Raw genomic sequence first — 71,199 nt, 5'->3', positions numbered from 1 at the left:
AAATTCATCGAGAAGAGTTCAAGTAACATAGTACAGGAATTATGTTTTCTTTAGATTATGTTCGTTTTTTTTAATGTGACGTTATAGTGTTTTATTTATTTATTCTTATTTTAAAATGTGACACTGCTTATAAAAAATCTTGCGTACGCCCACTGCATGAAGGTGCAACCACATAGTGAAGGTAGTTTTTGGCCTAGCGTGATTCTGAAACATGAAACATTTCCATCATCCAATCCACAACAAATCGGTTGAAAAGAGATGTCTTGAGCAATCGGAGAAGTACTTTGATAAACAGATGCTGGGGGAAGGAAGGAAAGTAAGGCTTCCTTCCAGGACTGGAGAAGGTCAAACTCTGGGCGGGCTGCCTGGTTTCGCCTAGCCTTTGTTTGGCAAGCTGCTGTAAGTTTTCGATGAGATCCTTAATAATATCCTTCTAGAGAATCTCCTAATTGTTCCAGAGCAACTAGAATCTAGTAGGAGCTTGCCTTGGAATGCAGTGAGGGAGCCCGGAGCTATTGAATTATTTCATAACCCAAGGAGAAGAATAGGAGTCTTTACCAGTAGATACGGACTCGACCCGCTCCTACCCACTCTGGGGTACCATAGCATGTCGGGAATAAGGGGGGACATACTGGACGTAACCACTCCCTTGGTTGGGGGCTGTGCGGCTATTACTTTCACACCTCTCTCTCTATCTAACTTCAAGTATATCCGCCTAATCACACTATGACTATTGGGAAAATTAGTCTGCAATAGAGCTAGTGTGTTTTTGGCTTCCAAGATTTGTCTCACCATCCAGCAAGCTTGAGATGGGGTATTCATCTCACTAATCACCATCCTTTTGATGTAATACGCATGAATCCATTTGATCCAAAGTATATCTTTTTTGTTAGATAAATCCCAACAGGTTTTAGCTATTGCAACTTTATTCCAAACTGCAAATTGATTAATTTCAGCCTACCAGAAGCTTTGGGCAAACAGACTCTAGGCCAAGCCACAAGAGACTTCTTTGTAATTTCATTGTTACCAAACCATATAAAACTCCTACAATAACCTTCAATCGATTTGAGAACTTTAGCAAGGATAATAAACAATTGTGCCCAATAGGCTTGAACACCAAAAAGGACAGTTTGAACTAATTGTACTCTTCCAGCATAAGAGAGTTTTTCTGCAGTCCAAGAGGACACTCTAGCAGTAATTTTATCAATCAGAGTCTTCAATTACAGTATAGAAACCTTAGTTGATAAAGGAATGCCCAGATACTTGAAAGGCAGTTCTCCAAGCCCAACTTTGAGATGATGTAAAATAGAGTCCTGTGAGGCTTGAGAAACTCTACCAAAATATACTGCACTCTTTCCCAGATTTTCCTGTAATCCTGATGCTCCTGAGAACTCCCGGAAATATCTATAGAGCCTTAACATAAGACAAGTCGCCCACTTGTGAAGAGGGGGCAGAGATCATCGCAAAAGCCGATGTGTGTAATTCCCTAATTTTGTACACTTTGGAAGGAAGTTGAATTTAGGATCAGCCTTCAGCCCAGCTAGACTCCTACTAAGGTATTCCATGGATATAGCCAAGAGAAAAGGGGATACAGGGTCCCCCTGCCTCAACCCTTTAGCAGCATCAAAAGGTTGTGTCGTTTCACTTTTGATCAGAATAGTATAATTGACAAGATTACTAATGCATTCCAAGCATTCGAGAGAATAAATCTTCTTGGAAAACCAATTTTCTCTATTACTTGTTGTAACTATATCCACTCGACGTAATCATACGCCTTCTGAAGGTCAATCTTGATAATACACCTTGCAGATATATGCTTTCTAGAGTAACATTGCTGTTAGAACTAGGATATTGTACAGTGTGTTGATTATGTTGTACACATGGAAGTAGTTAATGAATTAAGTGTAATGATTAGTTTGTTAGGGAAGTTAGTTAGTTGAGAACACTATATCGGTTAGTTAACTTTCGTATAAGTATCTCATTAGATACTCATTATGATTATTCTTTTTCTACAGAAATGAGAAAATTCTCTCTCTGCAATTGATTCTTCATCAATGAATTAGATTTTAACATGGTATCAGAGCAAGGTTTTCAATCAAATTGAACCGAACTCAGTTTATTTTCCTTTTGTTCATCATCGCTATTTTGATTTCATTGATATTTTTTTTCTCTCTCTCGATTTGCAGAAATTGCAATTTTCTCCTTCAAAACACGAGTCTGTATTCATCAATTCTTCAATTTTGAGTTCAATTCCTTGATTTTGATTTCAATATCCCTCCTAATCGAGTTTCGGTAATAATTCTATTTCAGTCAAAATCTGTGTTTTGACTCTATTTTGATTCTAGCCAAGGTGATTTGAAACCCTAAAATGGCGATATCAAGAAACTAACAATTTAGCTTCTACAACAATTGATAGCAAATATATACTCGATGTTCATCCGTCTGATACACCAGGGATTTCTTTGGTTCCTCAATTACTAGTTGGAACAGAGAATTACTCAGAATGGAGTAGGTCTGTGAAAATGTCACTCCTCGTCAAGAACAAAATTGGGTTCATTGATGGCACATGTACTAGAGGAAAGTATGAAGGAAATGAATACAAACTGCATCAGTGGGATCGTTGCAACGCGATTGTATAGTCGTGGATTATGGCATTAGTTGCGAAGGAATTACGAAGAGGTATTGTATATTCCAATAGTGCACAAAGTGTTTGGAAAGCCTTCACAGAGCGTTTTGACAAGGTAAATGCCACAAGAATCTATCACATGAATAAAGAAATCGCATGTTTGACTCAAGGCACCTAAGTGTATCCATATACTTTTCTATGTTGAATGACTTGTGGGATGAATTTGAGGTGCTTATACCACGTCGGTCATGTGAGTGTCCAAAATCTAAGACATTTATGGATTATTTGAACTTACAAAAGACTATGAAGTTTCTGATGAGACTTAATGATACATATTCCCATCAAAAGAGTCAAATCCTTATGATGGATCCTACACCTAGCCTATATCAAGTATATTCCATGATAGCTCATGAGGAGAGCCAACGTATGAAAGGAGGATTTGTAGTTCAATCTGGAACACTTGGAACGCATTTGCAGTGTAAGGAGAAAGCAAGTAAAACGCATCAAACTATAAGGAGATCCTAATGTGTAATTATACCGTACACACCGCAAAAAAAGACAGATACGTGCGTAATTTTTGTTATAAACTCATTGGATACCCTAATGACTGTAAGGGTGTAAATAAAAAAAATTGAATATAGCAGTGGATACAATAATGCTGGTGGATATGAGAGTGGTTTCAGCAGTGGAAATAACTTTCCTGGTGGTCGAGGAGGTGGATACAGGGTTAATGGAAATCGTGGTGGTCCTAGGAATTATGGCAATCATGGTGGTAATAGAAATAATGGTGGTGGTAGAGGTTATGTCAACAGAAACAATGGAGGCTATAGGAACAACAATGCCAGGCCCTCAGCTCACAATGCTAATAATGTGGAACAAGAACAAGGTCCACCAAAGTTTCCCTCAAATAATTCATGGAAATGTTTTTCACTCCTGATCAATACCAGCACATTTTGCCCTTGATTGAGAAGGACAAAGAACTAGCAGATATGGCCAACATGACAGGTAAACCATCTAAAACTCTACATGACTGGATTGTTGACTCAGGTGATACTAATCACATGGCATCATGCTTGAACTTACTATCTGATCGTGTGTCCTAAACCTGTTTACTTACCAAATGGTGCTAAAACCAATATTACTCATATAGGTTCTTATCCTTTGTCCCAATCACAATCCCTTAGCAATGTTCTCTATATACCTGATTTCAAATTTCTCAAGCCAAAGTTGTCCAAATTATTCTAGAACTTGTTTATCCTTATTTTTGCTTGTTCCTAATCCCTTCAAAGGGTATGGTGAAGGGATTGGTAGACCGAAGTGGTGTGATATCTCAATCCTTCTACACCAATATTACTCATTGCTTACATTCAAGGTTCTATTTATCCTTTGCATCCTAATATTACTACTACTACTACTACTACTTAGCCACCAACATCAAGTTCTTCTCATATGACATGCTCCTTACTCAAAGGTCGCCGAATATCCCCGCATTAAAACAATTCATCAATAAGAATAAAACTCAGATTTCATTGGTCATATCCGTCCTCTAGCAAAACAAAATAGGTTACCATTTCCTACTAGTACTACTTTGTCTCGTCAAATGGATCTTATCCACATGGAGATGGGGTCCATATAGAGTCCGTACATAATGGATTTAGATATTTCCTTACCTTAGTGGATGATTGTACCAGACTCACCTAGACATTTCTATTAAGATTGAAAAGTGATGTTTTTGTTGTACTTAGCAACTTTATTCAAATGATTCACACTCGCCTTGGCCGAAAGATTCATCAAACAATTCGTGGGATAATGGTGATTTTTTCAACCAACATTGTCGCCTTTTTCCAATCTAAAGGCATCATTCATAGGCACACACCTCAACTTGAACGTAAATCCGGTTGTCCGTCTAAGATTTCAAGCCCACACCTTTGAAATATTGGGAGCCGGTTCCCTACTTGATTAATAGACTACCTTCTCAAGTTTTACAGAAAAAGTTCAAGTCATTCCCCTAATCTTAGTCACATCAAAATTTTATTCTTTATATACAACCAAACCAAATTACCGTATAAACTATCCGCAAAATATTCATGGGCTAGTCTTCCACTCAGAAGGGCTATAGGTGTTATATCCCGTGTTTTTGTACATTGGGACAATCCGAATTACCACGGGGACAATTCCGAGATACAAAGTCGAGACTTTTGACCTTCGATTTTATTTTGAGACATAAGTTGTTCATGAATTTGTTGGTATGGAACAATTAGGAAAATTTGGGACCAAAAGTGATATATTTGAAAGCTTGAAAATCATGCATTATTTCAAGCCCTTTGGCCGAATAATGGTCCCACACACTTTGTGGACAATTTTAATTGGTCCAACACATGTGTGTGGGCCATGGACACTTGTGCAATAAGCTTAAAAGATAAAGTCATCTTTTATTCATTTCAACACTTAGAAAAAAAAATAAGTCAAGAAAGAGAAAGGAGTTCACTTACCAAGGCAAGGAAAACCAACTTCAATTCTAGCCATTCTAAAATATTTGTTGATGAAACAGGCTCCTAAGTAGCGTGGAAGTGTTAAGTCATCCAACCATTTCCAAACCCCAGGCAAAGTGTGGAGTCAATAAAATAAAGGTAAGAATTGATCATGTTTTATATGTTATAAAGGTTGTATGCATGTGGTAGTATGTTAAAAAATGGAAAAAATCAATGTGTGTGAGATTTTCGATAGCACAAGGTGTGTCGTGGTCAGGTCGAAGCCATGAATTAATGCCTAGTTAGCACGTTTGATGTAAAGTGGAGAAATGAATGAGAATCATAAGTATGTGCACATGTACATAAAATGGGTCATATTATATGACAATGAATGAATGATTCTACATAACGTTTACCGTTATAGTGAGAATGCAGAGTTTGTGACTCAAATTGATGTTGTAATTGTTGCGGACTGATTCGAGGTTATTGTACATTTAATGTAATTTGTATATTATGAGAATGATATTGTTAGGATGTGAATTGTTGGTGCAAATCAAGATTTGGAAATGAGGAATATGATAGTTGGAGCAATTTTTGATTGTTGTACTTGACTTGCTTAGAACTTTATTCGGTTAGTATTTGAATGTAAACGATTCACACCGTCAGGAGTTGCCTTTCGGATTGATTAGTAATGTTGCTAGGTTGGTTGTTATTTTTGTTGGTGCTGGATTTGGCCGAGTTAAATTCCCTGGGTTGGCCTATTTCAAGGGGAAACAATTTTCGTAGAATTTAAAGGCTAGTTTGGAATTAACGCCGATAATATGGCATCCTTGATTTGTTTGGGGAGCCCGAGGCGTAAGTCGTGATTAGCATTGATGTAAAGCGCAACCCTTTTTCTTTTGGCATACCTTAGTCTAAAGGCATCATTCACCGATCCGACCATGTCTCAGTGATTATTATTTGTTTCATGGTCTTCGTATGCACACTATGGCCTCAAAAACAAAATGGTTTTTAAAAGCAGTTTCGTTCCTAAATAACGAAAACTACGAAAGTCCGTAACATAGATCCTGGGATCGCTTCGATATGCTCAAAAATGATTCCTATGATGTATGATGATTATGTTTTTCATAGGCGGCCCGGCTCGGGTCGACACCCGTCCGTGGGTCCCGCGACTTTTTCCTTTACTTCGATGAAAATGTGATACGATTATGATCCCATTTCACAATCTTACCTTTTGAGTTTATGATAATGATCTTATGTATATGATTTTGATGAATAGTGTGGTTTCGGAAGTTTGGATTAATAGAGTGGCATTCGAAAGAAAGTTCGATTTCTATGTCTTGGTTTTGGAAATAATACACTATTCTGAGTCCTTGACTATTATGTCATATGATCTGACCGTACCCACAATTTCTAAAGTACAACTTGATATGTTCTCGAATGATTTTCAAGGAACTTGAGTATTTAGCTTTAAAATGAGATTTCGTTGACATGTCGTTAAGTGTTTGTGTGTACGTGGTTTCTCATACTCTCGTGCGAGCTATTATGATCTTATCGCGTCCCGGGCACATCAAAATTTTACCGGCTCCTCACTGCGGGCATGTTATATGATATAATAATGATAAGGATGATGCTAGCCAGATGTATATATAATGACTATCTGTTCAAACCAAATTCGGGCACGATATATGTATATGATATGATTATCACCGCGTCCCTCATTGGCCGGGCATCGTTATATGTATACGCATCCGATGATTTTACTTACCGCGTCCCTCATTAAAGGGCCGGGCACGCTATATCATGGGCTACTCTTCCAGTCGTATATGAAATGGATACGTATGATTTATGTTTCAAAGGCAAGTAAGTTATGAGTTATTATGTTCCGTCCTCCTCTCAATGCTTTACATGCTGAATCACACACCTTTTTTCATGCCCGCAGTACATTAGATTAGGGATGCTCACTTTGTACATATATTCGTTCGCGGGGTATATGTATTTGTTTTCAGGTACGCATGGAAGTGTCCGTAGACGTATACGTGGGTTCTTTCTCTATGTTCGTGTTCACCATCTTGCTTTTGTATAATCTTTGATAGCCTTGCCGCTTCTCGATATATATATGTTTGTGTTTGAGACTTTTGAGATAATTCGAGACAAGTCATTCGATATTTATATACGCGTAAGCTCTGCGAACCGGATTAATGAATGTGTTTCGGGGTGCCCGCCCGGCACTAGTCTCAATGGGTCAAGGTCGTGACAATAGGTTGCTCAACTTGGAATCACACACCTTTTTTATTAGTAGGGATGTTGTTTTCATGGAACACAACTTTCCTTTTCAGCATCCTAAATCCACCTTTCTCCAACATCTTTCCTCTACTTCACCACCTTCCTTTACTCCTTTAGTCTCAGACCCTCCTTCTCTTATCCTAACTCGCATTCCTGCAACATCTAATCCATTTTCTACTTTAGACACTCTTGCTTCTCTTATTTCTCTTCCTCTCATTGCCTCACCTCCCTCACCTACTCCACCACCTGACTCTAACTCTGAGATTGATCCCACTGTCTCTACCTCTGATGTTGACCACACTACTTCTAACTCTGATGGGACTCAACCTCATTATCAGGCATCTGATCCTCATCCTGCTTTACCATCCTCCCTGGACCTTACTCCTAACCCCATTCCTCCAAGAAAGTCCTCTAGACCACTTAGACCATCTGTTTGGTTAACTGATTATGTTCATCCACCTTTACCCTCCTCCACTGTCTCCTCTTCTCTATATCCTATAGATAAATTTGTTTCTTACTCTCATCTTTCCAAGCCTTTTCAATCCTTCTTATCTGTCTACTCTGTTCATTCTGAACCTTTCACTTACTCTCAAGCTGTTCAAGATCAGAGATGGGTTCAGGCCATGAAGCTTGAAATTGAAGCACTTGAATCCAACCATACATGGAAAGTAGTAGATCTGCCTGTTGGTAAGACCCCAATTAGTTGTAAGTGGGTGTTTAAAATCAAATATAATGCTGATGGCACCATCGAAAGGTACAAATCTAGATTAGTTGCCAAAGGTTACACCCAACAAGAGGGGTTGGATTTTCATGATACTGTCTCCCCTGTTGCTAAAATGGTAACTGTTAGGACCATTATTTCCTTAGCTGCTTTGCATTCTTGGCCTATTTTCCAAATGGATGTGCATAATGCATTTTTAAATGGTGATCTCACTGAGGAGGTGTACATGGTTCTTCGTCAAGGATTTGCCAGTCTAAGGGGGAGTTCTAAGGGTTCCACTAAAGTCCGTAGACTGCTCAAATCCTTGTATGGATCAAGCGAGCAGCACAACGGAATCTCAAGTTGATTTAATCATTGTTAAAATCGGCTTCATTCAAAGCAAACATGATTATTCCCTATTTACTAAGTCTGTTGGACCAAATAGTTTTGTCATTCTACTTGTGTATATAGATGATCTGTTATTGACAGGAAATGATCTTGGAGAAATCCACAAAGCTAAACATGAACTTCAGCAGAGTTTCAAAGTGAAGGATTTAAGAGAGCTTAGGTACTTCTTGGGCATAGAGTTTGCAAGATCTAAAGAAGGCATTTTGATGTCATAAAGAAAATATGCCCTCAGTCTTGTTTCAGAATTAGGACTGTCAGGTTCCAAGCCAAAGGATGCACCTCTTGAGCAACATGTGAAACTGACAAGTAAGGAATATGATGACAGCAGAAAATAACACATTAAGATGACAAATAAGGAGCCTGATGGGTGTAACAAAAGCAATGATACAGATCAACCATTGGAGGACAAATTGTTGGAAGACAGGGGGAGTTATCAGAAGTTGATAGGGAAATTACTATATCTCATAATGACAAGACCTGATATTTCTTATTCAGTGCAATGCTTGAGCTAGTTCATGTCTGCTCCCAAACAGTCTCATTATGATGCAGCATTACACATAGTGAAGTACATAAAGAAGCAACCCGGTTTAGGTTTGTTGATGTCAAGTGTTGGAACAACTAAAGTCACTGCTTATTGTGACTCGGATTGGGCCTCATGTCCAATGACAAGGAGATCAGTAACAGGATACTGTGTCAAGATAGGCTCATCCCTTATTTCTTGGAAATCAAAGGAGCAAAGCACAGTGTCTAGAAGCTCAGCTGAGGCTGAGTACAGATCAATGGCATACACAGTCTCAGAGTTGGTATGGATTGCAGGATTACTGAAGGAATTGAGAATAGAAACACAGTTACCAATGAAGCTGTTTTGTGACAACAAAGCAGCCTTACAAATAGCAATGAATCCAATGTACCATGAGAGAACAAAGCACATTGAAATTGACTGCCACTTTGTAAGAGACAAGCTACAGAAAGGTTTGATCAATACTGAGCATGTGAGCAGCAAGGAACAGCTAGCAGATGTCTTTACCAAGGCCCTTGGGCACAGGCAGCATGAGTACTTGACTTCCAAGTTGGGAATGAAAAACATTTTTCATTCTCAACTTGAGGGGGAGTGTTAGAACTAGGATATTGTACAGTGGGTTGATTATGTTGTACACATGGAAGTAGTTAATGAATTAAGTGTAATGATTAGTTTGTTAGGGAAGTTAGTTAGTTGAGAACACTAGACTAGTTAGTTACAGCTGTATAAGTATCTCATTAGATACTCATTGTGATTATTCTTTTTCTACAGAAATGAGAAAATTCTATCTCTACAATTGATTCTTCATCAATGAACTAGATTTTAACAATTGCACCAACTCATGTGCCAAGATAATATTATCTCCAATTTTCCTCCCAGGAATGAAGCCTGCTTGGGCTTCACTAATGATTGAGCTCACGATCTTTTGTAATCTGTTAGCCAAAATTTTAAAGATGATTTTATACAAGATAATGCGGCATAATAGGATCCGAAGTCTTTTGAGCTTTTGAGCTTGTCCATCTTGGGGATGAGTGTAATAGTAGTACATTTAATAGCCTTAAACATCTTGCCAGTATTAAAAAAATTCATTACAGCTTCAGTTACTTCATGCTTAATAATAGGCCAAGCTTTCTTGAAAAATACAACATTATACCCATCTATTCGTGGAGCCTTATCATATCCAATAGATTTAAGGCTCTCATAAACCTTGTTCTGTCACCTGTGCACACAAGTCAAGCTTTTGCTGCTGATTAAGAGTTGGACCATTTTGCATAAGCCTCCAATTAATGCCAAGTAGAATAGTAGCTGAAGTTCCCATGAGAGATTTATAAAAAGCAATAATCTCCTGCTTAATGTCCTCAGGCTCAGTAAGTATGTGTCCAGCTAAAGCAGTGAGTTCACAAATCTACTTCTTATGGGCTCTTTCCTTTATGATGACTGAAAGATATTTTGTATTAGAGTCTCCCAATTTAATCCAAGTTACTCTAGCCTTCTGTTGTAGGACACTCTCTTCTATTAGGGACCATTTCTCCAAGTTTTGCAATAAATTTTTCTCAGCTTCCAGTGAAGAGTCAGAATAAGAGGTTGTAATGCTTCTTTGAACATTTGCCAATTCAGATCTAGCTTGAACAATTCTTTGGCTAATACCTTTGAATTCCTCTTGTTCAACAAATTTTCACCGAGGTTGCAGAGCTCTTGAGTTTGCACCAAACACTTTGCATCTTCCTTTGTGTACTAGCTCGACTCCATTGTTCCTCGAGTATAGACACGAAGCTAGGATGGTCGACCCATACATGAAGAATCTAAATGGAACCTTACGCAGCAAGTAGTGGAGCGAGGGTGATCATCATTGGAGCATGGTCTCGAAATAAAAGGAAGTCCATATTTAGTCACCACATGCCCTCATGCCATCATCCACTTATAGTTACCAAAAGCTCACAATTTTGCTCCACACCCTATCATCACCTTCGTTTATTAGTCCAAGTGTAGCACTCGCCATTCCAAGGTAGTTCATTGAGTGCCGGATGTTGCATACAATGTAAAAACTCGAATCTCGAATACACAATGGAATTTTCTAGAAGCCTATCGTCAGATATAAAACCGCATTAAAGTTACTACTACTAGCCAAGGTCGTGATGTGCCCGGCCAATTTCAAGTAAACTAGCCTATAAAGATTTTTTTTTTTTTTTTTTTTTTTGCTCCAAAGAGAGTTATACCCATACACAACGGTGAGCACAACTTCTATATGCTTAGCAACCCCCTTAATGTGACAAAGTGAATGCATTGGTCCCCTATCCGATAAGTAAGGTAACTCGGTAATGGTTACCATCCCACATAACCCAAACTCTATAACTCTTTTTGCTTATACCTTTTATTGAACACCCTAATGTTCCAAAATAACCAAGACATTAACAAGATGTAAGGCCACCTCCTTTATCCATATGAGGATTTTGTTTGATACGATGTCAAGTACTCGCACTCTATAAGCATTCCCGATTGGTGTGCCGCCCAAGACAGAAAATTTTTCAAGTTCATGGCCAAATCAAGTTGCACACCTTTGCGGCTCGTATCTGTCTCACTGCATCACACTAAGAGAGGTTATTTTCAATAGACCCAAATTAAAAGTGTTTATAACGGGAAAGTCATAAGTTAGGGACGACCAACTTATGGCTTTAGGTGAGTTTAGCTTTGAAACACTTGAATTATAAGCACTTTAGATGCTTATTGATCAAACATGCAAATAAGTGAAAAAATACGTATAAACTTAACCAAACACCCTTATAATCTCAAAAAAAAAAAAATGCCCTACTCAGCTTGTCCTTTGCAATTTGAGGTATGACCTCTTAGTTAATTAGTAAACCTACGTGTACACAAACACCTATCATATAAGATTATTGGAAAGTTAAAGTAAAAAAACGATACAAGTTACATATAGCCAAAAAACGCCAAAGACAATAAATCCTTAAAGACCCCTAATTTTGTACATATGACGAAAACTATATGGAACAAACTCAATATCATACCAAACATAATTCAAACCCAAATAAGGTATTGATGTATTTCACTAACTCGTTACTGGAATTGCAAAGGAATTTACAAACTGAAAGAAAGGGAAATCACTAGGAACGAAAACAAATGGAAGGAAGGGGTGAGAAGCAGAACTCAGAAAGAGGGGATGAGAAAATACAGACTTTTCTCAACAATATGCATAACTCCCGAGTCACAACTACTATCTCTTTTAATGGAACCGTTCTCACGCCCACTGCTCAACCTAGATCCCAAATAAATCCGGCCCTATTGCTTGTTCTTGCCCTAGTAGCTCTTGTCAGCCCAATAACTGTTTTTATGACCTTGATATCCACATAGGCTGGAATTGATTCATAACATTATAATCAGTTGAGAGTACAGTCAAACCTCTCTATAATGGCAGCGTTTGTCCGAAAATTTCATGGCCGCTTATATGCAGCGAGGTGTCTTTGTTATGTATGTATACCCAAGATTTGATATTTGGATCGCACTTAGCTGTTATAAACAAAAATATGCAAAAAGTATTTTTTTTTTTTTGTACTTTTTATGTTATAAACAAAAATAAAATAAAATACTTGTTAATTTGAAAACTCCAATTGATTTTCATATTTCATTAATTAAAAATTGAAGTGACTAATAAATCCATACCTAGTTATACCGCACCGTTAAAACTACAATCTAAGGAACATATGCATTTAAAATTAATTAAAATTTTAAATATTTCAAGTTTGACGTAAGAATTCTACAATTATAGGTTGTTTGCTATCTCTTAGTGATAATATAGCGCTTGAATTAACGAAGGTTTTTGTCAAAACTTCTAGCAAAAAGGAAGTCAACAATTTTCTCTTGATGATTATCATAAATATTTTAATATTTTATTTTTACAATAATAGATTTCTTACAAAATATTATTACACAATATTTGAGTATGACTGTTATAGGGAGGTAATTTTACAAAGAGTATACTACTATAATGAAGGCCACTACTGTTATAAGTAAAATATTGTTATAGAAAAGTAAAATATAACATGAAAAATCGATTCCGGAGAAAATCAGATCGTTATAGTGAAATATTATTATAATAAATGATAATTATAGAGAAATTTGACTGTACAAAGGGTATCATCCTATTCCAAAGGCAAACTAATTTACTCCTCAAGTTTATGTGCAAAATCATTTTGTTCATGCCATCTAATGACAATAGTCGAAATATTATCTAAATGAAGAGAATTAAATGGTAGACCCACCCACGACAGAGCACACAATTGGAGGAATAAAAACCCCAACCCCCCGCCCCCACCAACCCCCCGGAAATTTCCAGAAACATCCAGTGACTTCTTGGCATACAAAATATGGGACCCACTATCAAACACATGTCCTCCTGGAACAAATACGAATCCAACGTGGCACTATTAATTAACCTGTTAATGATACTCCGCTGATTTTTCATTATTTTATTTCTCCACTTGGATTAACTCACTTTAAAAACACCCCCTGCTAGCTTTCATGATTGCTGTAATAACATGCTTCACGGAGCATGGTATGTTACTGGCTTCCGATAAGTACCAAGGGTCGTTTTTCGAGCACACAAGAATAGTATTAGAATATATTAGTAATCTTTGAAATTAATTATGCTCATATTATATCATATATACTATTTGGTTAGGTGTACTAATGGTGATGTCTTTAACCATGCTTATCTATATGTTAATAACTCTAACACTATAGTTTGCTATGTATGAAAATAATACTGAATAGGGTGTATAACTTACATGTAATAGTTATACATAAGTTGAAAAATAATACCATACAAGAATTTAATAATACCAAAATTAATACAAGTATTCCTAGTGCCTTAAGTCCTCTTTGGACATGTGAACTTTGATACAATCTTCATTAACAAGCTGGGATAAGCAAAGCATAAAAGCCTGATTGACCTTTACAGATTCACAAGTCGTATTTGTAAAGCCATGTCCCTAGGTCAATAAATTGGCCGCCGATTTAAATGCTACTGTAACTTATAGAGGATGCTGCATGATTACTATACTTCCTCCGTCCTAATTTATATGTAAGTGTTTGATTGAGAATGAAGTTTGAAATAAATATTTATAAAATTTGTGATTTAAAATAAGTCATGAATATTTTATGATTATAGATCATCTTATTACGAAGAAATGAAAAGTTTAAAGTCAAACTATTATTAAATATAAAAAATTACCATTTTTTTTAATTTACTAAAAAAAAGAGTAACACATAAATTGTGATGAGGAAAGTAAGATATTTTTATGTTAAATATATTTTTATCTTACGACTTCTTTAGTTGTCCTGCAAGAATAAATAAAAAGCTCTGCAACTTTTTCTCTATTTCAGCTGCATAGTTGATATTACGTGCATAGTGTTCATCTCAAATTTTGGATGTTAAAATGAAAGCCTTAATAAATTTATATTTTTTAAATTTGTCACTAAATTTTATTTAAACATTAAAATTATGATTTTCAATTGATCACTTGAATACATGATTATTTTGGAAAATTTTATAGGTGTGTTCTCAGGAGCTCATCACATAGATACGTTAATCATATAAAATATTTCTCATTCTTTAATTATACACATCAACATCAATTAAAATAGACATGAGGTTTTGCGGCTTATTAAGACTAATGTGTTTATAATTAAAGAAGGTGAGATATTTTAAATAGTTAACTTATCTAACATAATGGACGCTTGAGAATATGTGCATATCACAAATATCTAACAGAACTTTTTTATCAATGTATTCAAATGTTCAATCAAAACAAGTCGTGCGTCAAATATCTAAAAATGAAATTTACTATTCCTTTTCCGAGTTTTAAATATACACTTTCTTTTTTTAATTAACATAAGAATATTATATTTTCATATTTAAAAATAATTTAACTTAAAACCTTTCTTTCTACTTATAAAATATTTACAGTCAAATAAATATTTATTTCTTATTTCAGATCACAAAATTAAAAAAAAAAATCTTTTTTAAACTTCATATTTAATCTTAAAAGGAGGAGGAATACGCCTTTTTTTCACAGAGTGAAAAAAGAAAAATTAAGCCAAAGCGACAAAGTCGTTGAAGCACCCGCCCAACATTCTATATGCGACAAAAATCATAATCCAACTTTTGGAAAACAAACTGTGGGTAGATAGAATATCATCCAATCTAATCTACTCTTAAATTAGCCACTGTCACACTATCCGTTGATCTACACAACATCTCACATCCAACGGATATTATTTTTCCACATCATCTATTCAAAAGTCTACATCACGTGGCAGGCAATGAGGGGGCGCTTATATCTGGTGTAGGTATTAACCCTTAGAAATTTCCAGAAACTTCCAGTGAATTCGTGGCTTACAACAGTAGAGCCCCCACTATCGAACACGTGTCCTCTTGGGACCAATACAATCCAACGTGGCACTATTAATAAACCTGCTAATGATACGCCCCTGATTCTACACGTTATTTTATTGCACCACTACAATTATAATAGCAATTTTGGTCCTTCAATTGTTAAAAATTTAATTTTGATCCTTATAATATTTAACTAAGCATATTTAATCTTCAACTAATAGGAATGTTCAGTTTTGATACATTTGATTGTGAAGTGAATATCACAAATTTATCATAATTATTATTATATTAAGATTGTATTGTTGCGTCATATTTAACGGTAATATATTTTCAAAGTAGTTCAAATATAACATACTCCCTTCATCCCAATTTATATAATATTCTTTCCTTTTAATTCAATCCCAAAAAAATAATATATTTCTATAATTAGAAACAGCTTAACTCTGAAATTCTCATTTTGCCCTCAATAAATTAATTTTTAGCTACAAAAATTTCTTTAACTTGTTTTAAATCACAAGATTTAAAAGTCTTCCTTTTCCTAATGAAACATTCTCATATAAACTGGTACGGAGCGAGTACTTCTCATTGGACTAAAAACACATAATTCAATTAATTAAAAGATTAAACGTGCGTCATCAGTTATCACAATACCAAAGTTCAAATATATTTATAATTTAGGGACCAAAAATGTTAATTATTAATTCAACTTCGTAAAACCACGTCCTTCCTTTGGTAGCTTCCATTTACTTCTAGAACAAAAATTCTCTGTTAATTTTCGTAATTTGAATTTGTGAATTTCGATTTTTGTGAAGCAATGAGTGAAAATGGTGAGAAAATGGAGATAGAGAATGATGAAAAGAAGAAGAATAATAAGGTGTTAATGTGGGGATATCTTCCCGGAGTATTATCTCATAAGTCACCCTTAACATCTCCGGTCGCTGTTACCGGTATCGACGTTGAATCCTGGACAGACGTTTGTGGTGGTGGTTGTGGTTTCGCTATGGCTATTTCAGGTAATTATACACGTATAATACGTATCTCTCTATAAATTTGTGTTCGTACATGAATTTTTTTCTCTATGTTTTTGGATGTGTGAATTAGAAGAAGTAGATCTTCCTCTTCTTTTTTTTTTTTATTTTTTTTTTATTTTAAAGTTTTGTTTGGCCAGCTTTTTGTTGTGGTTTTGCAATGGCCATTTCAGGTTATATACGTATCTCTCTGTATATGGAGTTGTGTTCGTGCACGAATTTTTCTCTATGTTTATGGATGTATTTATGAATTAGAAAAAGTAGATCTTTCGTTTGTTTTAGTTTAGTTTGGCAAGCTTTCCTATTGATAGTCAGATATTGAGATCTACTATAATAGTAGTCGTAGTGTTACTCTTATAGTTTTTTGTGCTTTGATTTTTGTTATTATCTGTTGTTTATTGTATTTCAATTATCGTATTATTTTATGATAGTTAATATTCCTTTTTTTTTCAAGACTATTTTGTCATGCTGACTATAGCATTTTGCCATGGCTTCTTCACTATTGTTATTTCTTTTTCCGATCTGCTTTGAATTGTTTTTCCTTGACTTTTGAAGATTGTGGAGCTTGTTATGGAGATCAGAGGTGGATCTAGAATTTAAAGGTGGCGGGTGTCACAATTTTTTTCAATGTACATCTTGTTAGGAACGTGTATTTGGGTTGGGTCCATCTCTTTTGAGTTTTGGGGTCAACTTAATAGGCCCTTTTTTATTTGTAAATATGAAAATTACATCTCAAAAATTAAGAAACGAACATAATTAGCATTTTAAACAAGGAATCACACCCATTAACAACAGAAGTAAAATCAACATTTTCACAAGGAACTTACATCTTTTACGTATATTAAAAAATGAACTTGCACAAGTAAAATAACATCTTCAATAAGGGAATTACATCAATCAAAATAAGAAAAATAATAGAATAACTCTTCAATAGGTAAATTACACCCCATAAGTAAATGTAGAATTAGATAAACTATAAGTTTTCAAAAATAAATAATAAACTTCATGTTTTTTTAAGCAATGCTTATGAAATTTTCATCACAATTTAAGTAGTAAACTGATTTAAATTGAATTTAACAATTATAGAAAAGCATAAATTTTTATAATACACTCCCTCCGTCCATTTTTATTTATCCACTATACTAAAATAAATGTCCATTTTTACTTGTAAGTTGTATAGTTTGAAAACCCAAGACATAATTTATCATTTTATCCTTATTATTAAGTACTCCAATTCATTTTTCATTTTATTTATTGCTTATTAAGAGTGTTCCAAGTCAAATATAGACAAGTAAACATGGATGAAGGGAGTAACCAACAAAAGAAATTATAAAAAAATTGAATTTTGATCTCAAACAAAAATTCTTATTGAGACTCACAGATTTGAGATTAAGAGAAATGCTTAATTTAATGAATTTTAAAGTTTCTATTTTGTGTGTTCTCGTTAGAGATCACAGATAAAATAATAGAATAGAGGAAAGAAAATATAAATAATAACAAAATATAAATGATAAATGATAAAAAGATAAATAGAAAATTGGGAGAGCCGAAAAGGGAAATGACTGATACAAAGGAACTAAAAAGCACAAAGAAAAATGGGAGTCGGAAAATGTTCAAGATAGATTCAAACTTGTGTCTACCAGCCACGGCATCTTTGTCTAATTTGTGACGGGGGTGGCAGAATCGAATATTTAATCTAGTTTAAGCAAATTGCATCAATCTAGGGAGTGCCATGCCACCCCACCCTAAAGGGTGGATCCGCTCCTGATGAAGATTATTCTGATTTTTGTTAGCAAATGGTGTAGTTAGTTTGACTCAGATCTTATCAATTCAGACGTGAATTTTCCCTCATATTTATGGATTACTAACAAAGAAAGTTAATTTGGAGCCAAATGTGAAGATTAGACTCCTTCCTATGTGTTGTTGAGAATATAAACTTGCTTGCATTATTTCATTTGTTCGCAAGTTTGTTCATGAACTAGAATATCAATTAAGAGTGTTGTTTTATGAAATACATGTATTAGAAATATGGACTTATTCCAGAAGCAAAAGTCTAGTAGTTTTATTCTAAGTTGCGCGGACTCTTTACTTTCGTTGTCACACCCGTGTTGATTCTCCAAAAATGCACTACTTTTGGAGTGTTCGACACGCACCCGTCGATATTTTTGAATAGTCCGAGCAACATAGGTTTTATTTATGTATTTGGAAGATATGAAGTGTGGACTTATTAACTAGGCTAGATACATGAAGAAGTTCAACTATTTGTGAGGTGGGTGATGGCACTAAGGTACTATTTTGGAAGGAAGTCTGGATTGGGCAAGCTCCTTTGATGAACACTTTTCCTGATCTATTTACCAATTGCAGCATCCCTTATACTGTGGCAGAGTCCTAGACTCCACAAGGGTGGAATATTTGTTTCAGAAGAAATTTGAATGATTGGGAAATTGGCAAGGTGGCTGAGCTCTTGAAGGAAGTTGATAAGTTTAGAGGGACTTCTCCAACCCCAGATGTAATCAACTGGAAACATCACAGTGATGGGAGTTTCTCAGTCAGAAGAATACACAAGTTGGAAGTGCTGGAGCAACCAGGAGGAAGAACAGGTCCATGGACAAAGGTATGGAAAAGTTTGGTACCATTCAAAATCAAGTGCTTCACTTGGCTTGTGACCAGAAAAGCCTGTCTCACCCATGAAGTCTTACAGAATAAGGGAATGCAATTGGTCTCTAGATGCTATTTTTGCAATGAGACTGCAGAAACAAACAGTCATTTGTTTCTGCACTGTAGAGTGACAGCCCATCTTTGGTCACTGTTCTTCAGCCTCACTGGAAACAGTTGGACCATGCCAGAACACACATCTGATTTACTAAGTTGCTGGATTAGAAGAGGAGGAAGCAAATCTCAAAAGAAATGGTGGAGAGCAGTTCCATCATGCATCTATGCATCTGGTGGACAATTTGGAAGGAGAGGAATGGGAGGTGTTTTGAGGATAAATTTAATACTCTGCAGAAAATTAAGTGGAATTGTTTTGCAAATTTTCAGTTTTGGTGTGAAGAAGCAAATGGAGAGGGAGCAGAACAGTTGGTAGACTTTTTAGGAAGCATGTAAATACTTTTTGTCTTACTGCTCCTTGTGGATAACTTTTTAGAGGTCTCCAGCTTTAAGTATCCTTAATGCTATTTACCAGTTTTCAAAAAAAAAAAAAAAAGTCATGTAATGCAGCCATTCAGAGTAAGTCAAGTTGATTAGAAAATCACCTTTCCTCCATTTCTCTTCTAGTGTGTTTTGAATGATTTTTGTGTTTTGCTCTCCCAAATTTCTAACATTTGGTATAGAGCCGGTGTGTTTGGTAGACAACTAAACGTAGAGAGAAGATGACTAACACTAATGTAACTCCATTTCACGTTCCAGTGCTCACTAAAGAAAACTATGGACATTGGTACATTTGAATGAAAGCTCTGCTTGGAGCCTATGATGTTTGAAAAATAGTGGAGAGCGGAGTTGATCAAGAGGAAGATGTCGCTACCACAAAGAAGAAAGATTAAAAAGCGCTCACTCTCATCCATCAAAGTTTGGATGAAATGATGTTCGAGAAGGTTGCACATGCAACCACTTCCAAGCAAGCATGGGATATTCTTCAAACTTTCTTTAAAGGTTTGGACAAAGTGAAAAAGGTTCGTCTTCAAACCTTAAGAGGAGAGTTTGAATCCCTGCAAATGAAGAAAATCGAATCAGCTTCGGATTATATTTCAAGAGTCTTGGCGGTCGTATATCAAATGAAAGATACGGTTAAAACTCGGATTATACTTCAAGAATCTTGGCGAGTAGTATATCAAATGAAGAGATATGGTTAAAACTGAATGATGGCAGGGTCTTTGTAAAAATACTACGATCCCTAGATTCAAAATTTAATTATATTGTTGTTGTCATTGAAGAGTCCTAAGACTTGCACACCATGACCAAAGAAGAACTCACGGGGTCTTGGTAAGCACATGAAGAAAATTGAAGAATCCGAAACAAAAGTCAGTTGAACAAGCTTTGCAAGCAAAACTTTCTTTAAAGGAGAAAGATGAAAAGTGTGGCTTGCAACTAAGAGGTCGTGGACTAGTGGTAGAGGTGGAAAAAGTGGTAATCAACCACCAACCAAAGAAAATAAAAGCCAAGACTCTAACCAAGGAAGAGCTCATGGAAGAGGTAGGGGATGGAGGTCAAAACGAAGGTATGATAAGTCAAATGCTTAATGTAATACTTGTCACAATTTTGGTCATGATTCTTGGAAGGTAAGAATAATATGGAGGAGAAAAATATTTTTATGGAGATCAAGAATGAAGATGAAAATGACACTTATTTTTTTTTTTTTTTTTACAATGATAACATAAAATGGCACTTTACTTCTTGCACGCAGAGGAGAAGAATTTGAAGAAAGTGATTAATGGTATCTTGATTCTGGTGTTAGTAGTCATATATGTGGATAGAAAGATTTATTTGTGGAGCTTGAAGAATTGAATGGTGGCAATATCACTTTTGGAGACTCTTCAAAAGTTCAAATCAACTGCAAAGGTACGATTTTAATTCGTTTGAAAGATTGAAGTCATCAATTTATCTCAGAACTGTATCGGAGATAAAACTAATAGTTTGAGTTTGGGACAGCTTTCGAAGAAACATTATGGCATTCATCTGAAAGATATAGCTTTTTTGATGTTGACACCTCTTCTAATATTGTATCTATATACTTGGTGTTGGGCGTTTCAGTCGTGTAGACCTCCTTAGCTACGTTGTGGTGCTTCTTGGACTTTTTCTTGCAACATGTTTGGAGTTTCACAGGCTCTAGTTTGCCATGAACTCTTCTTTTCCTTTTGTGGAGACACCTCTAGTGTAGGTGATCAGGTTTTCCACTTGCCTCTTGGTTAGTTTTCATTTTGTAAAGATACCGTTCTAACTTTAACCTTCCACCTTTTTTCTGCTTCAGCATTATTTGATGGTGTATGTCTGAGCCACCCACAATATCCCACAATTCCTGACCGATGCAAATAATATTGCATCCTTGTGCTCCACAATCTATAGTTGCTTACGTAGAGCTTCTCAACGCCGTTGAGAGTACTTGCAAAATTTGTATTTTAGCAGTGCCTTTTGACTTGTAGCCTCCGAAAGTAGCTTGTAGGATCTCCCTAGAATTGTTACCTCTTGATCAACTTGGCTCTGGTACCACTTGTCAAAATCGTCGTGCACAATTGGTTGCTCATAACTTGAATTTTATTATTGCAAAGTAAAGACTAGCTTCAGTCTTATAATTATTACACTTAATATTTTTTGCACTCACACTCTAGCAACTCTGTTTGTTGCTCTCTCTTACTTCTCACTTGATCACTTGTTGCTTACTTCAGTAACTCTCTTTACTTGAGCACCTCACTTGCTCTCACTTCTTGAGCACACTCACATTTCAAAACAACAACCACTGTTTATAGGTGGAGACGGAAGGATCTAGTGAGAGTATTTACTACTTTCTAATGTTCCCAACTACCTAATTCTAGAATTACACTTTTACTTATTTCTAGAGTTGTTCTTTCTAAACTTCTCATTCTAGAATTCTCCTTTCAACACTCTAGGATTCCTTGAACATTCTAGATTTTTCATAGTCTTAGAGATTAAGTTGGTGATTAATTTTAACAAAGTGGTCGTGGAATGCAACCCAACAATGTCCAAGAAAGGAATGACAAAAAGGTGCCGCCATAGGTGAAGTAGGGGGCGTACGGCTGAAGCTATGGATGTGGTGATCAACTCTGATGCTTGGGAACAACGTCAGAATCTGTATGACCTAAAAGCCTCGGGTAAGTAGTTGGTCTCATAAACCGCCTTTTAAAATGGAGCTAGTTTTAATGGAAAATTTTGTAATTCCAATGTAAATCTTCATGTAAATCGTAAAACATATAAAGCATCGTTTAAGACTGTATTCAAAACATAAATAAGCCCGTAAGTCATAGTGTAACTCGTCTTGGCACTCAAGTGTCCTTGATACATCATAATCATAACATGTATCGTTCATCTTCTAGACTTGTATTGTTCATCATCTAGACTAACATATAGCCATTTATGCATCATAATATCTGATTATCCATCTGATCAGTTATAGCTATACCTACTGAAGTACGATATGCATGTGATAAGGAATGCTAGCAAAGCAATAGAAGTAAGGATTTAAAGATGCTCATGTGCTAGACTGAATTTCGTGGATATTTGGGAAGTATCTTACCCGTACCCTTTTGCTGACTTCTCTCAAACACTATGTCCCGGGTAGAGCTGACTCTGATGAGTTTCCATATGTAGCCGAATAAGAGTGTTACTTTTAGTCATATGTTAAGTGGGCGGCTAGGAGAAAAAATCATCAACACGATATGAAGTGATCTTATTGTATTTTCCTTTTCCTTACTTTTCCTTTCAGTAAGAAGGGGAGGGTGGCTGATTATCTTCCCTCTGGGGAGAAACATTAGTACATTGAAGACCGAACTATTCCTTGTGGATTTAAGTATATTCGTGGGTAATCCCTCTTTGCATGAAGAATTGGTCTCTTTGTTCTCCAATCAAGGAGGAGCTCATTTGTGTCAAGATTTTTATTAGTAGAATATGACCAGAAGTGATGACACAACAGTGTCTACTATTGTAAGAGCATAATTGTAGCTCAAATAAACCTGAACATTGTCTCTTGTTAGAAGAGGGAGATGCATCTTTGCTCAAGGGAGGTGTTGATGAAGAGGCACTAGCTATAATGCCTAATTATACAATTAGAAGAATTGGAGAAAATGTCCCTTATGTTTGAGGATAGTATACTCCTGAGCAATTTTGGTCCTTTAACAAATGCTGGCAGTTAAATTTAACAGGAACTGTGGAAAAAAAATTAACCAGAAATATCAGGGTGCCATCAAATCTGGAAACTGCATAACAAAATCTACATCAGACACCCAAAAAAAAAAAAAAAAAAAAAAAAAAAAAAAAAAAAGCGGTAAATACACTTCCAGACTGCACCAGACACAAGAAATAAACCAGAAATAGCAGGAACGGCAAAAACTGCAACTCCAAATGTGAGTTCCCGTAATTCCAGTTAAATCAAGCAGCCAGAGTTTGATGGAAATGTGAGACCCTTTTGGCAAACTTAAAAGGTCAAACTTTTGAGGAGCATATCTAAGGAACTGTTTTAGACGTACCCTAAAACATAAGGGATCATTTTGGTCATTTCCTCGTTGCCGTTACATCCTACCAAGGCTAAACAAATATCCTTGTGCTTTGAATCTTAATTTCTACTATCACAATTCACAAGATCAGAATGCAGTTCATATAAGAACAACTCGACAAAGCATTGTTGCTTGTTAGAAGAGAGAGATGCATCGTTGTACGGTGTCGATGAAGAGACACAAGCTATAAGAGCAAATTAAACGGTATGAATTATATCCAAGGGAAAACAACTAATCTTTGAGCTTTGAGATTAGTGTTCTATCATGAACACCTATCCATTTTTGTCAAAAGTATAACTTATGTTTGAGCTACATATTCTTGGTTGATTTGTCAGCCTTCGTTGGTCATTGTTTTGATACATTTAGCATAGGGCATTTTCTTGAGAATAAGAAATGAAAGCTTCCATGCTGGATCGTTCGGTCCATTCCAATATCATCCTATTTTTATGCCTTCTCAATGATATTTTTTCTTAAAAATGAGGCCAGCTCCATGACTGGATTTTTGGGTTTAACTATGTATTATTTGATATATTGGCAGCAGGGTCTGGAAAACTTATCACGTGGGGTTCTGCAGATGATCAAGGCCAAAGTTACTTGACTTCAGGAAAACACGGGGTAATGTGGCAAATATTTGTTGCATGGACTGGTTTATGTAGTTCCCTTCGAATTGATTTTGCTATCTTCTATTACTGCATTTATCAAGGAGACTCCAGAGCCATTTCCAGTTCCAACTGAGGATCCAATCGTGAAAGCTGTAGCTGGTTGGGCACATTGTGTATCTGTTACTGGTAATATACTGTCATTCCGTATTTCTGGACTGTCAGTGATCACTTGGCTAATTTAGACTGTTTTGGCAGAACCTCCTCTTTCCTTTTCTTTTCTTATTTCTACTTAAAATCTTAAGAAAGATAGCAAAGACAATGGTTCTGCGATATTTATATTTCTGCAGAAAAGAATGATGTGTACACATGGGGCTGGAAAGAATGTGTGCCTTCTTTCAAGGTTGTTGCAAATTTCGCTGCTGGAGGAAGTGTTGAAGTTAGGAAAGAAAGTTCAGTAATAACTCAGCAAGGTAATGGAAGTTCAATTTCCAGTTTGAACCAGTTAAGAATTTTGGCAAGTTCATCTGCATGTTTATCCCTGGGAAGTTAACTAATACTACAAGGACTAATTGCTGCAGAGTGCCCTCAGTCTCAAGGCTCGAAGTCGAGTGGTGGTTCAGTCGCTCACCAAGATAATAAAAAACCTGAAGAAACTGCAAAGAGGAGAAGGACAGCGACGGCTAAACAAGAACTTGAGAGCCCACCACCTGCTGACGAATCTCTTTCTGCACCACCTTGTATCGTAGAACTGGATCCAGGGGTGAAGATAACCTCCGTTGCTGCAGGGGGGCGCCACACATTAGCATTGTCAGGTAATTTCGCTCCTTCATGCATGCTATAGTCTGTTACCGTCATATTGGAAGTGGAGTCGGTTGCTTTGTAGTTACGCCATATAGTTTTGTAGGTCATATGAAGTACGGAGATATGGAAGAACTTTAATGTAAAGCAAGACACCTGATGCATCCTATTTTTGCCGGATTTAGATGTGGGACAGGTATGGGGTTGGGGCTATGGAGGTGAAGGACAGCTTGGCTTAGGCTCCAGGATTAAAATAGTGGCGTCTCCTCATCTTATACCTTGTCTGGATACTTCTTCACATGGACTGGACCGGAGTCTTGGGAGTCCTCAAGGAAGCATTACCACAGGGAGTCAGACGCGTAAAGCTTTGGGGAGCTACGTAAAGAGAATTGCTTGTGGTGGCCGGCATAGTGCAGTAATTACAGGTTAGTATGGAGTAAAGTTTTAGTACTTCTGTTGACTGCATAGGATGTAATATCTCTTAATAAGGGTACTGTTAGAAGCTGCACAATGTGAGAAGGAAAGAAGAAATGTTTTTGGAAATCTGTTCAAGGTTTTTACGTTTGAATGACTTTTGAGTTACTCCATTTACAATGGAAGTTAGGGTCCATCTTAAATCATTGTCTTTAAATTTTGCATCTGAAAGTTGAGAATGATATATCATTTATCTATCTACTCAATTGGGTCTTTGTCTCAATTGTCAGATGCTGGGGTGCTGCTTACATTTGGCTGGGGATTGTATGGGCAGGTAAATGTTTCATACCATCACAGTATCACACTTCAAATGCGATGTGTGTCTTGTCCTGTTACCCTCAAAGAGTTCTCCACATGCTATTCTCTACAGTTTCAGAATTTGAAAGAAATTAAACTTGAGTAAGCTGCATCTTGCTTATAGTGTTGTGGATATATGTTTTCTTGCTGGAATAGAATGTCTAGCACTTGATAGCGGTTTTTTTCCTTCAAACTAGCAGATTGTAATCTTGTATAAAAATTCATGTAAAACACCAGAAAGTTTGCACCTACATTTTCAACTTTGTGGTGCCTGGTTCACGGTTCACTGCTTTTCTTTATGTGAGTCCTCTAGTCTCATTCTTTGTATTCAGTGTGGATTAGGTAATACAAATGACGTGCTGAGGCCAACTTGTGTATCTTCTCTATTGAACACTAGAATAGAAGCCGTGGCAGGTGGATTATGGCATTCTGTGTGCTTATGTGATCGTGGCCGTGTCTATACTTTTGGGGGAAATCAGTTTGGCCAATTGGGTCTAGGCACAGGCACAGACCATGCAGAGGTGCGTCCAAGAATTATCACTTGTTTTGTGTCTTTCCAGAACTTTTGTTTGTGGACTCAAGAAGTTTCAATGTCCAATAATAGTATCTAGTTAAAGCTGAATTATGATTTCATCTAAGATTTTGGCTATAGTCGTCCCACGAGATGTGCCAAGAAGTGGGATTTGTTGAAATAGCAGTTCAAGAAGATTTCCGCCATGTGTTGTGGCTTTTAAATGTACCTAGACACTTGAGGGATAAGAGATCATTGTCAATTTCTGACAGCCAGTTAGTTAGACCATATAATTCCTTACACATTTGCAGTTTTGCCGCTGCATTATTGTAAACCTTTTTTATTTGAGGGATCTAGAAACTCAACAGGAGATTTCTGTTACAGACATCACCTAGGCTTGTGGATGCCTCAGTACTGGAAAACAAGAATGCCAAGGTAGTGTCTTGTGGAGCTCGTCATAACGCCATAATGACAGGTAAGTGTCGAGACTATCAAGAAGATGAAGTGCATTTCAGACTGATCCACTGGACAACCTGAAGTTCTTTTTTTTATTTTTTATTTTCCCTTGAAGACAACTTGAATTCACTTAGTTAAATTTCAGACCTAGCTATTCCATTTGTGGTGATCTGAGGTGGAGATGTTATTCAGTACAAGCAATTGTTTGTCTACCTGTGACTAGCTAGTCTTTGTAATTGAAATCTCCTTGAAATTTTATGAGTCGCAGATATGCTTTCGACACTGAGTTTGAATATGCTTGTTTTCCTACCTATGTGGTACATCATATTTCCTGTTGATCACTATCAAATGTGTTAAATCGATGAGCTTCCAGTAAAGATTTAGACAATATGAAGCTGCTGGCATGTCAATGTCTATACGTTTGCTAATGTTAGTAATCTAAAAATATCTTTTGCTTTGACTTTTAGAGGACAGCAAAGTGTATAGCTGGGGATGGAACAAGTATGGTCAAGTATGTAAGAGATTATTACTCTTCCACATATATTATATTTGTGTTCCGTCTAACCATTTGCTTTCTGTTCCAGCTTGGCCTAGGTGATACGGTCGACCGTAACGATCCTTGTGAAGTGCCCGTCGATGATTGTACTCCGAAGAATGTAGCGTGTGGGTGGTGGCACACACTATTACTTGCTGAAAGTCCATGATATCCCCATTATTTGGAGAGAACTTCTATAGTTAAGTAACCCACTGACACTCATTTGCACAAGATCAGGGTGTGCTGTGCACCTGGATTGATCTCTCAGGTCTCAGGTTTACTTTCAGGATTCTGGAGATCTTGTTAGAGCTGTAGTATTTGCTGGACCAATGTACAGTTTGTTGATTGTAACTGATATTTAACTCAGCTATTCTCTCTCGAGTTTGAAACTGACGTATGCCATAGTTTTATAGACTTATTTGGGGGTTGAAGTGCTACAAAAATAATTCTGTTTGATTTTTTAGTCTATCTATGAGAGGAGGTCATGTGAAAAATGCATGAGAAGCTCTTCTTCGTCTTATAGAATGGACCGGTATGTGACTTTCGGTGTTCGCAAGTTGCATGTTTAGACTATTATGAGTTGGGACAAGTTCCTCTTTTATGGATCATCTTACTGGCATGTTAAAGAAAAATGTGGCAAGCTGAGAAAACATGTAAAGTGTCAGCTTGGCCATGGGAGGTGGCGAAGGTTGGGTCGGAGAAGCATTTCTTTTAGAGCTAAAACATGTATTAAAAGAAAGGATTGAGCAGAAGTGCAAGGAAACTAGTTTAAACATAATATTTGAAGAGGCACGTTTTAATTAAAAGTACTACTATGTTCTATTTGTTTGGTATCGTTTGACTGGAGAGGGCGTCCAAGGAAAACGGGATTTCAACACATGAGATGAATATACATAAAATATTGTTATGTACTGTGATTTACAATCAGTATCACGCTAAAATGCATCGAGGCGAGTATCGTAGGGTGTAAGTTCCAATATTTTAGACGTAGTGTCTGAATGTTTGAACATGCACAAGCCAAAATTGCTTAATAAAAACTTTTTTAAATACTCAAAATTAACTCATAGTAAATTCTCAAAGAAAAATTCAAAAAGTCAAAGGATCCTTCTAACTATTTATTCTACTTTCATTAAAAAAAAAAAAATTACTGAGTAACTAATACTCTGGCTCTTTGTATGCAAAGTATAACCTAGAAAGCAAGAGATCTTTCACGCATGCAATGTCCTTCTTTATGCTTTATTTTTTAAAGTTTTTTGCTGTGTTAAATAGGCACACTTAGGACAATGTTCGAGTGTCTAATAGAAGCAGCCTAACTTTAAGTGTCAATGTGGAAAGTGGTGCCAACTTTAGATGGTTGTTTATGTATTTATTTGTTTTAGAATTTATTTTGGTATTAATCTAGTTTAAATAAATATTTTTGTGAAGTCTCTATCCCAAAAGAATTATTTACAGTATAATGACTATTTGTGGTTTGTTTTGTAGTTTTAGGTTTTCAAATAAATTTTTTATATTATAGTCATTTTTATTTTTTAAATTATTAAGAACTAAGGTATTTTATGCACAACTTTAAGTATGTTCTATAATAGCGACGTTATAGTTGTATGCATCTTTACGTCTTTCACTTTTTCAAGTGGGAACAAAATTCTTTTTACTAGTATTATAACTTTCTTAATTTATCTAAAATTTTAGTATATTTATGATTATTTATTGTTTATATGTTAATTTTATTAATTTATCAAAAGTTAAAATATATGTATTCATGGGGCTTACGCGTCACTCCGTGTTAGAAAAAACACTAGGTGACAGGTTCACTGCTTTTAAAATATTTATAATGTTAGTGCTAAAATGATATGGATATAAAAGTTAATTAGTTTTTCAATGAAATACGGTAGCGTTTCCTAATGAACAAAGAATTTAGGGAGTGACACAGAAATCGAGAACGTGGATAGAGTTGTGAGCCAAGCTAACTATGTAAGGGCATATGGGTTATAAGTAGTGTATGAGACTGATTCAGTTGGAATTATTGAGCCAAGTAAAATATTGGAGAGTTTTATTTGGAATCTAGACCCAATTAGCAGCTGATTAAAAGGAAAGGGGTTTGAAGGAAGGGTTTTATAAGTATTATTGAGAAAAGACGAAGACATGCAAAGGATAAAGACAGTTTTTGAACAACAAAGCTAACATAAGGATTCTAGCTCGAGCATATTTAAAGCTGATGGAGTTTCTATTAGGATCAAGCGCTTACCATCATGCCAAAAGCTATAGCAAATGGGGAAAGATCACGGATGCTCCCTTAAACAAAAAATATTACCCGCCCATACCCCCATTACTTTTGTACCCCCAGAAAAAATTAAAAATATTTACCGGAGATGCCTCCCAGTTACACTCAATTATAATGCCAAAATGGTATATAAATATACTAAGATGGTATGATGGAAGATGTTGCAGCCCTTCTCTTAGTCCTCATGGTACCATCATGGTATATAAATATACTCAGACGGTTATGGATGATCATGTTCGTAGATCGTGATGGTATCATGAAGAAATGCTTCAGTCCTTCAATGAAACACTCCTCTATGATACCATCGTCCTATATACATATACCGTGATGGTATCACGAAGGATTAATCCGTTAATGAGACACTCCTCAGGACCATAATACCATCATGGTAGATAAATATACTGAGATGGTATCATAGAGGACTGTTTCAATTCTTCTCTTAGTCCTCTATGATACCATCATGATATATAAATATCTTTGCGATGGTATCACGAAGAGGAAGGGGTTTGGCCGAGGGGTATGTTGGGTAAATACTTTCAGCTAGTGGGGGTAGAAGCGAAAATAGTTTGGGAGGGGACATGAGTAGGTAAATATTTTGTATTTTGGGGGCAATTAGTGATGTTTTCTCATATCAAATAGCAAGGGTGCAACTTTTTTTCTTAACTAAAGCCCAGTAAGCAAGCATCATATTTGATCACGACTCTATCCCAGGCCACCCCAGCCCCCTCATGGGCCTTGCCATAAGCAAGATGTTGGTGCTACCCGACAGTTTATCTCATCACCTTGCTGTGAGTCTAAGCTTCTCATCTCTGTCCTTCCGTCGGTATGGATTGTCTTTTCACCCCTATATGTTCCTCCTTTACTGTTGTTTTTCTGTTTAATATTCCTAATTCCGATAATAATTTGAATTGAGTTTGTAATTTCCTTGGCACTTTTGAAGTAATATAAGCGTCTGTGAACTGGTTTGTTACAGAGAGCAGGATAATAGGATTGTCAAACTCAGCGAATTCAAGCTTTAACAAATTCACATGGTTACATACTAATATCACACGTTCAAGGTTGAACTATTACAGATTCGATTTGGTAAATACAAACTAGAAAAAATAAATCCAGGTTCATTACAGAGCTCTCCAATCGTCAAATCTCCACATAATTCAATAACCCAACTACATGTTGCGTGAAACAGAAGTTGGCACCTGCTGTACGAGCTGCATCAGCGGCCAGAAGATATCCAGTCTATGGAAGCTTCCTGAAGCCTGCAAGCAAGTACGAAAAATATATCAGCATACACGTAAACTGCAATTTCCCTGATCATGTTAATTAAGTTCAAACATTAACAGTGCTTGAAACAATTTTGTCTTCTCCATATTACTAATATCCGTAGAGTCAATAATTTTACATGAGGAACTACTAAACTCAATCACTTGCTATAACTGAGTAAATGAGTGTTTGTTATCTACTCTGGAAAAGGAGTTAAACTCGTGAGATGTAAAATCTATGAAGAGATTACCTCAACAATGAAGTGAGCCCAGGTAGTCTCGGAACGCTTTTCCATAACACCCTTCAAAATCGTCAGCTCCAAGCGGTGAATAACATCAGAAATTTCTAAGAAACGTCCATGGTCGTCACACATCATCTGTTTGAAATTTATGTCAGCTCAAAATTTCATAATGCGGATGTCAGGAATACTGATCTTTCATACTTGTTGTGTGGTGCCAGATCAGGTAATTCTTTTTAAAATCCGAAAAGTAGAAACACACTAGGACTAGTGAAGCGATATGGTATACCTCTATAAGCATGTGTCCAGGGTACTTCAAATCTTTGACAATTATAGGGCATATCTGGTCAGCACTTCCCAGTTCTACAGCCCAACTGGTGCCTTGTTGGTTATTAGTTTTTACTCCAGGTGACTGAAGGCTCTTGTCAGGGGCTGTCTGCTGTACATTTATCGATCAATGAAATCAAGACCTGAGGGATAATTGGACCCGCAGAAAAAGAGATTGTAGTTTTGCATTCATGGTCTGTTTCTTTTTCTTATTCTTAATAGCCGTGAAGATATGTGGAGTGCGTCTCCCTCGAAATTGGAGCTTTATTGTTTAATCTGAACACAGACCTCACTGCATTCTTTCTTGTAGTTACTTTCCAGTTGTATACTCATATATATAATAGAACCAAAAAAAGGATGCAGTTTCCCCATAACATTATTTTTAGTAAAACTAAAAACAAGAAACACTTAGCAGCCAAAAAAGTACATAATAAATGAATATATGAACCAAGCAATGTTTACCTCTGTCTGAGCCTGGTACCTTAGTTTATCAGCCTGATCAGTAACACTTCGCAGAAACAACATGTGCTTTATGGTTTTATCTAGTAAACCATCAATGCTACACTGCAGGGGAAAAACAAAAATTTATTTTAAGCCAAGGTACAAGGAAAGTATCCTTAATAGAACTAAGGTGAAGTTAGCACTTACTTTGGCACCACTAGGGACAAGTTGCCGCAACTCTTTAAGCCGGTCCTGAATTAATTGCCTATCCCGTGGTCTGGACTTATGATTATCACCAGAGCGTCTCCTTTTCTTGTTGGTATTAGATATCTTTGACTCCTTATGACAACTCAGAGAGCTAAAGACTTTTGTCTGATGCTGCCCCTCATTAAATGCACTGACAGCACAATCAAATGAAGAAGCATATTTGTCTGCCCCAGCAGAAGCCGATGTAAGAGTGCTCCGTGTAACTGCGTCGTTTTCAACCGAAGTATTTTCTGTAGATTGATTCTGCCTTTTGCATAAAGGGACAGGTTTTCCTGCTGGCAGATTTAAGGACTCCAGACCAGCCATTTTGTAGAGTGAATAATCATCAGAAAAACAGTAAGCGCTGGCAACAACGGCTTCCAGAAGATTCTCCGCATTATCTTCTTTCAGATGCCACTCATTAGATTCCCCAAACGATGGCTCAGTATTAAACATAGGATCTGCAGTATAGATGGATTTTCTAGCAGTATTTGTGCTAAAGCCAGACAAGTTGTTTTGAATTGTACTTCCGAGATTAGTGTTACTGCAATCCATTCCAAGGGATTGAGGATCTAGCATGTCTCCATCAAAGTAAAAATCTACCTCATTGGATAAATTGACTCCACCAGCATTACAGCTAGAGTAAGAAAAGGCGTCTACATCTTTTGCACGGCAAGAAGATCTACCAAAGCTGCTTTCTGTGATCCCTGATCTGTTATCATCAGAATATTCATGAGCGAGTTGCTTCACTAGATTAATCATGTCTACATGTTGCACTCCAATATCGCTTTCATTCGCATTTTCAAGGAAATTTGGCACGTGTTCAACAAACTTGCCAATTTTGCTTTCATTTTCATTCTCGAGGACATTTTGCATGTGTTGTCCAGATAATTGAAAGGGATGTTGAACCTCAATTAATGAAGTCATCGGAAATGCAGCTGATAATTTGTGATCTTTCAGAATTGGTATATCAGCAGCTACATCATCTTCATTCACCTTATTTGTGGTAGCTGCGGATGGTATATTCAAACTCTCCGAGAGAGTAGACTGTAGAAGAAATTCACAGCTTTCTCCACCAGGTAAAAAGTTCTCCGCAAATTTGAAATGGGCATCAAATTCTTCAGCTAGATTGCTAACCATCTCCGCATTTTCAGCTACCTGATTTTTTGAAAGAAATACAGAATCGTGTGAATGACCATATAAAGACACTGCTGCATGTAAGCACATACACGATGCAAGGGACAAATAAGTAAATGCGGCATCCTGTAGTTCTAGGGCCACCCCAAAGCTTAGAAATCACGACTGGAATACTATGCTAAAGTTACATATGCTGCTTAAGTTTCCATTATATGAGCATCAGGTACAAACTTGCAAATCACATTGGCAGAAACAGATCCAATGAAGTTCGGCAACATTGGAAATATTAGGATATCAAAAATATGACATACCGTTTCCATTGATCCTAGCTGCAGAACACCGTAAGGAATACAAGGTACCAGCAATATAGTCTGAAGAATAAAGACATTTTATATGGTTAATTTAAGAACACAAAAGATGGATAAAACCGCCTGAAATTTAAGCATGCTACGGAAGTTCACCTTAATGCCAGCGACAAACTGAAGCATCCACTCATCTGGACACTGCAACAAATTTCAATCAATCAATCAATCCATCAATGATGCTTTAATCCAAGAAATAGAATTTGAGAAATTAGTTATCTGTAATTCTAAAAATCACTTTGTTCTTCTACATTAACAAAGGTTCAAATTAGTAATCCAACTACCATTATTAAAGAAGAAAAGTTAGGTCTGTAACGAGATCCCATTACTATAAAAAGAAATGGACAACTTTGTTCAGCTAATGGGGAACAGAATAACAGCATTTCATAAAGCTACATCAATTTTTGGCCCGTCAACAGAGTGTTTAAGTGTAACATGGGCTCATCTCAATTGAGAAAAGAATCAGAAAGTTAAGAAATAAACTACAGTTTCCAGAAGCGAAGATGTCAAACTTAATATGTACCTCAGCAACAGAACCAAAGCTGAGCTCTGCAGGTGCTAGGCTGTCGGAAGAAATCCAGCGTGTGATGCCCAAAGATGCCACTTCACCGACCACCCTGTTTCATTTTCAACAAAAGACATATATAAGGAAAACATTAAAGTTGACTCTTGGTCACATACAAGCCAAGGAGCTAGATAACAAAAATAGCTGTCAGCTTATCAGGATGATGATTAAGTATAAAGATGATAATCATGCAATGGAGATCCAAACTTGACCGTACATCTAGGAGTAAGCCATCCAAACTAAGCAAGTGGTTTGATAAACAACCATCAAGACTAAAGAGAAAATATTGGTTTATGATTGCAGAAATTCACAAATCAGTATGTATTTCACTCATCCACTATGGTTGGTGGCATATCGGATCTGACATGTATGCGGAGATTTTTTCTCGTAGTTATTAACACTCTGATCTTTCCATAATTGGGCTTCAAGCACCAGAAAACTCTTGTACCGTCTATAAGAGAAATAGTAAACACATTTGCTTTTGACAGAGATCATGGCTAGACCCCTCTTTCTCTTCTTCCTCCAATAAGCGTGGAGCTACTTCTCTTATTTTAGATGGCGTACACTCAATAAATCATGAAGGTTCTTAATCACAGACATTAGCAGCTTCTAAGGAGAAGCTAAGTTAGTCACTTGTTTTTTCTTTTTTTTGTCTTTTGTTTACATGGAACTAGTTTGCCTACATACACTTGATAATGTATTCAACAGTTTTTAAATCAGTAAGATACATTCAACAATGTGTAATTCCCTTTGGAATATACTCATATAAATGTGGTTTATTTAGCTTCACTTTTTGTTTTGTTCCAATGAAATGCTTAGCCAATTCCACATGTCTTAACCAAAAAGTCCTTTCTTCTTCCAACTTCTCAGTCTTCCCATTCATTCCTGGGTGTGCCCTTCTTCCCATACTTCTTCCCATTCTACCAACAAATTCTCTATAATATTAATATTAATAATTCATAGATCTAGATCGGCTAATTGTTCTTTAGATTGCCAAGAGCCAAAAACATTGTTCTTAGATTGATAAGTTATCTGCAAATTCTCTAGATTGAAAAATGTAAATGGCGGACGCAACTTTATGGGATTATCAATTATGCTCTTCCAGAGCAGTAGATCTTCCAGAGAAACTTTACAGTCTTAGAGTGACACTAGGAAGAGCTAGAGGACAATATATACGGCCTGAATCATTTACCTCCAGCCCACAACATCTAATGAAACTGCTAGTCGGCTAAAGTCAATTTTTATGAAGCCTAATTAGAAAAAGAAAAAAAAAAGGCCTAATCATGCTACTATACAGTAACAAATTAGAGAAATAAAAGAAGCCAGAAAGAGAGAAATCAATGATCTACCCTTTTCCTGCAATGTGATAAGCACTTGACATCTCAGCAATGGCTAAACCAATTGGATGTTCACCCAAATATCCATTATGTGATCTTGATCCACAGTTTGGGGATAACTCATTCAAGTTTCTGCTGTAATGAGTGTCAATTAGACTTCTATAAGGTTCTTTAGCACACGGAATGTCCAGATATCCATCTTCCCATGTCAAAATCCTGCCAAAATAAGTCGAGCCAATGTAAGTGAGCAACAAGTCTCAACCATTCAGTGCATGTATAGATTATAAACCACCTAGGACTAAGTCTAGAAAATAAGCTGCTGATGTAGTATAATGCTGCTGATGCAATACATTTTTGATTCAGTTTCATGGAAAAAGAAAGGGAAAAAAGGAATTCCAACAATACTATACAAAGGAAACACTATATGTATTAAGACAACTATTAAAGAAATACATTTTTGATTCAGTTTCATGGAAAAAGAAAGGGAAAAAAGGAATTCCAACAATACTATACAAAGGAAACACTATATGTATTAAGACAAATATTAAAGAAATACATATAGTAGCCCATTTTCTTTGTGGGCTGCAAAAGAAATAGAACGAGAGAAAGTCTTTGCAAAATACAGAAAGATGGATCTCATCAAAAAGGCATATTGCATTGTATTTTCTCCCCTAGGAACTTCATACGGATCCAAATCAAGTATGATGCCTTGCGGAAACGTACCACAAAATAATTCATATTCCTTGAAAAATATACATTTTTTTTGTCTATTCCTATGCTTGTTTTACTAGAATGGGCTAAGAAACAACTTACGTAGGGCACTGGTGCTGAAGTTTCCAGAACACTGCGTAATTCCATGGAGACTTGAAGCAAAGACTTTCCAAGAAATGCCTCAAGGAAGCAGCCCCCATTCTTCTTTTATTCTAAAGAAATCAAAAGCTCCGAAAAATTTCAGATAATAGCAACCGAATTTACCACCAACTAACTGACTAACTTCCTCGATATGATCCTCGTCCAGCCTGAACTATAAACAAACCAGCTCTGCGTTTCATTGGGGGCTCTTTTGAAGTCGAAAGCAACATGTCCATTCTTTTGATGATCTCTACAACTGCCAGAAAGCAAATTGATGCAAAGGGCATAAAAAATGGATTTAGTGCAGCAGGAAATTAAGAAGAAAACAAGGCTGACAACACGTCCATCACTTCAACAACAACAGAGAAGCAAATAATGCTGATCAATCCTATCCCGAGAGACTTGGTGCTTCCACTAAATAATCGAGCGACAAGCCAATACTCAAAGCCAGATCCACTGGATATATATATATATATATATATATATATATATATATATATATATATATATATAATTTTGATTAAGCACCGAAGTTAAACTTTTAGTCTTAACTAAAAAGTCTCTTTGAGTACCCTAAAGACATAATCTCGGGGTGCATGGAACTTTTCCTCGGCATAACTTAAAGTTTCCCGCAAGTGCACCACAAAATATTCCACATAATTACGAAGAAAGTTAAAATAAATGAAGTCAAAAGTTAACAAAGCATTCAGAAGATATACAAAACTTAGAGCCTGTTTGGACTCCTGGGCCCCGCTCGCGAAATTATTTTTTTATTTTATGCGGCGGGATAAGTTGCACTTCATGTATTCGCCCACCTTTAAAGCAAAAAAAAATAAGTTGAGGGCAAAATTTAAAGACACAAATTTGAGGGGCAAAATTTAAAAAAAAATAAGGGCAATCCGCGCAAAAATGTTTTTTTTTTTTAGCTTATGTTCGCTTTTAGATAAGCTAAATCAAACGGCTCAATTATTTTTTTGAGCTTATTTTAAGCACAAAATGACTTTAACAACCTAGCCAAACACTCAAAAAAAAAGCTGAAAACAACTTATAAGCAACTTATAAGCCAATCCAAATGGCCTCTTAAGGAGCTAATAAAATCCAAAACTCATTTAGAGCTGGATTGGCTTATAAGTGGTCAAACCAGCTTATAAGCTGTTTTTTGATTTTTTAGGTGTTTGGCAAATCAGTTTATAAGCTAAAAAGTGTTTAGAATAAGCCAAAAAAATAAGTTGAGGCACCCCAACTTATATTTTTTGGCTTATAAGCTATTTTTTTATCAAACCAACTTATAAGCCACTTTTTTAAGCTAAGACAAACGGGCTCTTACTTTACTATGAACTAAAATACAAGAATTGACTACAACAACAGATGCTAAGGAAGAAATCACAATTTACCACTAAAAACAAAAATATGCCTTTTTTCTTCAAGTGTTGAAATTTTGACGTTGCAGTTTGAATTGTGGTGTTAAACTATCACTTTGGAGACAAAAAAGAAGATATTAATTTCTTGAAATATTTGTCCTACTGAGACCAAATAAAAAAAGAAAACATGAAACCATTTCTAAAGTTGTATGTTCCTCTCATTTTGCACCAAATCATTGCAACTTAATGTGGATATATTAATTGTCCTCAATTTTTAATTCAAATCAACTTGTAAATCTAAGTTGTTAAAGAGATTTGACAGCTGAGTCTTTATTATTTGGCACAATTTTAAGGCAAAAAAACTGAATAATTGACCACAATTCAGTATCTGTAAATACTTCAGTTGAATTTCATGTGAAAAATTGAAATAATACTTTTTAACTGTATTTCACGTGACATATATTAGGTCCAAACCCAATATTTAGTGACCAAAATAGTTTGACGCTAACATACTTGTAAAAATAGTTTAAATATAACATATTTCTTACATAAAGGGACTAAAAACACACATATTAAACCAAAATCAGAATTTATCCATAATCAAGGGACCAAAAATGCTCTGTTTCAATTTATTTGTATGGTTTTGACTTACAAGGAGTTGGAAGTAATTAAATATCTAGAATTTATCAAAATGCCCTTTAATAACATGCCATGTTGCCAAAAAAGAAAAAAGACAAATAATTATAAACGTAAGGAGTATATCATAAGGACAAAAAAAAAAAAAACAGAATTTATCAATAATTAAGGGACCAAAAATGCTATATTTAGCATTGGGTAATTACAAAAGGGAGAGTGAAAACAGAAAACTTACTAAATATAGAGGAGCAGGAGGTTCAAAGGAAAGAACTTTTGTAAACTTCAAATTGTTTAGCGTCCATAATTAACTCCTTCTTCCACAAAACGCAATTAAGAAATGAGTAGTGCCAAGTTTCAAGAGACAAAGAACGATGCTGACGTCATTTTCCGGGCAGTAAATATTAATGAGGAGAGAGAGCCGAAAGTAAAGGCTTTGGACAAAGTGTGTGAAGTGACTTTTCAGAGTTCAGACCATTTCTCTCTCTGTGTACGTATGTGTATAAATAAAGCGCCAAGAGGAGGCGGCTAGTTTAGGTTTGACCTCTATTTACACCTCACTAAATAATTAATTATTCTCTCTCTTTCAATTTAAGTATTTTATTTAGCCTGTCACAAGAAGAGTTTTATTTTCTAAATTTATTAAATTGACAATCTAAACATATTAAGTGATAAATTTATAATCATAAGATTTAAATGATATATTAATATATTACACACATTTTTAATTTAAGATTAATTATAAGATTCAAAAGTTTTTTTTGTTTAATTTCTTAAACTTTATGCACGATCAAATTAAGACAGTTAAATTGGGACTAAGAGAGTATTAAATATAGAAAGTGATATTCTTTTTTAAACAAACTAAAAAGGAAAGTAAGACGATAAATTTAAAGAGGGAGTATAGTATTATTTAGCTATGATTCAATGTTAAAAGTGTACATGCAGGCATATGTTTTATATTTATTAATTTGATTAAAATTATTTAATGCGATATGTTTGCACCGTATTTTTAATTATATGAACTTTTTAAAAGAAATTATTACTCGTAAAAGAATAACATAAGAAATATGTAGTACTATTCTATTAAAATAGGAATATACATTCATTAATACTCCCTCTATTCACTTGATTTGATGTGCTCTTTAACTGAGCACGGAATTTTATGAAAATATAAGCAATTTGAGATTTTTGGTCTTAACAAACAGTTATATTTGTTGATATAAACTCAATATAAAAGTATATTATAGCTTGTTTGGTCAAGGTTCTGGGAAGCTAGAAATGCTTATTTTTAGAGAATTGAGGTGTTTCGCCAAAACTTTCAGGGAAGAGGTATTTTTGAGTAGCAGAAGTTGAAAAATAATCTTTTCCAAATTTAGCCAAACACAAATTGTTGCTTTAGTATTGATAAAAAAAATTGATTAATGGACACAAATTATTTTAAAGTACTTCTTCTAAACGATTTTTAAAATAACTTAATTTTAGAAGTTTGACCAAATAGATAGTTATCCATTTTGGAACATTTATATTTATTTATTAAAAGAAAGAAGACTACCTAAAATGAAACCAGGAAAGTTATAAATTAATTATACTTATGCAAAAAAGCATCTAATACCCTATTATTTATAAAGTCTATTATAAAAAATTATTTAAGAGAACAGTTTTTTCTAAGAGTGGCTAGTTGTGGTGAGTGGGTAATGGATAAAGATAATGTGCTATTTTGGCTTTTTCATATTTCAGAGTTGGGCTCAATGATTCCTCAACACCAGTGGGATTCTGGTCCCACATTTTTACCCCACCAACACCTTTGAAGTTACGTCTGTGGAGCCGTAATTTTTTTTTTTCCTTTTTCCTTTTTCCTTTTTCCTTTTTGTACTTTAATATGTATGTAACCTGTGCATTGTAGGTTGTACATTATTTTGTCAGCTTGTGTGATACTTTTTAAGATTTGATTAATTCGACTAATCTGAATTTGTATGAAATAAATCCTTGGAAAAAGTAAAGTGTACTTGAGCCAAAAGGGTTTAAACGACATTATCAAAGAATGGAAAGTTTTCAACCATTTAGCACTGTCGGCTGAAGGGGAGGTTACTAAAATAGTTGCTTTAGATTCAACGCCCTAATTTTGTAGTATTTTTTTTAATTAGTATTTTTGGCATTTATTTTAAAATTATTATTATTGTTATTAAGAAAATATTAGATTTATGAAAATATTAATTTAACGATGGATATTTCTTATAAAATTATTGAAGCATTGGTGAATAGTTTTAAAAGAAAAAACCTTGGAAAATAGAGTTACAACTTAAAATATATCATCTGGGAAGTAACAAATAGCCTAGTAAATGGCCAAGATATGAGCAAGATGGTCCGCACTATCATCTTTAAAATATAACAAGAATAGAAATTAAATAAAAATATATTAAATTTTATTAATTAAATTTAAGGCATCTTTTTATGATTTAGTTATATGTCACGACTAATTTCATTGATCCATCTCAACCATTTTACAACACTCCTCGATAGCATGAAGGGAGCGTTTATTTCAAAGTTAGACAGCACTATAATTAATAATAATGAAGATGAATTTTAAAATTTAAAATCTGATAGATAAATTAAACATACAACAGTGTTAACATAATTTAGCTCAATAGGAGTTGAACTTGTACTGTAATCATGCGTCACGTCAACTTAATTACCAACTACTGTAGATATTATAAACATTTCCGTCGAAACCATTCTGCAATGCACATTTGTAAGTCCCTCAGAAAAATAGGAATAATTTGTTTTTTCTTATAAGTATCTAATTGTTGATTGTGAAGGACAATTAATTAATTAATCAGCTCTCCACGAGAAATAGTACACAACGTTAGTTCTCTACTTCTCTTATCGTTGAACACCACGTGTATAAGGGATATATACACACTTTAATTGGAATAATTATTGGCTTGATGTCAACTTAATAGCTTTATTATTATTTCGTTGACTAATTAGGGAACAACTAGATTCTCACTTAACCTTTTAGGGTCGTTTGATAGCTGTTTAGGAGCTAAGTTATTCATGTTTTAAATTTTGCATAAGTAATACTATCATATTTGGTCGTTTTTTTTTTTTTTTTTTTTTTTGCTATATATAAAATTCAATTCACCTAATACGATGTTTAGTTTGTAATTTAGAAAGCAGTATAACTAATGCATATATAAGTTATAAGGGGATCTATGTATTATTTTATTCAGAATACAAAGATGGAATAACTAATACACGAACAACTAATACGCGAACAACCTGCATAAACTAATCTCTGCAAAAATAATACATTCTCTCAAAACTAATCTCTATATTACTAATACATGCGTAAATCTAATCCGCTATCAAATGACCCCTTGGTGAATGTGAGTATGTGATCATGTCTGCATTTTCAGTATGGAACTATACATATCATTAAGGCAATTTAACCTTGCATATGCATGTGCAGGGAAATGTTAAGTTGACTTTTTTACCATTACCCCTATAACCCTATTTGAGTGCGTACACTTTAGCTAACGTCCTCTGTTTGGTTTTTTCTCTTTTAGTTAGCCCTTGAATGAACCATCCAATTGACTGGACTTCACATAAATATTTTGTTAAATACTGGAATGGTAGCTGACTTGAATGATTCTTTGTGTTGGAATTTCCAGGGAAAACATTTCTTGAAAGCTAAAACAAAACAGCTAGGACTATTGAAAGCTAAAGATTAACCAAAAACCCTTACCAAGAAAACTATTGTCAAATGGGATACAATTGATTTTTAAAGGGAGATAACTCCATTATTCATTAAACATTTGGTGAAAATGACCTTATCACTACAGGTTCAATGTATTTCACCGAGTCCAAATTATTATATAAATGTTTCTTTGTTCTTCCTTCTCTTTCTCTATTTTCTTATATATAGTGTTTCCTTGGATCCCCTTTCTTCCAAAGGCAGAGATGTTAAAGCACAACCAAAGGTCAATGATTAAATTGTGGTGTCTAATTTTTAGAAAGTCATTTTCTTTATGACTTATTAATTAGCAATATTTTATTTTAACCGATTTTATTATTTTTTTTGTTGAATATTTTATACAATGTCATCGCTCATCTCACATTTTGTGTTATTTTCTTAAGAAATACCTTACTTATATAGTTATATCTTACTAGGACTAAAGGAATATTTGAAGTAAAAGTTATATGTTTTGTATAAAGACTTTTCCGGAAAAAACCCGAGAAAATCGAATAACCCGAGAAAACCCTAGGTTGAAAAACCCGAATTTTATTGGTTTGGTTTGGTGTATAAATATAAAAACCCGACGCAATTGGTTTGGTTTGGTATTTAAAATATCCGAACCAACCCGGTCCATGTACACCCCTAGTTGTGTCATTAGATTTTTATTTCCAGCTTAAATAATGTACCAAATGCTAAAATTTATATATTGCTCCCTTTTGTTTATTAATGTTTTGCTTAGCTAACTCTAAGAGCAATTGAGTCTAAGTTCTATTTACCCACAAAAAAAAAAAAAAAAAACTTTTATTATACTCTAATAAATTTATACTGAGTATGAAGCAGTAACTTGAAAAAGGTCGTATGCAATATGCTGGTAAAACTATATTGAACTTATCAAAATATTTAGGCTATTATTGAATATACTAAATTCTAAATACTTTACCCAGTTTAAAAGAATAAGGAGGGAGAGGGAGGTTTCAAGAAAGGGACAGAGAAAGACTGGAGAAAAAGTTATAGATAAACTCATGTGATCTTTGTTTCGATAAAATTGAATAAGACCGACAAAATGGATTGAAACTACTAAATATATGTTGTGATTTATTTAATTAATTCCTTTGCAATTGACCAATAGTGATTAAAAATAGCCGACCAAACTAGAAAACTACCTTCCCCCATCCCCTCCCCTCTCCTTTTTCTTTTTTAATTTTCGTGGAGTTACGTTAACCGACACAATGAACAAATTGAAACTTGAAATAAAAAAAATAAAAAGATTAATTAATCACTTACATATTATATGGTCATGTATACATTTAACCATTTCATTCAGAGTTTTGCTTTAAACACAAAGGTCATGTCCTCCTTTTTTTAGTTTACAATTGATTAATCACTTGTTTTTTCTATGGTCATGTATATATTTCTCGATCAGAATAAGTGAATAACCATTTCATTCAGAATTTTGCTTGAAGCGTCGCAAAGGTCAAGTCCTTTTTTTAAGTTTACAATTGGTTAATCACTTGTTTTTTATATGGTCATGTAAACATTTCTCCATCAGAATAACCATTTCATTCAGAGTTTTGCTTGAAGCGTCGCAAAGGTCAAGTCCTTTTTTTTAGTTTACAATTGATTAATACTTGTTTTTTATATAATCATATATACATTTCTGGATCAGAATAACCATTTCATTAAGAGTTTTGCTTTAAGTGTCGCAAATGTCATTTTATTTTTTAGTTTCTCATTCGGGTAAGGTATTCTTACTAATGCTTGAATATTCGGATTTGCTCCAAAAGTTTCATATATGAAGTGCTTTCTAATAAATGCGACTTCATACCCAAGAATTGAACCCAAAATTTTTAGTTAAAGATGAAGAAGTGCTTATTATTCTACCAAAACCTTATTGGTAAAAGTCAATTCTTGAGTAGGGTTGTACAAAGAAAACGAAAAAATGGCACCAAACCGATAATCCGAGTCAAACCGAGAAAAAACTTCGACTAGTGGTTTGGTTTGACTTGATTTGGTATTGAAGCAAAGAACCCGACTACAATTTGTTTGGTCTGGTTTTAACTTAAAAAAGTCAAACCGAACCAAACCAACCTGACAACACATATATACAATTTTTAAAAATATTTTTATACATAAAAATATTTATTTGTAATGTGATAGGACTAGGTGCGTTCTACATTTTGATGATTGTCAAACTGCTGGATAAACAGAGAGAGACCTGGTTTGAGATCTGTTCTCTCTGTACGTCGTACGATCGACGAATGCTGTTGTAAAAGCCGCACCGCCCACTACACAATGTCTGTGATCTTTGCGGCCCATGCCTTAAGTCAAACATGGGATGGGTGATCTCCATCACACCCACATGCTCCCCAATATATATACAACATGTTCCAACATATTGGGTATCATTTGAAAACCTAAAACTATCTTGTACAAACCTTGCATCCACAAGTTCTCAAGTGCTCTCAAGAACAAAGCTACTTACAGGCCGAAGGACCTAATCCAGACACCAGATTTTGTTTATGTTCTTTAGGTTGTTGTGAGTCTTTGTTTATTTGATCTTTAAACTGTAAACCTACTCTTCTCTTTAAAGAAACTGTTTGTAGGTACTTTAAATTCTCAAAGGTTGCTTGTAGGAAGTTTATTTTCACAAGCTTTTGGTGGTACACTAGGCTAGAGTTAGTCTAGATTTATTAAAGTGTCTTCGACTAAGAGTTAGTCAAGAGTTGCTTACAATAGGGGTATTGTAAGGGTTGACGGATTAAGTGTGTTAATTCCTAGGTTGCAAGAGTTGTAATCTGAAGTTGCTCAGTGTAGTGGAGTTGGAAATCCTACGAGGTAGGTCGTGGTTTTTAATCTCTTGAGCAAGGAGTTTTTCACGGTAAATATTGTGTCTATTTACTTACTGCACTGCGTAATGGAACTGGTAGATAACTAGGTCCCTCATATACTGTTTGGTGAAAGCATAGCGTACATTAGTTGGTATCAGAGCAGGTGCTTTCTAAAAGGTTAACATCTAGAAAGAATTCGTGAAATGGCAGCCCCATCAAGCTTAGAAAAAGGACAATCGACCACCAGACCACCCAGATTTAACGGAAAATAATATGGGTGGTGGAAGACTAGAATGCATGACTTCATTATGGCTGAAGACTCTGAGATGTGGGACATCATCTGTGATGGTCCTTATGTCCCTGTAAACAAAGATGAAGTTGGTCTGACAACCACTCCAAAAACAAGGAAAGAATACAATGATGCAGACAGGAAGGCTGTTGAAAAAAAATTCAAAGCCAAGAAGATCCTTGTATGTGGAATAGGACCTGATGAGTACAACCGGGTCTCATTTTGTACAACGGCTAAGGAGATCTAGAAAGCCCTCCAAACTGCTCATGAAGGGACAATGCGGGTGAAGAACTCCAAGATCGACATGCTCACCACAGAGTACGAGCTGTTCAAGATGAAAGAGGATGAATCTATCCATGATATGGACACTAGATTCACCTCTATAGTCAATGAACTCAACTCTCTAGAAGAGGTCATCACAACTACCAAACTGGTGAGGAAGTTTGTTTTACCTGATTCTTGGGACAGCAAGGTACATGTTATCTATGAAGCCAAGGAACTAATCAAGCTGACAATTGATGAATTCATTGGAAATCTCAAGACTTATGAGATGAAGATGACTTTGAAGGTAGAAAAGAAGGAAGAAAAGAAAGAAGTGATCTTGGTTCTCAAAGTAGCAAGAGGAGATTCGAGCAATGAGGAGTCTGAAATAGCTTATCTCCCGTAGAGATTTCATAAAATGATCAGGAAAAATAGCAGAATCCTCAAGCCAGGAAGTTCCAGCAAAAACTTCAAGGTGTGGAAGACGTGGTCACTTCTTTAAAGAGTTCTTTCAAAACAAGCAGGACAATTATGACATAACAGCGAGGAGGAACCAGGTTCCTAACAGAAAGTTCAGAAGAAAGGAAGCCGCTGATGAGATAGTGAAGCAAGCATTTGCAGCATGGGAGGACTCCTCTAATGAATCTGAAGATGGAGATGACAAACGGACTATATCAATGGTGGCCATAAAAAATAAAGCCTCTGAATATGAGTTAATCTTTGCACTCATGGTTGAATTAGAAACAACCAAGGATGATGATGATGATGATGAGAATGGAGAGGTAAACTTTCTTAATTTCAAGAAAAAATTGAAAGCATACTCTAAGAATAAACTCATATCACTATCAGGCGTGTTAATTGATGCATATCATGCTCTCATTGCTAAAAAAAGTGAGCTAAATGATGAGATTGAGGAGATGGAACAAGAAAGAAATGACCAGGAGATGGAACAAGAAAGAAATGACCTGTTAGTTTCCATTGGGGATATGAAGAAACAAATTAATGAGACTAACCAACTAAACATTATGTTAGAAAGTCAAATGAGAAGGGGTATGCAGACTTCCTCTAAAGTAAATAGTAAAGCCAGTAAGGCTCAATAGGAGCTTGAGAATGAGCTCAACAAAGTGAAACTAAGTCTCATTGTGGAGATGGAGAAAAATGAGCGACTGAAAGAAGAGCTGAAGAGGGTCAAGTTTGATCTTGACAAAGCTCTCAAGTGGACCTGATCATCTGATGTGATCACTTCCATGTACAAGAGTAAGTGAGATGGTAGAGAAGGACTTGGTTTTGAGAAAGAGAAGACGTCGTACAACCCACACAGCAAGTATGTTTCCATAACTGAAAATTGGTTGTGCTCTCATTGCGGGTAAGCAGGTCATTACAAGGAGGCATGTAAAGCAAGGATTGAGTCCTTTCAGAGGAATAAGAATTTTGTCAAAAAGGGAGCTAGAATGAAAGGAGTTGGTTCTCAGAAGAGAGGCTCTTATAAGAAAATAAAAGGAGAAGGTCCTCAAAAGAAAGGACCTCAGAGAAGGAAAAGAAATGTGCTGCCCATGTGGGCTAAAAGAAGCCTGATTAATCCTTTTTACAACTACAAAGGACCCAAATTTGTTTGGGTTCCCAAAGCAAATAAGTAATATCGCCTACAGGCTAGGGAGAATAAAGGGTGTCGTCAATATGGTTGATAAATAGTGACAGCTCCTAGCTCATAACAAAGGTAAAAAAGTCTTCCCTCAAAGCCTTCATGGCAGGATGTGTGCCTTTGGTGACAAAAAAGGAAGGACTCATCCTTGATAGCTGATGCTGCTAGAAAGTGTGGAGCCTGATCTTGATGGCTTTAATTGCTTAAGAGTCTAGATGAATTCGATGACTGATGAGGATCAAAAGGAGAACTAGAGTCTGTGGATGTTGAAATCGAAGAACCAAGTGCTTGAAATCTCAGAGAAGACATCACTCAAGTTTTGGCCACAATGAGTAGAAAGGAACAATGCTAATAAGTGTTTTTTGGCTATATCTAACTCACTCTTATGCCATTACAGGTATACATGCATGGCAGAATCAGGGCAGCTTAAGCACAAGCAATTTTGCACACTTTAAAGTTATTTCCTGATAACGCTCGAGAAAACTGTCCAGGGACCTGATCTCTATGACTCATGTTAGTAATTTTTTCAGTGCTCATATATGTTTTTGAACTGTAAAATGTGCCAAGTAAGTCATAAACTTTTCCTTCTTCACACATGTTTATGAAAAAAAACACATGTCCTTGACAAATCATTACCTCTCTCCTGAACCGACCCTTTCCCTTCTCTTACACCCTTTCAAAAACGCTTCTTATGCCACCTTAAAAATATCCCCCTTCTGTAACACCTCGTACTCTAACATAAGCTTTAACCATGATCCTAGACTTGGAAATCAGATAAGGAATGTGGGAATTGGAATTTTCCTGTTTAGTTGTGAGATAGTGATTTACGCCCATGAACAGTAGACGTATTTCAGTTTACGGGCCGTAAACCAAGTCGTAAACTGGTACCAAGGATTTTACGATACGTGAATTTGCGTTGAATATCATAGGTTAAATACGGACCTTATTTCATGATACGGTTCGTCATTTCAAATAAATAGCCGAAACCACCAAGAATTTACGAACATTACGGGAATTTGACATTTTGATGTCACATGGTTAAATACGGACCGTATTTCGTTTTTTCTGACCCGTATTTCAAAATGTATTTGTAATTTGGGAAAACTTCCTTAATGAAAGTTGTAGAGCATTGAAATACCTTTCAACGGTAGATATTATGGGGTCAAACGGACATATGTGCAAAGAGTTATGACCATTTTCTTGAAGAGATGAAGTGCTGTCCATATGTCAAAATACGGACCGTATTTCAAAATACGGCCGTATTTTCAAAATACGGACGTATTTAATTTGGTAGAAAATCTAATTTTTCCGAACGGTATATATTCGTCCATATCGATTCTAATCATTTTTTCATTCTTGACCACTAGAACGACTTCCTACCTCGTCCATCGTAAAACACCAAGGTAAGCCTACAATTATTCCAACTCAATTCTAACATATACTCTAATGATCTAAACAAGAAATCATCATTCCTAAACTAGGGTTTTCAAGAAAACCCATCTCGAGGATCAAAGAATTCAAGATTTTGAAATCTCTTCAAAGCTCAAGTCTTTAATTCAAGTTTTGGAGCGACTAAGGTATGTAGAACTTCCATCGTCACGTGTGGAATCTCTCGATTCTTCCCCATGCTCCGTTTCTTGATATCCATGAAGTTCAAACCCTAGGGCATTAAAACCAACATATTGGTAGCCCGTATTTATGTATTTATACATGAACTTTGTATCTATATTTGTTATTGTATTCTAATCTTGCATTCGGTTATTAGGAACCCAGCTTAATCCATAGAATCATGAATTCTTACGTAAGTGTTCTCATTATGTTTATATGAAATTTTATGATTTTATGTAGCAAGTTACAAAGCATGTTTTCAAGTCAAATATATATATAATTATGAACTATTGTTATTACTCATGAATCGAGAACATGTTTGCAATGCTATGTACAAGTTATCTTATGAAACCATATTCTGAGATATTTCATGAAACCATGTTACAAGTTATTTCGTGAAATCATGATTACAAGTTATTTACAAGTTATTTCACGAAAATCATGTATTTAGCCAACTATATCATGTTCATGTTTTTTTTTGGGATTGCTTAGTTAACCTAAGGCTCGGATAGCCCGAAACTACGTCGCCGCGTAGGATAAGGGTTGTCGACGGGAGGCAACACCTTCGTTATGGGTTTGGATCCTTACTTGCTTATTATTACTTAAATCTCGTATCCACAGCGAGATGTGTGAGTGTTATTTGGTAAGGGCCTTAGTACCGAATCATGTTGTCGGTTATACTATAGCATTCCCCACGTTACAAGAAGTTTTATATACGTGTATTTTCGTTGAATTACTTTTCGGACTTTACTCACGTTTCGTACTCGTGATTTAGGAGTTACACGTTAGGTTTCGGTTAAGTATCACATACCTATGTTGTTATTTATTCTTTATTTAGCGGGTTTACATACTAGTACTATTCTGTGTACTAACGTCCGCTTGCCGAGGGCACACGCTTGGGTGCGGTCTGGATTTCGAAGCATACGCACAACGATGGGATCGCCGATTGTCGAACATTGGTGAGCCCCGCTCCTCCTCGGGGTTGACATGGGTACGTATTAGTATGCGGTTATGGTAGTCCGGGCCATGTATGGTAGTTAGTATTCGAACATGTTTTAGAGGTTTCATAGAACGGATATTAGTTCGCGAGTCGAGCTTATGCTTTCATGTTTTACAGGTATTACGTTTTCGTGAATTTTATCTTTATGAGATAATTTCAAGACTTTATTCATAAAATTATGTTTTTATTGATTTTATTTAAATTGCATCATATAGATATATTATTTTGATGCCCATGTTGACAAGCAAGCCATGAGGTTCGCTCGGACGGATGCGAAACGAGCCGAGTGCGTGTGTTACGCCCGGCCATGGTTCGGGGCGTGACACACTCTCTCTCTCTCTCTCTCTCTCTCTTCCTTTCAAATCTTCAGATCGTTAGTCTTTCTCTTTACACAAGTTTGTTTGTACACTCTACATCTCCTTCCTATCACCAAATATTGCTAAGTGTCATCAATCCTTTCCAAACCAGAGCGAAATGGACTCTGAAATCGTAAATCCTCGAAGAACCCGTCTCATACAATCAAAATATCAATGAATCAACCCCAAAATCTCCCATATATGTTCCTCCTGAAACTAGAAAGCGTAGGACGTCAAGGAAATTTGGTTCATTGTCTGCCAATTCCAGTCAAAATGAGCGATACGACTGGATTGAAAGAGAGGAAGATGAGGACAAAGAGGAATCTCCTTTAATAAGAAGAAATCTTAGGAAAGAGATGGTAAGAGAGAGGAAAAGCTCTCTTAACACTAAGTCTGAGGGTAAAGAGAGTGAGAATGTGGCTAATGAAAGTCGAGAAGAGAAGGAAGGAGAAGATCATGATACTCAATCTTCTTCCTAAAAGAAAAGAAAAATGAGTCCTAGAGAGGAACCAGGTTCCTCCAAAAGACAAAGAGGGGAAGAGAACTTGCAATAACAAAAGGTTCTTTTTGGAAGAATATTTGAAGTCAACCTACTCGAGGAGCCTGGTATGAAAAAATTAATAGAGATGGTGGAATTTCAAGGATGGACTCATCTCTTTACTCCACCGGCACTTAGCGTGTATGAAACGGAAGTAAATAAACTGTACAATAGCTTATGCAGCTTTGATAATGGTGCTCTGGCCTTCTTGTAAATAGAACAGAGTTTGTGCTGACCGAGTCAGTACTTGTAGATATTTTAGGAGTAAAAATAGATAGAGTGAGAGTTATAAAGGAAAAGGATCCACTGGCTTCAAAAAGGTCATTGTAAAGGTAGCAAGGTCTGCAACAAAAGCAAGTATTTACAAAAATGAGCTTAAGCCTGAGCACCAACTGGTATTTGAACTCGTCAACAAGGTGCTTATGCCAAGAACTGAGGGACGTTCTACCATCACTTTGGTAGACCTGGTCCTCATGGAAGCTCTGACATCCTTTGAGCCAATCAACTTGCCAGCCATCATGATAGAGCGAATGATTAGAGTGGCAAGGACTGTGCAACAAAAACCTGGTCTCCCCTATGGATTTTTCCTAACCAAGGTACTTGTGCACTTCAAGGTGAGAACTAGAAAAATCTCTTTAGGAACAAAAAAGCACATGTTCTCTCTGGCCACCTTGGAAGACTATGAGTATATGCCCAAAGTAGTAAGTGTTGCCAGCCCTTCCACCATATCAATCTTGATTGAAGCTCAAGAAGTGATGAATGCAAAGATTCGGCAGCTTAAGGCAGAGAATGCCCTTATAAAAGCTCAATTGGCTGAACAAGCAAAAGAACTAGGTTCCCGTACAGAAGCAGCAGAGGAAATTGAAAAACTGCGGGCTAAGAGGGATCAGTTAAGGGTCAGGGTGGATGTACTTTGAGACCAAATGATAAAGGATCAACGAGCTAACAGTGATAAAGTTGATAAACTCTTTCAAACACTAAACCACCTCAGTAATCCTCCCTAATCCCTGTTTTCCAAACATGCCTCTTTTTATCTAGATCCTGTACATCCGTTGGTTGGCTTCTATTGACTTTTGGTACAATTGCAGTTTAATCATTATAATTTGTGTACTGAATTGATTACTATCTGCTTTTATGCTAATCTTTATTGGGGAATTACTCTGTTTATGTGTTTCATTCTTTGGCTTGCTCACATCTATTATATTCATGTTTTGTTGCCCCAGTGGCTCCGAGTTAATATAGCTAAACTTCTTACTATCTGTATTTTAATTACTTTTCGATGATGCCAAAAGGGGAAAATCTGAATTGTTAGATGAGAGATGTTGTGTTTAACGGGGAAGGACTGAAAGTATGAGCGATGATGTGTTTAATGGGGAAGGACTGAATGAGCGATGATGTGTTTAATGAGGAAGGACTGAAAGTATAAGCGATGCTGTGTTTAATGGGGAAGGACTGAAAGTTTAAGGTGCTTGGTTTGTGCACCACTAATGATTGGTTAAACCTGGTCCTCCAGGCTGTATATGAATCCTGTTGCTAACATGTTGTTATGATTTTAAAATTGTTCTATTTCGTAAAAGGAACAAGTGGGACTTGATTCTTAGAGGGAATATTGTTTCCAAGTTTGTCATCATCAAAAGGCGGGGGGGGGGGGGGAATTGATAGGACTAGGTGCATTCTACGTTTTGATGATTGTCAAACTGCTGGAGAAATAGAGAGAGACCTGATTTGAGATATGTTCTCTCTGTACGTCGTACGATCGACGATACTATGACTATAAAGGTTTGACCGCCTTGCATTACCTGGCCTGTGTCGCCGATCTTTGTCGCGAAAACCCGTGCCTTAAGTCAAACATGGGATGAGTGGTCTCTATCACCCACATGCTCCCCATATATATATATATATATATATCCAACATATTGGGTATCACTTGAAAACCTAAAACTATCTCGTGCAAACCTTGCATTCACAAGTGCTCTCAAGAATACAGCTACTTACAAGCCGAAGGACCTGATCCAGACACCAGATTATGTCTATGTTCTTTAAATTGTTGTGAGTCTTTGTTTATTTGATCTTTAAACTATAAATCAACTCTTTTCTTTTAAGAAGCTATTTGTAAGTACTTTGAATTCTCAAAGGTTGCTTGTAGAAAGTTTATTTTCACAAGCTTTTGAGCGATACACTAGACTAGAATTAGTCTAGGTGTATTAGAGTGTCTTTGACTAAGAGTTAGTCAAGAGTTGCTTACAAATAGGAGTATTGTAAGGGTTGAGGGATTAAGTGTGTTAATTCCTAGGTGGCAAGAGTTATAATCTGAAGTTGCTCAGTATAGTGGAGTTGAAAATCCTACGAGGTAGGTCGTGATTTTTAATCTCTTAAGCAAGGAGTTTTCGACGGTAAATATCATGTCTATTTACTTACTATACTGCATAAGGGAACTGATAGATAACCAGGTCCCTCATATACTATTTGGTGGACGCATAGCCTACATCATAATGTGATTTATAAATATTTCTTAAATTATTTCATAATTTTGGTCTTTTAACATATTATTTCAAGCTTGGACTTAAAATTTTGAATGGATTAATAAGTTTTATAGCTCATAGATGTTAGCAACTTAAATAAAGTTCAAAGCAAAACCAACTCAATACTAGCTTACAAAAGAATTTCAATTCTATCACTAGGAATGATAATAATGTTGGATTTCTATTATTTAATTTTGCATTGGTAGATAGTGAAAATATATAACTTAATTTTATTTTTGTCATGTAACTAATACTTATTGGCCGTACTTATTTTAGCATGATTTAGTATTCTTAGATTATGATCATTTTCATTATAATTTATTAATGAGCAATATTTATTTTACGCGATTTTATTATCTTTTTAGTTGAATATTTTATTACAGTGTCATCACTTATCTCACATTTTGTGTTATTTTCTTAAGAAAAGTCTTAATTATATAGTTGTATCTTATTATGAGTAAAGAAATATTTGAAGTTGTGAAGTTGAGAAGATATTCAAACCAATTCCTACTAAAAAAAGAAAAGAAATAAAAGGAAACGAAACCTAGTAGTATAAATATATGCTAGCTAGGATTTATTAAGGACAAAATGTAGAACCTAAGAGTATTCAATCTTGTAACTTACTTTCTCCCTTGATATTAATAAAAGTGCTAGCCATTCTCCGTGGACTAGGATCACATCGATCCGAACCACATTAATTCTTTGTATTTTTATCGTTTCCGCGCTAACAATTGGTATCAGAGCCTACAGGTCGTGAAATCTACGAGACGAGGAGACTATAGCATCTATGAAGTTTGAGATAGCGAATGTTGATGGGCGAAGTAATAACTTCAACATCTGGAAGATCAAGATCATGGAGTTGTTATGGAGAGAAGGATCAGTCTATGCTTTGGACGACTCGTATCCCGAAAATACGAAAGAGGCCAAGAAGCAGAAGATTGAGATGGATGTGTTTAGCGCAATTCAATTATTATTATCGGAAAGCGTGTTATGACCGAGAAAACAGCTGCGAGTTTGTGGAAGAAACTTAAAGATCTCTACTAGAAGAAATTAATAACAAATAGAATGTTGTTAAGGCAACGTTTAGATATCTTCAAGATGAAGATAGGTACAACTTTACAGGATCATCTTGATGCTTTTAATAAATTGGCTATGGATCTTACTCATGCTGATATTAAAGTGGGAGATGAAGAACTAGCGTGCACTCTACTATTTTCATTATCACCGGCGTACAAATACATAGTTAATTCAATGATGTACAGTAAAGTGGTGGTCACGTTACAGATGGTAAGACACGCATTGAATTCAGATGAATTAAGAAACCATATCAACAATGGTCAGAAAGAGGACCATGGTGAGGGTTTGACGGTTAGAGGTCTCTCGAGCCAAAGAGGGAGAGGCAAATTAGTAACTAGGTCAAAGCCTAGGAAAAGGGTGAATAGGAAGGATGTTGAATGTTGGGGTTGTCATCAAAAGGGTCACTTTGAGAGGGATTGCCTGAATAAGAAGATTGATAAAACAACAGTCAGTGCATCTACGGTTCAGGTAGCTCAGACATTTGGAGAAGATTATGTGCTAACTGCTTCAACAGATGACATTCAGACACACAAGTGGATTTTAGATTCAGCTTGTACCTTTCACATGTGCTTCAGAAAAGATTGGTTTACTAGCTATGAGCAGATGAGTGGGACTGTACTTATGGGTAACGATGCAGTATGTGAAATAACAGGCATTAGTTCAGCCCATATACGATGTCATGACGGCATCATAAGAACATTGTCTAATGTTCGACATGTTCCTGATATGAAAAAGAATTTGATCTCTCTTAGTACTCTTGATAAGCTCGGATATAAGCATGTGGGTGAAGGTGGAATCTGCAAGGTAACCAAGGGTTCTCTGATCATGTTAAAGGACAAACTGGAGGGTGGTCTTTATGTAATTATGGGTAGCACCATTCTAGGTACTGCGAATGTTGCAACCTTACAGTTATCAGATGATGACAAGCCTAAGATGTGGCATATGAGATTAGGTCACATGAGCGAGAGGGGGTTGACAATTTTGAGCAACCGATACCTTTTGAAATGTAAGAAGATTAGTACACTTGATTTTTGTGAGCATTGTGTCCTTGGAAAGCAAAAACGGGTCAACTTTAGCGCTGGCAAGCACAAAACCGAAGGTGTACTTGACTACATTCATTCAGATTTATAGGGTCCATCTCAGGTTCCATCCAAGGGTGGAAAGAGGTATCTTCTTACTTTCATTGATGATTTTTCACCTAAGGAGTTTTGGGCGAAAGCAGTAAGGTTCGTGATATCAGATTCCATTTTATTCGTGATGTTGTTGAACAAGGGACAATTAAGGTCTTGAGGGTTGACGCAAAGGACAATGAAGCAAATATATTGACCAAGGCGGTTCCTCTTGTCAAGTTCAGTCATTGTATGAATTTGGCAGGAGTTCGCATCAATTGATGCGTCAGGATGGAGAACAGCAGGGCAAGGTGGAGCTACTAGTATGTACAAGGTTTCAGTTAGTGCCTCTTGTTTCCTACACGGAGTTAGCTCACGTAGGCTTAGAGACATTGGACTGAATGACGTTCATATGGAAGCTCGAAATTCATCTCAAGGTGGAGATTGTGAAGTTGAGAAGATATTCAAGCCAATTCCTACTCAAAAGAGGAAAGAAATAAAAGGAAACTAACCATAGTAGTATAAATACATGCTAGCTATGATTTATTAAGGACAGAACATAGAATCTTAAGAGTATTCAATCTTGTAACTTACTTTCTCCCTTGATATTAATAAAAGTGTCGGCCGTTCTCCGTGGACTAGGATCACATCGATCCGAACCACGTTAATTCTTTTTGTATTTTTATCGTTTCCGCGCTAACAAAAGTAATAGTAATATGTTTTATATGAAGACTTTCTCCGAAAGAAAACCCGAAAAATCTGTGGTTGAAAACCCCGACTTATGTCGGTTTGGTTTGGTTTGGTTTATAGATTATAAAACCCGACACAATTGGTTTGGTTTGGTTTGGTATTTGATAAACTCGAACCAACTCAATCCATGTACACTCTTAGCTGATAGTAATAAACATAGGAAGCTAATTTATCCGCACTAAATTTAAAACACTCAGCATTATCACGAAATATGGCTGGATGATGATATATTTAAGTTAGTGTGGGATATTAAAATAGAAAACGGTAGGCATAAAATTTGGAGGTATACTAGTAGAATTAAGGAAACTATACTAGCTAGCTAGTATAGAAAAAGCAGATATACAAATAAATATATAATAATACAAAATCTTGACAAGATTAAAAATAATTATATTTAACGGAAAGTCCTTGCCATATTTGTGTCTAATGGATGAAACAATTAAACTTGGATGGTGAGGGTAAAAGAGATTACTATTGGGTGAGGGACACAACATTTTAAGTGGGAGGGGATGTTGTCAAGGATTTATGGGTTCATTCAAATTTAATATATATATATATATATGTATGTATATAAATAAATTTGAAGTCCATAAACAAATTGAAAAATATATTGTAGAATTCTAAGGGTGTTTAGTTCACTACATCGTTTTTTTGTCAATCAAATGCCAAGAAATTAATTTAATGAAAGTGGCAAAAAGCCTAAGATCCCGTTTGTTTTCAAAATCTGCTTATTTTGAATAGTATTTTATGTTAGAAGTATTTTTTGAAAAATTAGTTTTAGAAAATACCAATTTGTGTCTGACTAATCAATTTAAAAAACCTTTTTGTCAATAGTGAGCAGCAATTTCTGCTTAATCATAGTTCAAAAAGTGCTTCTAAGAAAAACTATTTATTTCAGCTTTAGAAAAACAGTTACGACTACTCTTCAAAAGCTTGTTTTTCTCCTAAAAAATTGATCAAACACCTCAACTTTCTAAAGTAAACACTTTATCACTTGTCAAAAGCTTAGCCGATTATAACTCGAACTCGTAAGATTCAAATTGCTGAATCTATCTCTCCAATTTTGCCGACAAAATATCAAATAGCAATATGATAGTAGATGACATCTCTTAGTGGATTTCTACCGCTGAACCTATTAAGTAGTGCCACGTACTCATAATTTTTTTCTCATAGTTCCCTTTCTTGTTCCTTACTTACCAAAAAGGATCAGTAGTTAATTGGGAATGAGGAGGTTCCACCTGACAGTAACAAATAATATTATACTAAAAAGGACAACGTGAAATTATGCATAGTTCATGAATAATGTCACCTTTGGACGAGCATAAATTACAAAAATTTATACGACATCTGCAATACTACTATACTCGGATAACTCACTACTTCCCTCAAATTAACCGTCATTAGTTTAGAAACTTTATTCCAAAATTATATTTAATTTTCTCTATTTTAATTTATGTGGCACCGTTCGAATTTGTAGAGTCGTACTTCTTAATTTTAACCAAAATAAAATTTACATATTTGAAAACTATGTAAAAAGTACAATTATAAGTCATACAATAATAATTAACATGTTCAAAATATTTAAAAGATACGTGTACGAAAACAATACGGTCAAAGAAAAATACGTTTGACTCTCGAAATTTGAACATTGTCACATAAATTGAGATGAAAGGAGTATCACTTTATAAATTCAAGACTAAAGTTGACAATCATTTTCAACAATACCCTTAATAAGTTAATATTAAAGGAGTACAATAAGAACGCATCATATTTAAGAAAAAAATCAACTTATATTTGCTAAATAGTAAATTATATCATGTAGTTGTTATTTTTTAATGGGCATGACAAAAGTAAAATAACGGGCATGACAAAAGTTATTAATTCGACGGTTAAAATAGGATGGAGGGAGTATTTTTTTTTTGTTCCGATATAATAAGTTCGAACTAGCACAAATTGTTAAGTTAGTGGGCCTAACAGCGGGGCTGCAGGGAGCGTTAGCCCGTAAGTTACTCGGAAAATAGTTTGAAGACACCCTAAGAAACTCTAGGACTAGGGTTTTTGGCAACCGATATAAACTTGGCTTTTTCGCTGTATTTTGCAATCATCTTTCATTCAGAAATAAAAGGAGTTGGTGACTGACCATGGGCTCTTGCCCTTGAGGATTTTTCACGTAAAATTGTGCGTTCTTTTTCATTAGTATTGTTATTGCTTTCATTTATTGTTGTCTCATAACATAAATTACGTTGTACTCTCCAAGATAATCCTGTGGTACTTTTTTGTTTTTTGGTTTTGAGAATCCAATGATACTTGTGCTATAGCTAAATATTGGTTCAATTCTCTAAATATTGTTTTATGCTACTGGTCATATATTAGATGCTGCTACAGGTTACCATAGTAAAGCTTTCTAGAGCACTTTGCCTTTTTGGTTTTCCATGCATCTGGTGTCTTGTATCCGTATTGTCGGTCAATTAATTCAGATTTGCATTGCATAATACTTATTTATAGGAGAAATATTATCTAGCAGAATTTTTTTCAGATTCAAAACAAACTCAAAACCTCTAATTAAGGATGAAGATATCAAATCATTAATCCACCAGAACCCATATTGGTTTGTAGAACACTTTTGCTACTATAGCTCGTCCTCGATCAATTTTAGTAAACACTATAATGTGTTCCTAGTCTGAGGTTTCTACCAACCACAATCTATGTCTCTTCAACAAGAAGTTACACAACAATGCTAAAAAAAAACTTGCAAGTGCAAACATCCAGAAAATGATCACTTTTCTATTTACTGAGATATGAAGGTGGATAGTGTTGGGATCGAAATAAGTAGGGGTCATGCGGAAGCTAATAATTGCAAACATTAAACGACGATAAATCAAGAATAAATAAAATATACTAAAAAGACATAATATTATAATATGATTTGGTCAAGTGACCTACATATTGAAAAACTAATATAAAAAAGCATAAAATCTATTGGAAGAATTACATTGTGAATATTATTGTGTTCTATGTTATATGAGAGGGATTCTTTAATTTATACAGGTCCAAAACCTTTTCCTCCATGACAGAGGTTACCCAAATATGGAACATTAAAATTTTCTTTTGGGAAAAGTAAATCCAATTATGGTAAACTCTTTGCCTTTCCTTCAAGAAAAAGGTAAAATCCAGATATGGTAAGAAAATCAGGGCAAACCCCTAACAAATCTCCCTTTTTGGCCTGGATTTTCTTGACAAAACTTGATCCATCTTCTTCACATAATCTTCATCACTGCTGCTTGCCATGTTTAATAATATAATATGAGAAAATTACACCGTATGTTCATTGGGGCAACAATGCTACCAAAATTGATCCATTTTTTTAATTCTTACAAAAAATGACCCAAACATTTCTTTCTCTCTCTCTCTCTCTCTCTCTCTCTCTCTCTCTCTCTCTCTCTCTCTCTCTCTCTCTCTCTCTCTCTCCGCCTTTGTATATATGTTTGTATATGTTGGTATAAGTGTCTATATATGTTTGTATATGTCTATATATATTTGTATATTTTGGGCTATTTTTCGTAATGTAAGTTTTGGGCTATTTTTTGCAATGTAAGCGACCAACTTGTATATTTCTGAAATTTTCCCTTATAATATTATGGGTTAAAAATGGTTTTAAAAATATTTTGTTTTTATTTTTAAAGATGCAGCAGTAGGAATGTTGAAAATCTAGTCGAAACTTCGTATCCACATGTAGCACTTCAAACTCTTTTTTTGTTTTTTGTTTTTTTGACAAAACTCTTCATTATCACCAAATTAGTTGCTCTTGATTTGAACCCGCCTTGAACTTGTCTTCAACCTCGTTAAATCATTGGCTCTGACACCACTTGTTGGGGTTGAAAAAAACAGGACGTCATGCGGAAGCTAATAATTGTAAACATTGAATGACGATAAATCAAGAACAAATAAAATATACTAAAAAGACATAATATTATAATATGATTTGGTCAAGCGACCTACATATTGAAAAACTAATATAAAAAGCATAAAATCTATTGGGAGAATAATCTCCCCCTAAACAAGACTCTTTAATGACTACATTGTGGATGTTATTATGTTCTATGTTGTATGAGAGAGATTCTTCAATTTATAGATGTCCAAAACCTTTTCCTCCAAAATAGAGGTTACCCAAATATGGAATATAAAAAATTTCCTTTTGGGAAAAGTAAATCTAATTATGATAAACTCTTTGCTCTTCCTTCAAGAAAAGGTAAAATCCAGATATGATAAGAAAATCAGGGCAAAACCTTAACAGATAGGACAACTTTTGCAAGCTCTACCGGATCTTTTGGACTTTAAAGGAAAAAATAGAACGATATCATGTGTATTGTGTTTGATAACATATTGCATAGCTTGTCGTTCAAAAAACCTACGGAGCGATCAGAGGTAGATTCGGTATTTGAATTATGTGTGTATGATTTATAACTGGCTACGTGTTCGAACGCGTTTTAATTGCTTAGACCTTGTATTTATTTTAGGAAATTCATTAAATATGTACAAATATAGGATAATTGCAAATTTAGTAACTAAAGACGAATAATGAGTTTGTGATAAGTTCAGGATTCATAAACTTCAAATTCTAGCTATTCCTCTAATTCTGATGGTGACTTCGATATAATACTACTAATTTTACATTTAAAAGTATTTAATTTAATATATTTCTCAATATATCTAGAATTTGAAGCTACTGAATTCATGTGAAACTATAGCCAACCCTTTAGATCCGTCCCATATCTGTTAATTCCACCATTATGATTTATTAGTATTCGTAAATCATAATTCTTGAATTAATATTACTCATTCGAGATCTAATAAGAAAGGAACAAATTTTCGAAGACATATTTCGGCTACAACCAAACCTCTCAATAAGATATCTGGATAACCGGACGACATTTATAGATAGATGACAGTATTACTTGTAACTATTTGACTCGGCTTGAAAATTTAAGTGTTGTTAACATCACTAACAATGTTTGTAATGACTCATATTGGCAAAAACCTTTTAACCGACTATTTATTGATCTTTTACCAAAAGAAAAAGAATTCTTCACGTCGTTTCGAAATCCTGAATAAGTCAAGATTTTCATTCTTTCTTTTTTGTTCCTTTTTGGTAATGAAGATATTAAACTTATACTTTCCGCAAAGTTATAGAAATTGCAAATGATTGTTTGAGAACACAAACTAATGTTTAGTCTTAAGTGGAATCTTAACAATTACACTATCCCCAAATAGGGGTGTTCACGGTTTGGTTGAAAATCGATCCAAATCGAAAATCGAACCAAACCGATTAAATAAACCAATATTTATTTGGGTTGGGTTTGGTTTGGTTTTAAATTTTTAAAAACCGATAATATTTTGTTTGGTTTTGGTTTTACTAAAAACAAACCGAAGAAAAAACTGAACCGAACCGACAAATTTTATACATATTTTTTATAATTATATATATACAATATATTAATTTTTATAAATACTTTTGAATATTTTGTATAGTTTTTAAGCAAAATTTTATTTATCTTTCACAGACTAATGAACTTTATACATTTTTAAAAAGCAATTCATGAATTCAAATTCATTTATTCAAAGAAAAAACTATGAAATTTACCTAAATTTATTTTTTGTATTTCTTATAAACTTTATTCGCTTAATTAGAACTTAGAAATCATAAAACATTTTCTTCATAATCCAAGAAAACTATAGCTGCCACAATAAAAGGGTAATAATGAATTATAAGTTGGAAAAAGATAGAAAATTCTCTCTTAATTGTAGGGAGGAAAGCATGAAAGAGAGAAATACCGTTAGTTTTCTTAAAAACCGAAAAATCGATCCAAACCGAACCAAACCGATGGATATGTATTATATTTAATTTGGTTTTGTTTTAACAATTTTAGAAACCAATTAGATTGATTTGATTTTAGTTTTAACCAAAAATTGACCCATGAACACCCCCACCCCAAAATAAGTTGTTCATTCGGTTCCATTTTATATACGGCCATCAATTCACCATAACTATTTGACGAGTCAAACATATTATTCTGTAACCATAAATTTTAAAATTAATAACTACTCCTTCTATCTCAAATTATTTATCGTGATTATTAAAAATAATTTTCTCAAATTATTTGTCGTTTTAGAAGTTCAAGACACAATTAATTATTTTTTCCTCATTTTACCTGATGGAACACAAATATAATAAGCATTTAATGGAGAGAGGTTATAGTAACTTAGACATAAATAAGGTAAAGTAATCAAATATCCCTCCAATTTAATGTTTTTTAAGGGGGCGTATAAAACAAAAAAACGACAGATAATTTGATACGAAGGAAATATTATACTATGACTTATTATACATTTATGTAATTTACAAATACATTAATTTATTTGATATTTTTCAATTCACCAAAGTTAAATAATTTAACCATTATATTCTAACCCGTTACAACAATAACAGAAAGTATCTATAGTTCCATCAATTTCTGAGGTGTTCGGTTGTCCCCTCAAGCCTTTTTTCCTTTTCCTTTTTTGTTTCCCTGCCTTTATTTTTTGGTGATGGAATCATTCATAGATGTTTGACTTTAAAAGGCTGTTATCATGATACGCATTTCATGTATGTTTTTTCTTTTCTGGAGATCCATAAATTAACCTTCAAGGTCATCAAAGGACATCGGTAATTTTTATTACGGAAAAGGGTTAAAATTACCCCTAAACTTTGAAAAATAGTTTCAACCCTTGTTATATCTTTAATTACGATTATCACTTCGGTTATCATTATGGGTTCGATTATTATGTCTAGCATTGCCATGTGGCATCATCCCAGCCCTTCAAAATTATTTTACCCTCAAATAATTTTTTTACCCACTAAAATAACTCAATCCGATTCGAATTTTTTTTTCAAGTAAAAATAATACGGATAATTTTTATTTTTATTTTTTGGAAAAAATTTCGGTATTATTTTTTTGGAAAAAAAAATTAGGGTCGGATTGAGTTATTTTATGGGTAAAAAATTATTTGAGGGTAAAATAATTTTGAAGAAACTGGATGGCTATTTGTGTTAAGATCATTAGACAAAAAAAATTTAATTTACAAGATAACAACAACCATAACAAAAGACAATCATGGTCATTATTTTTCTTATAAGTAATTTTGACCCTTTTCCGTTTTTATTATGTATACGACTTTTCGCCAAAGGATGGTTGCAATGGAAATTCATGCTAATCTTCTACTCCCTCCGGATAAAAAAAAGAATCCACTTAGCCAGTTGCATACCCCTTAAGAAAATACTAACTCCTAGACAAAAATAGATAATTTGAATAAACTACTCCTAATTAAATAAGTATTAGGATTTGATTATATAGCACTGAATAGGGGCAAATATGAAAAAACAAGGTTAATTCTTTCTTGATTTGCTAAGTGAACTCTTTTTTTTATAAAAAAAAAAAAGCTAAGTGGACTCTTTTTTTGATCTGGAGGGAGTAATTACTACGTCCACAAGCAACCATTAAGGGTCAATTAGAACACACAAGGGGAAAAAAAAGCAGCAGATTTAATTTACATAACTTCCCACCTTACCGTTTACGTAAAAAAATAGCCAACGGATATATAATATATGCAGAATATGTGTATAACTATCTATAATCAGTACGTAATTTATGTATACAGAATATTAAAAGTAAACATGAATCCGGATGTCTATTTGTGCTAAGATCAAGGGAAAAAAAAAAGAGAAGAAACAACAGCAACCACAACAAAAGGTACAATCATGGTCATTTTTTTTCTTATAAGTAATGATATGATAAAATTTTCTTCCAAAGATAAATCAACCAATAGGGATTTTTCTTTCCAATTTAATAAAAAGCAACTTTTTTCTTCTTCTTTTTGGTCATTAATAGGTTATTGGAGTGTAGGCCAATGTATGATTCGAAATAATGACTCAGATATCAATTGTCTTTCTGCTTTTCTTCCTTGGTCTTGGTTTTTCATAAAATCTTTTATGATTTGACTGTAATCAGGTTGAAAGCCACTTAGAAACTTTATTTACAAAAAATAAAAGAAAAGCCGTTTACGAGGATAGACTGGACGACTCCAATCGAACTTTTTATTTCTTGTCACCACGTACTAAAGTCAAATCAAAATCAAAACATACCCCCTAAATAAAGTCATGTCAAACATAGCAAATGATCAATATTATCTAGAAGACAATGATTTATCAGATTGATGAATCTTTCATAAAGAATTACAGTATAATCTTTTCCTTTACGGTTACTGCTATATTTTCACTTTGAGACAAATTTCGTTTTTGATCTGATAAAAAAAAGCTACCTCTTCGAGACTACATGAGTTAGGGTAAAACAAGTCTATCTCAATCTGCACCTGGTGGGCTTGTTGAATACATAATTAAGTGAATAAACGCATAATTATTTTAATAATTTTATTTTTAAATCAAATGAGATGATCATGCATTTTAACAAATTCAAACAACTATATAGAGAATAGTTTACTTAAGTAGTTTATCAATATAACAGCATAACTATAACTGTATTAATTACTAGGGTTATAGGAAACTTTTAATGTAGGAATTTCAGAACTTCATATACAACTTATCAGTAATATATTCTCCTAGTTAGGTTCGTGGAAGTGAATCCATTATAGCTAACCTCATTAGGAAGCGATTGATATGTTAAATCTGGACTCGTGGTTTGTGCTATTGAAGTCCACCTAAGAAAGAAGAAAAATCAAAATGGTTTTACTTCCTCCGTCTCAAATTATTAGTCGTTTTTTTTTTTTACACGTCCCTTAAGAAATATTAATTAGGAGGGGTATTTGACTACTTTACCTTATTTATGTCTAGGTTATAATCTCTCTCCATTAAATCCTTACTATATTTATGTGTCACCTTCATCAATGACAAAATTCTACTAAAAGTAAAATTGAAAAGAATTAATTAATTATGCTCTGAAATTCTAAAATGACAAATAATTTGAGACGGAAGGAGTATTTGATTTCAGTAATGAAAAATGGGAAGAAATCAGGAGATTGACAAGGATAAGCACCACCCACCCCCCCCCCCCCCCCCAAAAAAAAAAAAAAAAACTCAAACAACTCAAGAAATTAGGCCTGTGGTATTCTATGTAGGAAATGGACTTTGTTGGCTGATCAGTGTCTGGGAATACATTTTAGAAAATTATAGAGGTTACAACGTATATATAATTTATATATCATTTTCAATTTTTATGCACAATTGGAATCAAAAGTAGTATAGGTTTAGTTGAATTCACTAAATCCGCTCTACATATCTAGTCTCTGGGGCAGGGTGATCAGTTTTAGAGCTAGGGAAGGGGAGTAAAAAAATTCTATTTTATTCTAGTACTAAATTTTTTGCAGTTTGAGCATTCAATGAAGCTTTTCAATGTACCAAAAAATTAATTAATGAAGCTTTTCGAAGTAGAGAAAAGCTATGGAGTAGCAGTAACTATTGGAGTGTAATGGAAGGCAAGTTGAACAAAAAGAGCTAAAGGCACCATCATTTTCGTATACATCATGTCATTTCGAAGAGGGCGGTTTTCTATTTCAATTATTGTGACTTTGACATGTCCAACACCATGAGAAATATGGCACGTATTGATATGTACAACTACGTCCGCCCCAATTCTTCTAGCTTTTATAGCTTCTTTTTATTTGGTTTTAGTCTACCTCTTCCTCTTTTTATGTTTTCAAATCTAAAAACGATGCATCAGGGCTTACATAGCTAAAGTTCAAATCATCGAGATGTTCTCTTAACTTTTTACCATCTATGTGATACTTGCACTTTTTAACTTATGTGATCATTTCTCATTAGTGCATATGGGAATTAAGTTGTGCTCCAACATATATGTATGATGATAAGAAGTCTTTTTCAATTTGGCCAAGAACATAAGACTAATGAACAGTTTAATACAATTGACCATTCACATAATTAATATATGTAACAAGAAAATAAATATCTATATATGTGCTTGCTTTTAAAAGTTTGATGTCAATGAATTTGTCTAGCTAAATACCAACCTACTTATATGAATGGGGGCGACTAAATTTTGGCTTTTAAGCGCTTGGAATCAAGTGAATCTACACATGCCAAAGACAAAAAGCTTGAAAAATAATCCTTCTCTCTTTTAAGAAAGCTTTGACATAGTGTGTAACTTTTGGGACCATGAAAATGAGAAAGAAAAGGATATGTAGGAATCGATAAAAGTCTCTTTAGGTATGAAGAGAATATATGCTTGTTGCTTCAATTATCAAAACAAAAACCCTCCAATAGGTGTGGTACGCTTGCTTATGAGAGGCCCATTCTTGAGATAACTACAGTAAAACCATAACAAGCATGCCTAGTTTTCATGTCCCCCACCTATGCCTAATTTATCAAGGGGACTATAATAGAAAAAAATTCAAAAATTATGTTATTTATATTAATTTTTACACTTGATGTATCGTGTAAAAATCTCATTTATTTTATCAACTGGTTTGTACTAACCTATAGCCGAATTCGTACTGTAAATTTTAATGTCAATTCACATAACAGTTCTTAACTTTTAGAATATAAACTTTTGTAGTTAGAAATTGGGATCCTTACGCGAACAGCCGGATGGATTCAATGTTTACTTTATATATATAAATATATATATATGTATAGCTAATACATTGATTATATATGATTATACACATATCATACAAAAATTATACAAACGCTGGCTATTTTAAGCTTAAGTGATTGGTTAGGCGGCTATTTAGGTTCATACCAAAATTTGAGCACTGAATTGGGCCGGATACCAAATTGGGCCTTGGTTTGTGCACGGGCTAGTGGCTCAATAATAATTTACTCGATCTTCAACAAGAGTGGGCCGATATCCTGACGACCCAGCCTAATTTTACGAAGGGACATGAGTCACAGACTCACCGGCCATGTAGCAAGAGACTTAAAATTGGGCCATCAATTTAGTATTAAGCCCAACTCAAGCTGATGTAACAAGTCATTTGCACGATTTCCCTTCAAAGGCACTGCTCTTTAATTTTTGTCCCTCAAATTGTTGGTCTTTAATTTTTTTGCTTCGCCTAATACTCTAAGGTTATGGGTTCGAACCTCGGCTCAGTCAAAAAAAAAAAAAATCGCAAGGCAGAGGTTTGTAGCAAAATTAGGCCTATTTAGGCGGCAAACTTCTACTCAAAATTAGGCCTTAAGGCCTAACTTTGATACAAACTTCTCCCTTGCGATTTTTTTTTTAATATTTGACTAAGCGGGGGTTCGAATCTGGAACCCATGGGTTTTAGGCGAAGGAAAAAATTAAAGATTTCAAATTTGAGGGCCAAAAATTAAAGACCAGTGCCTTTGATGGGAATTCCGCACAAAAAAATGGTAACAAGAACGAGTCATTTGCACTTTGGTTCCATTTTGTGCCGGTCTTTAATTTTTCCTCCTCATGACAAATAATTTGTTTTTGGGCATTAGTTTATATTTTTGCATTATAATATCCCATAACTTATGCTCGATCTTTTAAAAAACTTATGCCCCGCTAGAAATAAGTTTGATTTTAAATGACAAAAATTAAAGACCAGCCCATATGAAGAGCAAAAATTGAAGACCATTCCACTTGAAGGATAAACCGGGCAATTCGAGGATTGCGTAACACTGAAATTCTAGTTTCCCGAAGTCTAAAACAAATTCTGTGAAGTGTATAAAAGATTTTCTAATCTATAAAATGCATGAAACTACAATTTATTTAACTCGAATGTGCACTTACATATTTGAAACATTTTATAGAAACGTTTAACAACTTCTAAATGTGAAACTACTCACAATGGGATTTCACTAGAACTTATCTTGAATTAAATGTTTTTATAACCCCTCTTAAAAGTATAATTTAAATTTCATGTACTCTTCTTAGTCATATGATCAAGTCAAACTAAAACATATGACAATATATGACTAGATGAAGATTATTAAAATTAATTGATTATACCTTCACTCGCTTTCATTATCTGACAGCAAGCCATAAACAATTTTTTAATCAATTGGACTAAAGTTTGAGAAAGAAGGAATCCTTATTCCTATCAGAGGAGAGTCCCCTTGACCTTCAGATTTTCAACTTACAAGATTGGCTTAGTACTGAAACATTTTCTCGAAAAGGAAGTTAGTTTTGGATAAGGTAGGAGAGTCACTATTCACAATTTTGTATATTGTTTATATTTTTCCTTATTATTTTCATACCCTTATTACTGCTTTTAAGTGGTGTTTTGTTTATTTTGATGTGTTATATTGTGATCTGATTACAAAATTATAGATTACTGAAAGGTGTGATTGAATGATTGAGATTCCTCTTTTTTTAATTTGAGGTATCGTTATCGAGCTCAGAGATAAAAAATTATTTACTTTTTGGTATGAAGCGCTTTTTTCTTTATTAAATCTACCTGACATAAATGAATCCGAATTATTCGGGTCGGTGGAGTTCGAATAACAAACCATTAAAAATATTAGAAGATATAAAAACAAAAAGCAATTATTTTGACATTTGATTCTAGGTGGAAAACATGTTAATTGCAAGAAATTTAAAATAAGAGGATGTGCACTATATACTGGGTAAAACAGTCCAAAGAAAGTCGGATAAAGTCATCAATGTTCTTGATTAATAAGAGCAGCTGCCGAGACAGAATTTCACTGAGATCAAAATATAAATAAGTAAATTTACAAAGAAGTCATGAAGGGTGTCAATGTGCAATATATGTACATACAAAGATATTTTTATTTAGCTACACAATGTAATTTTTCAATGAAAGAGTGACAGTTGACACCCCTTAAATACATATGTGGCTCCGCCACTGATTATAAGAGAAGTGTAAAACACAGAAGTACCCCAAATTTTAAGAATCTTGAGGAATTTACTTCTAAGGAATTAAAAGCTAAAGTTACTCTATCGAACAAAGTTTCTTTCAAGGAAAGTAGCCAAAATAGGAAGCCCCTAAGCTTTGATCAACCATTGCTGGAAATTTTCTTTGGAGGAAGGTCATTACCCATTGATTAGTAGTCACTAATGAACAAATTAAGATAAGCATCGTAAATCTCATCTTTTAGCCAAAACATTTCAATTTTCAAATCGATGTTTCAGATGGTAAAGCTTATCTGATTTTATCTTATTTTTTAAGGAAATTTTAGTTGAATAAATCTATATTAACATCTTCAATTTTGTATGTTGAATAATCTGATGTTTAATTAGATTTCTCAAACTGTGTTTTTTATGGATCATGAAATAAATTTCAAAAGGAATAATCTTATAAATATAAATTTATTTTATTTTATTATTTGATATTGAAAACTCGCTCATCTCGATTAATATAAATTCACGTCAGATAAATTCACTAAGGGCTTGTTTGGAAAGCCACCTGTAATTGGAATTGGTGTAATTACACAGCCTAGTAATTACACATTAGTGTAATTACAACGACCTGTTTGTTTGTCATAACGTAATTACAGTGTAATTACAAGCGTCTTGTTGGTTGCACCAGTGTAATTACACGATCAGTTTAATTTAAAAATAAAATTTAATTATAAAAATTTAAAATTAATATTTAAAAAATATTGCCTTTATAAATGATATTAAATTAGTTATTTAATAACACATTGTTTCTTGAAAATATATTAATTAATAATCATATATTTGTAACTAATATTGAAACAAAAATAATTCATATATATTTTTCAAATTAATATTTATTTTTAATTAATTATAAAACTTAAAAGAAGACTTTTTTGTGAGAACTTCATGGATTAGATGTTTGACAAAAAACTAATATTAATAAATATAATGCCATAACATTATTCAAATGTTTGATACAAAAAATCCATCAAATGTAAGTGAAAAATAAACAACATGCAATGTGAAAGCAAATAATTTAAAATTGGAAATATAACCTAAATTCAAAATCCAAAAGAAAAAGTTCAACATAATACTCTTATGTAAAATTCCAACATTACATAAGTAAGTTCCAACTAGGGGTGTTCAAATGAGACCGAAAAACCGATCCGAACCGGTAAACCTAGTCAAACCGATTTAATAAATCGAAAACCGGCTTGGTTTGACTTGATTTGGTTTTAAATTTTAAAAAACCGATAACATTTGGTTTGGTTTGGTGTTAAACCAAAAAAACCCGAACCAAAATCGAACCAAACCGATAGATACATATATATTTAAAATATTATTTATATATATATATATATCTTCTTCAAAATTTTGGCTCATACCAAGTCCAATATAAATTCAAATAATTAGAAAGAAAAGTATAGCCCATTTAAGTTTAAGGTAAAATAAAATAAAAATTTGCTAAAGGTAAAATAAAATTTTCCCTTATCCGGTTTACGGCTCCCTCTTTTACATGCCATCTGAATTACTACTAATAAACTAGCATTTTATCCGTAACAAATTAAAGGGAAGAAAATGGCAACTGAAATTTAAAAAGATTTGGTAGATGACTTTATCTTTCTGTTTATCATTTTTCGTTTTAATTTCTGTGGTTTCTTCTCAATGCTTCATAAACATGATGGCAGCTTGTCTTGCAAAAAGATTCGAGTGGCTATTCTTGGTCGTCAAGTTTGCAAGTTGAGGACTAAGGAAGTCGCTTTAGAGTCTAGCTAACAAAAATTTCGGAGGGCTGCGTAATATCAAAAGGCTATATGTTGCGAGGTAACTAGAATCATGAAAAATAGAAGTTACATTTTTGTAATTCTCATACCCATAGCCATAGGCCTATACCTAAATAAAGTTAAATGAAATAATTAAGAAGATTCTTAGATTTGAATGGATCACGTCAAAGCCGTATTTAGTTACCATTTAATTCAAAGATTCTTTGTATTAATACATTCTTAAAATCCGAAAAACCGAACCAAACCGACAAAACCGAAAAAACCAAAACCGATAGAATTTATACTATAATGGTTTTGTTTGGTTTGAATATTAAAAAAAAACAGACTTAATTGGTTTGATTTGGTTTTAACCAAAAATCGAGTCAAACCGAACCGTGAACACCCCTAGTTCCAACATA

The 71,199-nt window shown here is 34.6% G+C and overlaps 2 protein-coding genes across 12 annotated transcripts; one reads left to right on the top strand and one right to left on the bottom strand.

Annotated features, from left to right (window-relative positions):
- The first annotated feature begins 16,132 nt into the window (after positions 1–16,132).
- Positions 16,133–27,800, top strand: LOC132057107 (ultraviolet-B receptor UVR8-like). 10 transcript variants are annotated; one of them, XR_009415076.1, is made up of 11 exons: positions 16,134–16,433; positions 24,210–24,286; positions 24,375–24,459; positions 24,621–24,743; positions 24,852–25,085; positions 25,257–25,496; positions 25,776–25,819; positions 26,175–26,363; positions 26,738–26,828; positions 27,078–27,320; positions 27,394–27,498. XR_009415076.1 is itself a non-coding variant. In XM_059449559.1 (11 exons), exons 1-11 carry the CDS (start codon positions 16,235–16,237, stop codon positions 27,511–27,513), a joined length of 1,443 nt encoding a protein of 480 aa, XP_059305542.1. In that variant the 5' UTR covers positions 16,138–16,234; the 3' UTR covers positions 27,514–27,800. The 10 variants fall into 10 exon arrangements, 9 of the variants coding, with proteins under 9 accessions (XP_059305547.1, XP_059305548.1, XP_059305546.1 ...); XM_059449559.1 differs by having other exon boundaries at positions 16,138–16,433; positions 24,378–24,459; positions 27,277–27,320; positions 27,394–27,800; XM_059449556.1 differs by having other exon boundaries at positions 16,139–16,433; positions 27,277–27,320; positions 27,394–27,800.
- Positions 27,801–30,615: 2,815 nt separating this feature from the next.
- LOC132057106 (transcription factor bHLH155-like) lies at positions 30,616–36,861 on the bottom strand. Of its 2 annotated transcripts, none has more exons than XM_059449554.1 (10): positions 36,352–36,861; positions 35,551–35,754; positions 34,160–34,253; positions 33,736–33,777; positions 33,586–33,645; positions 32,099–33,295; positions 31,913–32,014; positions 31,413–31,562; positions 31,136–31,261; positions 30,616–30,881 (listed from the first exon to the last, which is right to left on the bottom strand). In XM_059449554.1, the coding sequence occupies exons 1-10, from the start codon at positions 36,447–36,449 to the stop codon at positions 30,792–30,794; spliced, it is 2,163 nt and encodes a 720-aa protein (XP_059305537.1). In that variant the 5' UTR covers positions 36,450–36,861; the 3' UTR covers positions 30,616–30,791. The 2 variants fall into 2 exon arrangements, with proteins under 2 accessions (XP_059305537.1, XP_059305538.1); XM_059449555.1 differs by having other exon boundaries at positions 31,413–31,559.
- Between the last annotated feature and the right edge of the window lie 34,338 nt (positions 36,862–71,199).

This window comes from Lycium ferocissimum, chromosome 5 (genome assembly GCF_029784015.1).
Source record: "Lycium ferocissimum isolate CSIRO_LF1 chromosome 5, AGI_CSIRO_Lferr_CH_V1, whole genome shotgun sequence".
Taxonomy (NCBI): Eukaryota; Viridiplantae; Streptophyta; class Magnoliopsida; order Solanales; family Solanaceae; genus Lycium; species Lycium ferocissimum.
The sequence above is the reverse complement of the archived record's forward strand: the minus strand, read 5'-3'. Positions and strand labels throughout refer to the sequence as shown.

Bases quoted from the DNA above. Each gene is read 5' to 3' on its own strand.
- LOC132057107 (XM_059449556.1), top strand. From the start codon at position 16,235: ATGAGTGAAAATGGTGAGAAAATGGAGATAGAGAATGATGAAAAGAAG. The intron at 24,744-24,851 runs GTAATGGAAGTT...TAATTGCTGCAG, and splicing joins TTCAGTAATAACTCAGCAAG to AGTGCCCTCAGTCTCAAGGC. The intron at 25,497-25,775 runs GTTAGTATGGAG...CTCAATTGTCAG, and splicing joins GCATAGTGCAGTAATTACAG to ATGCTGGGGTGCTGCTTACA.
- LOC132057106 (XM_059449554.1), bottom strand. From the start codon at position 36,449: ATGGGGGCTGCTTCCTTGAGGCATTTCTTGGAAAGTCTTTGCTTCAAG. The intron at 32,015-32,098 runs GTAAGTGCTAAC...TTTCCCCTGCAG, and splicing joins TTGTCCCTAGTGGTGCCAAA to TGTAGCATTGATGGTTTACT. The intron at 31,262-31,412 runs GTATACCATATC...AATTTCAAACAG, and splicing joins CTGGACACATGCTTATAGAG to ATGATGTGTGACGACCATGG.